Here is a 72,089-nt window from a genome sequence, read left to right as displayed (position 1 = left end):
AATGATAAGAATGATGTCTTTCTATGCAACCGTAGCCCATTGCAATGCACTGAGGCATACTGTAAACCTTCCTCTGATAGTTGGCCACTACACGGGGATACTAACCTCGTACAACCATCTGGAAGTCTCACAAGCTTACATTCTGCGCAGCGGTAATCAGTTTGGCAATATGAGGCTACAGGGACACCACCCCGACTCTTATTGTGAAGGTGTCTCTAGAGCCTAACTCACCCTGAAACAAGATCCTAAATTAAAGCAAGTGTAAAAACACACACACACACACACACACACACACACACACACACACACACACACACACACACACACACACACACACACACACACACACACACACACACACACACACACACACACACACACACACACACACACACACACTATGTTGGGACACCCCCTGTCCTAACATCCAGCACAACAAGGCTGATCCTCCTCTTTTTGTTTTAGTTCTGTTTGTTCAGTGTGTTAAGGCTCGTTAACTGTTTCAGTGAAACCGAGGTTCCTTCCTGCCAACAGTTCCTCACCCACACAGATACCACTGACTGTGTGTGTCACCACCAACAGGGTGAGATCATTGCCCGTTGCCTACATAGACTCACAGGACATTTTTACCAATAGAAACCAATAACAAAACACAGCTGTGGTGAGATCAGGACTGTAGTTTGCTGTAAAAGTCCAGAATAAAGAGACTTTAAACTGAAACAAGAAATTATGTCTCTGCTGTAACGTCTTGGGGTTTCTGTTAATGGTCTGTTTGGGTGGTATTCCCGTCATTATACATTTTAAATGAACTGTTTGATTCAATTCAATTTTCTCACTTCTCTGTAGACGCACACGCATGCATGGACACGCCCACAATACTTCCACCCTCCACACATGCACAGTCCCACACTTCCATACATCTGACCAATTTTCCATAGTAATGGCACAGGCTTGGTACAAGACTGGATGCAGACACTGACATTTTTTGGGGACCGACAACATGGAAACTTTGTTGCTATGGCAAACCAAAAACAACTGTTGAGTGTGAACCGCCTGTCTGCTACATTGCCTCTGGCTGTTTTCCAGTACAGGCCTTCAAAATACACAGACACGGTCAAGGTTCCTCTTGGAATCTAGATCAAAACAAGGATCAGGGAAAAGAAAGTAAACAACATTTTTGTGTACAGCAGAGAGCATGTATTAGAGCCTGCCCACCGGGGACATACTGGTTGAATCAATGTTGTTTCCACGTCATTTCAATGAAATCGCGCTGAACCAACGTGGAACAGACAATGAATCGACGTCTGTGCATAGTGGGTGGTGTGAGACTGATGAGTAAGGTCAAGAGTTTACACTGACCATGTGAACTGACCAGGAAAAAGCACCCAACTGACGAGCACCGAGGGACCAGAGCAGGCAGTGGTGTGTGTCAGAGACCTTGTGGCTCCTGGTTGGAACGTTTGGCTGGGCCAGACGGAAAGTATCCATTCTCCTTCTCCACCTCTTTCTCTCTGTGTCTTGATCCCTCGCTACTCTGCGCTCTCTATTACATGACTAACATTGTATCCCAATGTGCTCCTGTCTTCCAGGCCAGAGGCTTGGTCAGCACCCACTGGGCACACACTGGTTGAATCAATATTGTTTCAATGTAATTTGTCAACATATTGCGATGTGGAATACAGTGGATTTGAAAAAAGTCATCAACCAATATGGTTTTCAACTCATTTCAACCAGCACTGTAAATATTGAAATGAGTGTAAAACTTCAATTTTTATACATTAAACTTAACCTGACTAACATGTTGTTACATCAATCTAATTTCAACATAATCATCAGAAATATGCATACGTTGAAATTGTGTTGAAAATCCCATGGAGAAACATTACATCCAATATTCAATATATATTTGATGGTTGAAATTATGCTGAATTTCATATTTATTTAGATATATGCTATTTATTTAGATATCTGCTATTTGCTATTTGTTTCGATGTTGATAGTCAAATGGTATGTTTGAATCAACGTCATTGTTTCAACATCATGCCATCAACCTAAATAAAGAGGTATGTTGAAATGAAATGTAAAGCCCTGTCCAACAATTTCTGCCTGAACAGTGCCTCCTACTGGTATGTGAGTGGTAATGCACTTCAGTAAGAGCAGGTCTACCATCCAGCTGCCTCCCTTTACGCACCCTTCTTAGTTTGAGAAACAAGCTGTGTTCAATTCAGCTGAGCTATCATATGAACTCATTTAAATGTTGATTAGCTTCCGTACTCATTTGCATAGACTACCTAAATAACATTGAAGAGTTGAAAGTAACTAACTTTTGTTACACAACCTGCATGGGAAAGTACATTCGGAGTGAGCTTGGGTTTACATAGGTTACACTGACATCTGATTTGGCCAACTGACACCATATTTTCAACAAGAAGCTAGGTATAATATCATTCGTCCATGGTTGATTGGATCTTTGGAAGTTTAGAAGTAGACCTACGGCTGGAGGAAGTCCCAAAGTAACCTCTGTCCCCCCCTCTGCCTCTTCCCAAGTCACCCTCTCTCATCCCAGAAAGATACAGTATTCCCTGGTGGTTGACCTCAGAACAGGTTTATTGTAGTACAATTCAGTGGAACTACCTACTAACTGCCTACTATGTCGAAGGAAAGATCAGTATTTCTGTCAGTTCTGACCTACTCAGTCTTGATCTTAATCCAGATGTGCTGTACACATTGCTCCATTCAGCTCTGTAGGGGTGTTCTGCCTGCTACTTACTTAAACTATATACTGTTTAGAATGCACTGTTTAGTAAAAATGGATGCAGTAAGCAACAACATACTAGGCTCATCCATACTGAGAATGTGTCATCTAATGCGCAATGGCTTTGAATCGTTCCATTTGTTCATTTTGGTACAGTGCATCACCTGATTATCAGCTGCTGTCAAACACGCATGGGCCTTGAAAGACGATTCTCTTCCTCACCAGTGTGCAGCGAGTACTACTAGGATGAAAAGACGAAATGAGTATGATATCCTGGCATTTAAAGCATACCACATTTTCAAAATTTCACGTGATATAAAACGTTATTTTTGCATACCCAAAATGCCTACTGCTGAGAAGGCAAATGTGAGTTTCCGGACACGGCATGAAAAGAGTCGCCATTCACCCATTAACTTGAGTGGGTTGAGTCACTGATGTGATCTTCCTGTCTGGGTTGGGTTGTGCCGTGGCAGAGATCTTTGTGGGCTATACTCGGCCTTGTATCAGGATGGTAAATTGGTGGTTGAAGATATCCCTCTAGTGGTGTGGGGGCTGTGCTTTGCAAAGTGGGTGGGGTTATATCCTTCCTGTTTGGCCCTGTCCTGGGGTGTCATCGGATGGGGCCACAGTGACTCCTGACCCCTCCTGTCTCAGCCTCCAGTATTTATGCTGCAGTAGTTTATGTGTCGGGGGGCGAGGGTCAGTTTGTTATATCTGGACTACTTCTCCTGTCTTATCCGGTGTCCTGTGTGAATTTAAGTATGCTCTCTCTAATTCTCTCTTTCTTTCTCTCTCTCGCAGCACCTGAGCCCTAGGACCATGCCTCAGGACTACCTGACATGATGACTCCTTGCTGTCCCCAGTCCACCTGGCCGTGCTGCTGCTCCAGTTTCAACTGTTCTGCCTGTGATTATTATTATTTGACCATGCTGGTCATTTATGAACATTTGAACATCTTGGCCATGTTCTGTTATAATCTCCACCCGGCACAGCCAGAAGAGGACTGGCCACCCCACATAGCCTGGTTCCTCTCTAGGTTTCTTCCTAGGTTTTGGCCTTTCTAGGGAGGTTTTCCTAGCCACCGTGCTTCTACACCTGCATTGCTTGATGTTTGGGGGTTTTAGGCTGGGTTTCTGTACAGCACTTTGCGATATCAGCTGATGTACGAAGGGCTATATAAATACATTTGATTTGATTTTCAGTTGAATGGAATTGTACACCGTGTGACTACAGTACATTAAATTGGGCTATCACGAATCGTTGTCAAATGGTCTGTCAAATGGGGAGTAAGGAAGGAAGTGTGCATCGTGCATCTTCATTGGAATGGTCCAGGCTGTTCATATCATGCTCCCACTGTGTCTCCATGAGACAGAGCAAGGCTGTAACGGAACAGTACTGCCTGTTCTATTAGCCTCTTATGGAACAATTCACACTACATGGTGGACGTTCTCGTTTGGCACACTCCGTAGTGTGTGTGTCTTGTCTGCTATGTTGTACCTATATTCCTCAGAACCCCTATCTTTAGACGCCCCTGGATGTATCATAATAATATTCCCCGTACCGCCCCAATCCACTAAACATGGACCTTTGTTCTGGCTGCCGTCTGTGAAATGGGAGGTGAATTGTGTGTCGTCCCCAACCCTCAGCCATGGCTGCATAGCTGATTTGGGTAGAGTGGCAAGGCGTACGATACAAAGCCCCATACAAAGGCTCTGTGGGAATATTTGACCTGTTACTCTGACAGGGATACATTCAAACCAGGCCATATATAACACTGCACATTGTGTTATAGAAATGTGGTGTCAGCAGGCAACGTTGTTCATTTCCCTTGTTTGATTTCTCTAGATTGTGTGTACATGTGTGATGTTTCAAACACTGACTTAACCTCAACGTGTATCAGATGACCTGGCAACAGTGATAATGCTGAAAAACACAAGTCCATTAAACATTTCATACTAATGAGAGCTTAATATTCTTAGTAGGTTTGGACTCACTTCACTCACTTCATGTTGTGTAAATAGGACCTCTATCTCAGCTTCTCTCACCTCTCTGTCTTTCTCTCTCTGGATGTGTGAGAAAGAGAAAATGCTATATAGACAAACTAGACAAAAAGACAGACATAATCCCCCCCTCTTCCCTCTCCCGGGACAGCTGATTATGTGTAAATACAGTGGCTGGGCAGAAAGAAAGAAAGTAGTTACTGTAACATCTATAAAATGAGCTAATGCAGCCTTCAGAAGGGGAACATTCCGCCTTCAGGCACAGCGGTTAAGTGAGTGCAGACTTGGCGTCCATTTTGACAGTGTTACTAGTCTCTGTGAGGCTGTCTGCACCTTGTCATGGCACAAGGCCCCTTGGCAACAGTTGTGGCCAGGTTGCCTAATGACTGGCCCAGTCGGTGCATCATCTCACCTGTGGAGCAGAGCGCTAGGTTTCCATGCCACATGTGACCTGCCATGTTCTATTGTTGCCAATCTGTTTTCAATACTTCATTTTAATGAATTTTATTGTCTAGTTCACTGTAATATTGATTGGTGTTTGAGTTCACTTCAAATATAGTTTGAATTGATTTGAGACAGTATGACACAGATGAGTCATGCATCATCCTCATGTATATCCTGTAACCATGGAAATAGGACAAGCCCTCAGTCACATGACTCTATGATTAGATTTCTTGATATTAAAATCACATGGGTTCCACATCTCTGTTTCACTTGATCCTGAACATTAAAAGCTTGATGCAGCTGTCTTTGTATCAATATCAAATGATTTTCGTGTAACAATTAAGTACCTTACTGTAATAAACTGACATTAAAATGGACAAAAATAGCTTTTTAGCTAAAAACTATTTCTCAAGCAAGAATTTCGCAAGGACTGTCTGGGAGTGGTCTGAGTAGGAGGGGAAAACTAAAAACTGTTATTGTCAGAGAGGTTTGGAACTCTATTTTTTATTAAAGACAGTACTGTGCAGCCGTCTTCATCGACCTTGCCAAGGCTTTCAACTCTGTCAATCACCATATTCTTATTGGCAGACTCAGTAGCCCTGGTTTTTCTGATGACTGCCTTGCCTGGTTCACCAACTACTTTGCAGACAGAGTGCAGTGTGTCAAATCGGAGGGCATGCTGTCCGGTCCTCTGGCAGTCTCTATGGGGGTGCCACAGGGTTCAATTCTCGGGCCGACTCTTTTCTCTGTATATATCAATGATGTTGCTCTTGCTGCGGGCGATTCCCTGATTCACCTCTACGCAGACGACACCATTCTATATACTTCCGGCCCGTCCTTGGACACTGTGCTATCTAACCTCCAAACAAGCTTCAATGCCATACAACACTCTTTCCGTGGCCTCCAACTGCTCTTAAACGCTAGTAAAACCAAATGTATGCTTTTCAACCGTTCGCTGCCTGCACCTGCACGCCTGACTAGTATATAACCACCCTGGATGGTTCCGACCTTGAATATGTGGACATCTATAAGTACCTAGGTGTCTGGCTAGACTGTAAACTCTCCTTCCAGACTCATATCAAACATCTCCAATCGAAAATCAAATCCAGAATCGGCTTTCTATTCCGCAACAAAGCCTCCTTCACTCATGCTGCTTCACTTTTATCTCCCTCACCAACTTCAAACATCTGATATCTGAGCAGCTAACCAATCGCTGCAGCTGTACATAGTCTTATCGGTAAATAGCCCACCCAATTTTACCTACCTCATCTCCATACTGTTTTTATTTATTTACTTTTCTGCTCTTTTGCACATCAATATCTCTACCTGTACATGACCATCTGATCATTTATCACTCCAGTGTTAATCTGCAAAATTGTAATTATTTGCCTAACTCCTCATGCCTTTTGCACACAATGTATATAGACCCTTTTTTTCTACTGTGTTATTGACTTGTTTATTGTTTACTCAATGTGTAACTCTGTGTTGTCTGTTCACACTGCTATGCTTTATCTTGGCCAGGTCGCAGTTGCAAATGAGAACTTGTTCTCAACTAGCCTACCTGGTTAAATAAAGGTAAAATAAAAATAAAATAAAATATAAATTGGTCTATTACCTGTTTTACCACATGTTGATTTCCTACATGGAAAGCCAAAACTCCCGCCCATGCAAATCTGCTGATTAGAAAGTCCTGTGTAGATTGTATTTTCAACCAGCAACTATCAGGAAATAACATTGAGAAAACAATATCACACTTTTACAGTGATAGTTTCATCAAATGTTGTACAATATGATATACAGTGCCTTGCGAAAGTATTCGGCCCCCTTGAACTTTGCTACCTTTTGCCACATTTCAGGCTTCAAACATAAAGATATAAAACTGTATTTTTTTGTGAAGAATCAACAACAAGTGGGACACAATCATGAAGTGGAACGACATTTATTGGATATTTCAAACATTTTTAACAAATCAAAAACTGAAAAATTGGGCGTGCAAAATTATTCAGCCCCCTTAAGTTAATACTTTGTAGCGTCACCTTTTGCTGCGATTACAGCTGTAAGTCGCTTGGGGTATGTCTCTATCAGTTTTGCACATCAAGAGACCATTCCCATTCCTCCTTGCAAAACAGCTCGAGCTCAGTGAGGTTGGATGGAGAGCATTTGTGAACAGTAGTTTTCAGTTCTTTCCACAGATTCTCGATTGGATTCAGGTCTGGACTTTGACTTGGCCATTCTAACACCTGGATATGTTTATTTTTGAACCATTCCATTGTAGATTTTGCTTTATGTTTTGGATCATTGTCTTGTTGGAAGACAAATCTCCGTCCCAGTCTCAGGTCTTTTGCAGACTCCATCAGGTTTTCTTCCAGAACGGTACTGTATTTGGCTCCATCCATCTTCCCATCATCTTCCCATCTTCCCTGTCCCTGCTGAAGAAAAGCAGGCCCAAACCATGATGCTGCCACCACCATGTTTGACAGTGGGGATGGTGTGGTCAGGGTGATGATCTGTGTTGCTTTTACGCCAAACATAACGTTTTGCATTGTTGCCAAAAAGTTCAATTTTGGTTTCATCTGACCAGAGCACCTTCTTCCACATGTTTGGTGTGTCTCCCAGGTGGCTTGTGGCAAACTTTAAACAACACTTTTTATGGATATCTTTAAGAAATGGCTTTCTTCTTGCCACTCTTCCATAAAGGCCAGATTTGTGCAATATACGACTGATTGTTGTCCTATGGACAGAGTCTCCCACCTCAGCTTTAGATATCTGCAGTTCATCCAGAGTGATCATGGGCCTCTTGGCTGCATCTCTGATCAGTCTTCTCCTTGTATGAGCTGAAAGTTTAGAGGGACGGCCAGGTCTTGGTAGATTTGCAGTGGTCTGATACTCCTTCCATTTCAATATTATCGCTTGCACAGTGCTCCTTGGGATGTTTAAAGCTTGGGAAATCTTTTTGTATCCAAATCTGGCTTTAAACTTCTTCACAACAGTATCTCGGACCTGCCTGGTGTGTTCCTTGTTCTTCATGATGCTCTCTGCGCTTTTAACGGACCTCTGAGACTATCACAGTGCAGGTGCATTTATACGGAGACTTGATTACACACAGGTGGATTGTATTTATCATCATTAGTCATTTAGGTCAACATTGGATCATTCAGAGATCCTCACTGAACTCTGGAGAGAGTTTGCTGCACTGAAAGTAAAGGGGCTGAATAATTTTGCACGCCCAATTTTTCAGTTTTTGATTTGTTAAAAAAGTTTGAAATATCCAATAAATGTCATTCCACTTCATGATTGTGTCCCACTTGTTGTTGATTCTTCACAAAAAAATTCAGTTTTATATCTTTATGTTTGAAGGGGGCCGAATACTTTTGCAAGGCCCTGTATATTATAAAACACATAGAAAATATAATTTTAACTGCACTGGGCCTTTAACCTCTCAAGCGTCTCTTCGGCCAATTAACAGGCACTTATATCCCTGATTTAGCCTCCTCTGATTCTGTGCTCCCTTAGACAATTGAACCTCAAGAGCTCTCTGCCCAGACCATAATATTCTCCAGCTTCCATGGGATTTCGACGTAACTTCCTTATAGTTCCTTATGTGTGTATGGGCTTAATTCAATCAAATGGGTATTGCTGTACGTGCTTGGGATACTGAAAACCTACTACTGCCACCAAGGAGACTGTGCAAACATTGTTTGAATTATACTTTCAGCCTGTGTTCACTTAAAGATGGTCATTGAACCAAGCAACTGACTAAATTACAGCAACTAATGAGGCCTCCGGAGCGCTCTCCTCAACACATGATATTCCCCAGTATCACTGACTTTAATTTGACATCCCAAACAATATGAAACACTATACAGCTCACATAGTTTTTATGACTTTGTTAGTTTGCTGCACCCCTGCTGTAAAGTCCTTTGCTAACTTGGTAATGAGACTTCATAGTGAGATTGGGCGCATTACGGCATCCCACTTACCTCTGGCAGACCACAGCCACTATGGCGCTAGTTAGCACCACGACCATAACAACAAGCCCGAGTGACCTCAGCTTACTCCATTCTAATGTTTTCTTCACAAAACTGTAATGAACTGAATCAGCATGGTGGATGGCTGATGGCTGGAGCTACCCTCAGCCTCTAACCGTGCTTCTCACCCGCTGCCTGTGTGAGGGAGGCAAGGCACAGAGCACAAACCCAATGTTGGCCAGTGAGGAAAACAACAGAAAGAAAGACACCAAGACACAAAACACAATACAACTGTAAAAGCACAGATGCAGTCGAGAGACTGGGAAACTTGCATCTACCAATGAATAGGGATCTAGATAATATGAAGTAACACTTTTAGTATTAAAGGGAAAATCTACTCAAACTATATTTGGGTATTCTTTTCATTACACTTATGGAAAAAGATTGCAATCAGAATGCAGTATAACAGTAGTTAGAGTGCAGTATAACTGCAGTATGCAGCAAATTGTAACTGCGGGTGAGTGAAATGAGTGAGGAGTCAGATGCAGAGAGCGAAATGAACGGAAAACACTTTAATAATGTCCTTCAAAACGTAACAGGTCCAAAACATGGGTGAATGCCCAAAACACTGGCACTAAACCAAGTCAAAACGTAGATACAAACACTGGACAGCGAAAATCCAAAACAAAACACGATACATCACCAAACGTAACAACCAATAAGCCCGCACAAACACCAGCGGGCCAAACGAACTTAAATAACACCCATCCCAAAACCCCAACAAGGAACAGGTGAAAACAATTAGACAAAAACAAACGAAAAGGAAAAAGGGATCGGTGGCAGCTAATAGACCGGCGATGACGTCCGCCGAGTGCCATCCGAGCAGGAAGGGGAGCCACCTTCGGTGGTATTCGTGACACAAATACTGCGTCCAAAATAACACCATTATTTTATGCAGTAATTTTGCAGTGTAACTGCAGTTATTCTGCAATTACTGTGTCCAAAATACCACAGTCGACTGCAGTTACTGCAGTTATTCACTTACCTTTGATGATCTTCATCAGAAGGCACTCCCAGGAATCCCAGTTCGACAATACATGACTGATTTGTTCCATAAAGTTCCATAAAGTCCATCATTTAGCCACTTGTTGTTAACGTGTTCAGCCCAGTAATCCATCTTTATGAGGCGCGAGCACTTTGTCCAGACAAAAACTCAAAAAGTTCCATTACAGGTCGTAGAAACAAGCCAAACGATGTGTGGAATCAATCTTTAGGATGTTTTTAACATAAATCATCAATAATGTTCCAACCGGAGAATTTCATTGTCTGAAGAAAAGCACTGGAACGAGAGCAAACTCTGTCGGGAGCGCGCGTCACAAGCATGAGACACCATTCCAGACCACTGACTCAAAGAGCTCTCTTGAGCCCCTCCTTTATAGTAGAATCCTCAAACCAGTTTCTAAAGACGGTTGACATCTAGTGGAAGCCCTAGGAAGTGCAACTTCATCCATGTCTCACTGTGAATTCAATAAGTACAGGGTTGAAAATCGACCAACCTCAGATTTCTCACTTCCTGTTTGGATCTCTTCTCAAGTTTTTGCCTGCCATGTGAGTTCTGTTATACTCACAGACATCATTCAAACAGTTTTAGAAACTTCAGAGTATTTTCTATCCTATACTAATAATAATATGCATATATTAACATCTGGGACATAGTAGGAGGCAGTTCACTCTGGGCACGCTATTCATCCAAAAGTGAAATGGGGCGGCAGGGTAGCCTAGTGGTTAGAGCGTTGGACTAGTAACCGGAAGGTTGTGAGTTCAAACCCCCGAGCTGACAAGGTACAAATTTGCCGTTCTGCCCTGAACAGGCAGTTAACCCACTGTTCCCAGGCCGTCATTGAAAATAAGAATTTGTTCTTAACTGACTTGCCTGGTTAAATAAAGGTAAAAAAAAAAAAAAAAAAAAAAAATGATGCCACCTATCCCCAAAAAGGATAATGGACTTTCAAGACGCAAAGTGTCACCGGCCACATCATCATGGGGACTACCCTTACAAAAAAAGATTGCAGTTTTCAAACTGCAGTGAAAGCCCTGTCTCTGCACCAGCTCTTTCCACGTTAAGCAGATATTTAAATATTAAGCAGGTGAGGAGTTTTTATCTGGGGGCAAAGGGAGAGTGTTGAATTTAGTCAAGAGAAACATGAATTGCTATTTTGATATGTCAGCCTTATTTAATGTAATATATGTTTTGTAATGCTTAGGTTGTTACGAGTGTACTTGTATATGTGTGTATAACACCCCTCATTGAATATTCCAAAAAGTATTTAAAAAAAGTGATGTATCCACCAATCCAAAGAGAGGAATAGGCTCGAGCTTGACAGCCCACCTTCCCACCTTTCCGCTCTGTGGACAACACATCCCATTAGGGTGGAGACACAGGTATCTTGTCATTATTTCCAAATCTCTGACTGTATCAACACTCCATGGACTAGAGCTTTTGAGTGGATTTTCCCTTTAAACTGCTGGTATAAACATAATCTACAATCTAAATATTAAATCCAATCTCTGTTGTCACTGGGCAATGTACTGTAGTACATCTCCTCCTGGGGTGTAGGCTCTGTTTGCAGATGTGGTCTCTGTGTGGGGTGTGTTGGTCCAGCCCCTGAAGCCTAGGGTTACTCATAATAAAACATTAGGCATCTGAACAAACAGTCAGGAAGTGGTGGAAGGTGCAGAGAAGTGAAGCTCTCTCCCTTCCTCTCTCCCTCTCTCTCTCGCACTCTCGCTCTCTCAATTAAACACCAAGGAGAACTCATGAATATAACTGCATGGAACATGACAATATACTGTATAGCAATATACCTGCAATATAACTTTTTTACAACTCTTGGAGTAAGTTAGTTTTGTTTCTGCAAAGACTGTGTGTGTGTGTGTGTGTGTGTGTGTGTGTGTGTGTGTGTGTGTGTGTGTGTGTGTGTGTGTGTGTGTGTGTGTGTGTGTGTGTGTGTGTGTGTGTGTGTGTGTGTGTGTGTGTGTGTGTGTGTGTGTGTGTGTGTGTGTGTGTTTTTACAGCTGGGCGAGAGAATAACGGGTTAAAACTGAGCTGGGTTTCATTCAAGAGCGGTGACGTCGTCTGCTTGTTGGAATCTCCTTACCAGACTGGGCTGTAACCTGAAGCCAAAGGGAGAGGGAGGGACAGAGAGAGAGAGAGGGAGAAACAGAGAGAGAGGGAGAGAGAGACAGAGAGAGAGACAGAGAGAGAGAAAGAGAGAGAGAGAAGGAAAGAGAGGAGGGTGAAAGAGAGGGGGGTGAAAGAGAAATCAACGAAGGGAGGGGGAGTAGAGTGAGGGTGATGTCAAACCAGCTGAGCTCAGAAAGTAAACAGAGCTCCAGACTGCAGCATGCTTTCAGCGGGACAGGGACTGCCTATGCTCCCTCACACCGGCACCCACCACTCCACCGGGACCCCCGGCTCTCTCCTCTTCAACACCCTCCTCATCCTCATCTCACTGCCCCAGGGGACAGCATGGCCTTACGGTAAGAGCCCCAGGAATACCAGACATCTATCTATCCACTCTCCCTGTCTTTATCTTTCTGCTCTCTGAATCTCTCCGTCTGTGCTCTTTGTTCTCAAAAAGCCAGCATCAGCACTCTCCGTCCAGTCTTTATTTCCTCTGCCCCCCCTCTCTCGCTCTCTCCCTCTCTCTACTCTTACAGCTTTCAGAGTGAGGTTTTGAAGACGGAGGAAAGAGAGTTTGTCTGTGTTTTCAACTTGTTATTGGCACTCTCTTTCTTCACCACCCTTTTGACGTGTTGTGCAACATGCTGAGAGCGTTACATTATTTTATTTCAACTGATCATCTCTTATCTGAGATCTGGATCCCAAACAAAGACACACATTCCTTGAAAATAGACGGAGCTGTTCTGAGCCTGCTAATCATCCTATTAAATGTTTGTCAGTCGGTGTCTATTGACAGAGTCTTGTTGATGAGGTTTGCTCAGAAGCATCTGTCCATTGGCCCTCGGTGACCATTTGAAGCGCTGCAGGGAGTAAATTGTGCAGTCTCTGCTGATGTGTCTACCATACAGTGTCTGCCAGACCTGTCCAACAACATATCCTCACCTCCTGAACCCTTAGCAGACACAGACAATATAACTAACACCTTGAATAGGTGTTATAGCAGTAAGAGAAAGCATAATGGTGAAAAAAAAGTATGAGGTAGACTACAGCTGTTTAAAATGAATGTAATGAAGACACCTCCCTTCGGCAATGAGAGCTGTACCAGAGTTGACTACTTACCTGATCTTAAACAGCAATTCGTCAGCGAGGCTGACTCAGACTATTTATGCACCAGTCACTTTATAATCGTTATACAATTAGTTGATGAAGGACAAAATCGGTTGAGCAACACAGCAAACACTATGCAACTGTGCCTAGAGTGAAGAGTGTGGCTTTGGAGCTTTTCCTCAACCTCATCAGGGCCAAGGACCCCAGCATGTTTTTTCACTATTTTGATTTATCTTCATGTCCAGTCATTATCTTTAGCCTCACAATGAAGTGTTTTACCATGTTCTTTCAGGACAACCAGGGCAACAAGTAGAACACAAATAGTTTTTTCTGAAACAGTTGCATTCATGAGTAAAAACATGATACAAAATGAATTTAAATGAAGGTTGCAAGTACAAAAATTGTTTGCTTAGTGGGAAATGAATATCCAAATAGTCAGTGAAAACTGTGTGGATTTGGTAGTTTGTGATAGCAACTATGTGAATTTATCACAGTATTATAGAACACTATGTCCTGGGATTTCCTATGATCTCCTATGTAGAAGAACCCCTCACCTTCTAACAACTATTGTCTCTTGTGAGCATCATAGAGCAAAACAGATTACATGTACGTGTTCGTGAGTGTCTCAGCTTTTCATAGTTCAAACCATTTGTGATCTGCCCTTGTCTCGTAAACACTGAGAGAGAGAGAGGGGGAGAGAGAGAGAGTGGGAGAGAGAAAGTGAGAGAGAGAGAGAGAGGAGGGGGAGAGAGAGAGAAGAGAGAGAGAGAGAGAGAGAGAGAGAGAGAGGGGGGGGGGAGAGAGAGAGACAGAGAGGGGGAGAGAGAGAGAGGGAGAGAGAGAGGGTGAGGAAGAGAGAGAGAGAGGGGGAGGAGAGAGAGAGAGGGAGAGAGAGACAGAGGGAGAGAGACAGAGAGGGGAAGAGAGAGAGAGAGGGGGAGAGAGAGAGAGGGAGAGAGAGAGAGAGGGGGGAGAGAGAGAGGGAGAGAGAGAGAGGTTGAGGGAGAGAGAGTGAGAGAGAGAGAGTGAGGGAGAGAGAGAGTGAGAAAGAGAGAGAGAGAGAGAAGGAGGGAGGGGGGAGTGAGAGAGGGAGAGGGAGAGAGAGAGAGGGAGAGAGAGAGAGAGGGGGAGAGAGAGAGAGACAGAGAGACAGAGAGGGAGAGAGAGAGAGGGAGAGAGAGAGAGAGAGAGAGAGAAGGTGAGGGAGAGGGAGAGAGAGAGAGGGGGAGGGAGAGAGAGAGAAGGTGAGGGAGAGGGAGAGAGAGAGGGGGGGAGAGAGAGAGAGAGAGAGAGAGAGAGAGAGAGAGGGGGGACATATGGAGAAACAAAGATAAAAACAAAGACAGATAATCCCTTACACTCTGAGGCAAGCTGTCTGGACAGTATTTTCTGTTGAATGTGGTGTTCTCCCTCCACTGTGCTCCCTGAGGACCTCTGCTCTTCCTACACAGTCAGTCAATGATGTGTCTCCTCACAGCTTATTTGGCTAAGATCCCCAGCAGGCTGGTTTAGGCTAATGGGTAGTTAGCAGTCAGAAATAGAGACTACAGTCACTGCCAGATAGAAGAGAGGGAGAGTGGAGAGGGATGAAAGGAGAAAGAAGAGGGATAAATAAGAGTGAAGATGGGAGAGCAGAAAAAGGTGAAGGATGAGGGGAGATGATGAGTTGAAAGGGCAAAGTGGAGGTGGGAGAGGCAAGAGGGCAGAGGAGAAGAGTGAATGATGGGAGAAAGGATAGCGAGAGTTTGCCATTGACAAAAAATTGAGAGTTTGGAAAATATAATATTATATTGTCTGAAAGGGTTCAGGACAAATTTCAAGTTAACAGACCAAATATCTCAAACAAATGTGCATATTTCAGACTCCTGTTTGACCAAGATTTCAGTACACGTTTACACACACCATATAACTAACGTGGATAACAGAGAAACGGGGGAATGTATTGAAATGGACTTGTGATTTCCTATCGGACTGAGGTTTATTTAAAGCATGGCAGAGGTTGTCCTTTGAGATCTATGTTTGTTACAGTTGAAGTCGCAAGTTTACATACACTTAGGTTGGAGTATTTAAACCTCGTTTTTCAAGCACTCCACAAATTTCTTGTTAACAAACTATAGTTTTGGCAAGTTGGATTAGGACATCTACTTTGTGCATTACACAAGTAATTTATCCAACAATTGTTTACAGACAGATTATTTCAATTATAATTCATTGTATCATAATTCCAGTGGGCCAGAAGTTTACATAAACTGTGCCTTTTAACAGCTTCTAAAATTCCATAAAATGATGTCATGGCTTTAGAAGCTAATGATAGGCTAATTGACATTATTTGAGTCAATTGGAGGTGTACCTGTGGATATATTTCAAGGCCTACCTTCAAACTCAATGCCTCGTTGCGTGACATCATGGGAAAATCTAAAGAAATCCGCCAAGATCTCAGAAAAAAACAAGTCTGCTTCATCCTTGGGAGCAATTTCCAAATGCCTGAAGGGACCACGTTCATCTGTACAAACAATAGTGCGCAAGCATAAACACCATGAGACCACGCAGCCATCATACTGTTCAGAAAGGAGACGCGTTCTGTTTCCTAGAGATGAACGTACTTTGGTGCGAGAAGTGCAAATCAATCCCAGAACAACAGCAAAGGACCTTGTGAAGATGCTGGAGGAAACGGGTACAAAAACAAGTCCTATAACATAACATAACCTAAAAGGCCGCTCAGCAAGGAAGAAGCCACTGCTCCAAAACTGCCATAAAAATGGCAGACAACAGTTTGCAACTGCCCATGGGGACAAAAATCATACTATTTGGAGAAATGTCCTCTGGTGTCATGAAACAAAAATAGAACTGTTTGGCCATAATGACCATTGTTATGTTTGGAGGAAAAAGGGGAATGCTTGCAAGCCGAAGAACACCATCCCAACCGTGAAGCACGGGGGTAGCAGCATCATGTTGTGGGGGTGCTTTGCTGCAGGAGGGACTGGTACACTTCACAAAATAGATGGCATCATGAGGGAGGAAAATGTTGTGGATATATTGAAGCAAAATCTCACATCAGCCAGGAAGTTAAAACCTTCTCTGTGATAGGGGGTGGTATTTTCACATTCGGATGAAAAGCGTGCCCAAAGTAAACTGCATGCTACTCAGACTCAGAAGCTAGGATATGCATATTATTTATTAGTAGATGTGGATAGAAAACACTCTGAAGTTTCTAAAACTGTTTGAATAATGTCTGTGAGTGTAACAGAACTCATTTGGCAGACGAAACCCCGTGCACAATCCATCCAGGGAAATTTGTTTTTGAGGTCAATCTGTTTTCTATGGCAAGCCCGTTTTAATATAAATATGCTTGCATTCTTATGGCTTCCACCAGATGTCAACAGTCTTTAGAAATTGGTTGTTGTTTTTCCTTTGAGTAGTGAAGCAGTAGCCCTTTCCTTTCTGGGTGTATAGCCAAGTGTCCTCTTTTGTATGGGGCGCATGACCTGAAGCTCGCTCCACTTTCATCTTATTCTCTATTGAACACAATTTATCACGTCTCAAATTGTATCGATTATTTACATTTTAAAATACCTAATGTTGGATTAGGTAAGTTGTTTGAAATGTTTGGACAAAGTTTACAGGTAACTTGTTAGATAATGTGTCGTCATGTCGGGCGAGTTGGAACCAATGTTTTTCTGAATCAAATGCGCCAAATAAATGAACATTTTGGAGATATAACGAAGGAATTTATTGAACAAAAGGACCATTTGTGATGTTTATGGGGCATAATTTGAATTTGGCACTCTGCCATTTCACCGGATGTTGTCAAATGGATCCCGCTAAAGAGATTTGATCCATAAGAAGTTTTAAAGCTTGGTCGCAAATGGGTCTTCCAAATGGACAATAACCCCAAGCATACTTCCAAAGTTGAGGCAAAATGGCTGAAGGACAACAAAGTCAAGGTATTGGAGTGCCATCACAAAGCCCTTACCTCAGTCCTATAGAACATTTGTGGGCAGAACTGAAAAAGCGTGTGCGAGCAAGGAGGCCTGACTCAGTTACACCAGCTCTGTCAGGAGGAATGGGCCAAAATTCACCCAACGTATCGTGGGAAGCTTGTGGAAGGCTACCCGAAACATTTGCCCCAAGTTTAAAGACAATGCTACCAAATACTTATTGAGTATATGTAAACTTCTGACCCACTGGGAGTGTGATGAAAGAAACAACAGCTGAAATAAATCATTCTCTCTAATATTATTATTATTCTGACATTTCACATTCTTAAAATAAAGTGGTAATCCTAACTGACCTAAGACAGGGCATAAAATGTCAAGTATTGTGAAAAACTGAGTTTAAATGTATTTGGCTAAGGTGTATGTTAACTTCCGACTCCAACTGTATCACAGTCCGTACATGAACAGGAAACTCCTCCACTGTCTTTTACAGTACCCCCAACACATACCATCCCTACATACACCACAACACCCAGAGGAGTTTCCTGTTCCACGGCCCTAAATTGCTCAGGCCCCAAAATACCAGACAGCTGCTGCAGTCAGCCAGCTCTGGTCCCCACAAGTACTAGTTAAACACGTCCACACACACACACACACACACACACACACACACACACACACACACACACACACACACACACACACACACACACACACACACACACACACACACACACACACACACACTGAAAGCATTTGGATGTGAAATCAGAGCTGAGAGGAATGGAAGGCAGTGTAGCTCCACAGATTGGAGCCTGGAACTTGTCAACATTGATGTTTTATACACAACAAATAAAGAGGCTGTGAAGCAACCTTGAGATTGACCTAAAATGGACACCTATAGGGAGACTCCAGTGGATTGATATGGGATGGCATGCTGCCAGGGGTGGCGTGCATGCTGGTTTATGGCTAATATTTGTTTTTTGGCCAACCATATTCTGCACAATAAGTACATTCCGAGCCCAGTGTGTATCAGACAGAGCAGCCACACATTGGATGTGGGGTATCAGTCAATATTTTTTGTCCTTTACAGTCTCCTTGTGTTTCAATGGTAGTGTATTACCTCTTCTAAGGTCTTGTTACTGTGTGTGACCTGTGAATGGAGGGGGCAGTAAGGCAATGGGGTAGCAGGGCAGTAGGACAGGGGTCAGAGATAGTCATACCAGCACCTCTGTAGGAGAAGTTCCCAGCTCCCATGACTGATCTGTTCGGCCCTGAAAAACAATGATGTCAGCTTCTGGATCCACATCAAAGCTGCATATACAACATGTGCCTAAACCCCATACACGTTAGTTTCATGTTGGAGCACATCTCACGGCAGCATAACATCAGGGGTGGAAAAACCAGATACCAATTACATAATACCATGAAACCACGCAAACCACACTGAACTCAGAATGCCCAGCCAAAAGCTTGGAAAAATTACTTACGTGGGGCGTTTATTGTCCCAGCCTGTAGACCAAGAAGACCACCAGGCTGTAGTTTCAAGGAAACCACCATTGTCCCAGTGCCCAAGAAAACCACGTGACATGCATAAATGACAATAGCCCTGTCGCACTCACCCTAGTCATCATGAAGTGCTTCGAGAGACTGGTCATGGCCCTCATCAAGGCCAGCACGTCATACACACTCCAAGTTGCCTACCGCTCCAACAGATCCATGGACAATGCCATCTCCATTGCGTGGGATGGGGGGGGGGTCTCCCCTAAATGCAACAGAAGTCGAACTTTGGGGGTCTCTAATGTAACCATTCTCCTACAGTGGTTTGCGAAAGTATTTACCGCCCCTTTTGTCCTATATTGTTGCCTTACAACCTGGAATTAAAGTTGATTTTTGGGGAGTTTGTATCACTTGATGTACATAACATGCCTACCACTTTGAAGATGCAAAATATTTTTTATTGAGAAGCAAACAACAAATAAGAAATAAAACCTGCAACCCCCCCCCCCCACCAAAGTCAATACTTGGCACATCTAGCCACTGGGAATTTTGCCCATTCTTCAAGGCAAAACTGCTCCAGCTCTTTTAAGTTGGATGGGTTCCACTGGTGTACAGCAATCTTTAAATCATACCACAGATTCTCAATTGGATTGAGGTCAAGGCTTTGACTACGCCATTCCAAGACATTTAAAAGTTTCTCCTTAAACCAGCTGAGTGTTGCTTTCGCAATATGCTTAGGGTCATTGACATGCTGGAAGGTGAACCTCCATCCCAGTCTCAAATCTCTGGAAGACTGAAACAGGTTTACCTCAAGAATTTCCCTGTATTTAGCGCCATCCATCATTCCTTCAATTCTGACCAGTTTCCCAGTCCCTGCCGATGAAAAACATCCCACAGCATGATGCTGCCACCACCATGCTTCACTGTGAGGATGGTATTCTCGGGGTGATGAGAGGTGTTGGGTTTGCGCCAGACATAGCATTTCCCTTGATGGCCAAAAGCTCCATTTTAATCTCATCTGACCAGAGTACCTTCTACCATATGCTTGGGGAGTCTCCCACATGCCTTTTGGAGAACACCAAATGTGTTTTCCTATTGTTTTCTTTAAGCAGGCGCTTTTTCTGGCCACTCTTCCGTAATGCCCAGCTCTGTGGAGTGTAAGGTTAATTGTGGTCCTATGGACAGATACTTCCATCTGCGCTGTGGAGCTTTGCCGCTCCTTCAGGGTTGTCTTTGGTCTCTTTGTTGCCTCTCTGATGAATGTCCTCCTTGCCTGGTCCGTGAGGTTTGGTGGGCGGCCCTCTCTTGGCAGGTTTGTTGTGGTGCATTTTCTTTCAATTTTTTAATAATGGATTTATTGGTGCTCTGTGGAATGTTTAACGTTTCTGGTATTCTTTTAGAGCCCAACCCTGATCTGTACTTCTCCACAACTTTGTCCCAGACTTGTTTGGAGAGCTCCTTGGTCTTCATGGTGCCGCTTGCTTGGTGGTGCCCTTTCCTTAGTGGTGTTGCAAACTCTGGAGCCTTTCAGAACTGGTGTATATATACTGAGATCATGTGACAGATCATATGACACTTAGATTGCACACACGTGGTCTTTATTTAACAAATTATGTGACTTCTGAAGGTAATTGATTGCACCAGATCTTATTTGGGGGCTTCATAACAAAATGGGTGAACACATCTGCACTCACCACTTTTCAGGTTTTTGTTTTTTGAAAGAAGTCATTTTTTAATTTTACTTCACCAATTTGGAAGATTTTGTGTCTGTCCGTTGCTTGAAATACACATAAAAATCTATTTAAATTACAGGTTGTAATGCAACAAAATAGGAAAATCTCCAAGTGGGGTGATTACTTTTCCAAGTCACTGTATTTAAAAAAAAATGCAATTGGTTGTGCTATGGTGGTAAATATTACAATTAAAGCTTATTCCAAATTAAACGACACACCTCTCTGTCAGGGTTTAAACCGGTGACAATTGGTACAGGTTCTTTCAATTTGGGCTCCCGAGTGGTGCAGAGGTCTAAGGCACTGCATCTCAGTGCAAGAGGTGTCGTTACAGTCTCTGGTCCCCACAAGTACTAGTTAAACACACACACACACACACACACACACACACACACACACACAGTTCCCACCAGCTCTAATTTCTTGCCCACAAAAGTGTTACTATCCGATGTATGGGCTATTCAGGTGTTGAGCTGTATGCCTCACGAATGTGTGTTTGTAGGGCAGTAAGACATATCTTTTTGCTTTGTATAAGACCTGCCAAAGCACGACACAGAAGACATGTACTGGCATTGAGGCTTGGTAAACAGTCATTAGCTGCGAAGCGGTAGAGGAGTGGGCTCCCCTCTGAGATAGAGCAGCATTCCTGCATGGTCCAGCACTGACAGAGAGAATACTTTTAGTCACGGTCTGATCAAAACATAATAGACTTATCAGCAGAGCTTTGTCTCAGTAAACAAAGTAAAATCGAATCTAATTGTATTTGTCACATGCGCCAAATACAGCAGGTGTAGATTTGACCATGAAATGCTTACTTACAAGCCCTTTCCAAACACTGCAGAGTTAAAAAGTACAAAGAATTATCTAACTAACAAAAGGAAATAGTAACACAATAAAATTACAATAGCGAGACTATATACAAGGAGTACCGGTACCGAGTCAATGTGCAGGGGTACGAGGTACGTAGTCGAGGTAATATGTATATGTACAGTTGAAGTCAGAGGTTTACATAAACTTAAGTTGGAGTCATTAAAACTCGATTTTCAACCACTCCACAAATTTCTTGTTGGAAAACTATAGTTTTGGCAAGTCGGTTAGGACATCTATATTGTGCATGACACAAGTAATTTTTCCAACTCAGTGCCACTTCGCTTGACATCATGGGAAAATCTTTAAAAAATCAACCAAGACCTCAGAAAACAAATTGTAAATTGTAGACCTCCACAAGTCTGGTTAATCCTTGGGAGCAATTTCCAAATGCCTAAAGGTACCAAGTTCATCTGTACAAACAATAGCACGCAAGTATAAACACTATAGGACCACGCAGCAGTCATACCGCTCAGGAAGGAGACGCGTTCTGTCTCCTAGAGATGAACGTACTTTGGTGCAAAAAGTGCAAATCAATCACAGAACAACAGCAAAGGACCTTGTGAAGATTCTGGAGGAAACAGGTACAAAAGTATCTATAGGATCTGTTCTGGCAGATCCTGGCTGACTGGCGGTTCCGGCAGATCCTGGCTGACTGGCGGATCCTGGCTGAATGGCGGATCCTGGCTGAATGGCGGATCCTGGCTGAATGGAAGATCCTGGCTGACTGGTGGATCCAGAAGATCCTGGCTGACTGGCGGATCCTGGCTGACTGGCGGATCTGGAAGATCTTGGCTGACTGGCGGATCCTGGCTGAATGGCGGATCCTGGCTGAATGGCGGATCTGGAAGATCCTGGCTGACTGGCGGATCCGGAAGATCCTGGCTGACTGGCGGATCCTGGCTGACTGGCGGATCTGGAAGATCCTGGCTGACTGGCGGATCCTGGCTGACTGGCGGATCTGGAAGTTCCTGGCTGACTGGCGGATCCTGGCTGACTGGCGACTCTGTCTGCTCCATGCAGACTGGCAGCTCTGGCTGCTCCATGCAGACTGGCAGCTCTGGCTGCTCCATGCAGACTGGCGGCTCTGGCTGCGCTGAACAGGCTGGAGACTCCAGCAGCGCTGTAGAGGAGGAAGGCTCTGGCAGCGCTAACCAGGCGAGAGACTCCGGCAGCACTGGAGAGGAGGAAGGCTCTGGCAGCGCTAAACAGGCGGGAGACTCTGGCAGCGCTGGAGAGGAGGAAGGATCTGACAGTGCTAGACAGGCGAAGCGCACTGAAGGCCTGGTGCGTGGTGCTGGCACTGGTGGTACTGGGCCGAGGACACGCACAGGAAGCCTGGTGCGGGGAGCTGTCACCGGAGGGCTGATGCGTGGAGGTGGTACTGGATAGACCGGACCGTGCAGGCGCACTGGGGCTTTTGAGCACCGAGCCTGCCCAACCTTACCTGGCTCGATACCCACTCTAGCCCGGCCGATACGAGGAGCTGGTATGTACCGCACCGGGCTATGCACCCGCACTGGAGACACCGTGCGCTCCACAGCATAACATGGTGCCTGCCCGGTCTCTCTAGCCCCCCGGTAAGCACAGGAAGTTGGCGCAGGTCTCCTACCTGGCGTCGCCATACTCCCTGTGAGCTCCCCCAAGAATTTTTTGGTGCTGACTCCTGGGCTTCCTTCCACGCCGCCGTGTTCGTCTCGCCAACCTCATTCCCCTGTAACCTTCCTCGCACTGCTCCATCAAATCCCAGGCGGGCTCCGGCACTCTCCCTGGGTCGACCGACCACCTGTCTATCTCTTCCCAAATAGTGTAGTCCAGATTCTGCTCCCATGTCCCAAAATCCTGACATCGCTGCCTCTCCTGCTCCTCGTAATGCCGCCTCTCTGTTTTCACTGCCTCCAGCTCTGCTTTGGGGCGGTGATATTCCCCAGCCTGTGCCCAGGGTCCTTTACCATCCAGGATCCCCTCCCATGTCCAGAGGTTCTGTGATCGCTGCTCCTCCTGCCGCTACCTGTCACCACGCCGCCTGGTCCTGTTGTGGTGGGTGATTTGTCTCTGTGTTACTGTGTTAGTTTGCACCAGTATAGACTGTTTCGGTTTTCGTGTTACGTTTCTTGTTTTTGTATTGTTCGTGTTTATTCGTTATTAAACATGTATGAAAATTACCACGCTGCAATTTGGTCCGATCCTTGCTACACCTCGTCGTCAGAGGAGGAGATAGAAGAAAACTGTGACACTCTCTACTATTATTCTGATATTTTACATTCTTAAAATAAAGTGGTGATCCAAACTGACCTAATGCAGGGGATTTTTACTAGGATTAAGTGTCAAGAATGAAAAACTGAGTTCAAAAGAATTTGGATACATTGTATGTAAACTTCCGACTTCAACTGTAGGTAGGGGTAAAAGTGACCAGGCAATCAGGATAGATTATCAACAAAGTAGCAGCATCGCATGTGAAGAGTGTGAAGAGTGCTCAAGAGATTCAGTCCAACAACAAAAAAGGGGGTTAACACAAAGCTTGAGGTTAAAAGCTGTTCAGGAGTCTCTTGGTCCCAGACATGACTCTCCGGTACCGATTGCCGTGTGGTAGCAGAGAAAACAAACAGTCTATGACTTGGGTGGCTGGAGTCTTTAGGCCCTTTCCTCTGACACTGCCTAGTATAGCAGTTCTGGTTGGCAGGTAGCTCAGCCTCAGTGATTCGTGGGCCATACACACTACCCTCTGTAGCTCCTTATGGTCAGATGCCAAGCAGTTTTCCATACCAAGAGGTGATGCAGCCAGTAAAGATGCTCTCAATTGTGCAGCTGTAGATCTTTGTTTTGTTTCGCTGACTTTAAGGGAGTGTTTATGGTCCTGGCACCAAATTGCCAGGTCGCTGACCTCCTCCCTATAGACTGTCTAATAGTCATCGTTGATCAGGCCTACCACCGTCGTGTCGTTGGCAAATGTAATGATGGTGTGAGAGTTGTCCACGGCCACACAGTCATGGGAGAATAGGGAATACAGTAGGGGACTAAGCACGCACCCCTGAGGGGCCCCAGTGTTGAGGGTCAGCGTGGCAGATGTGTTGTTGCCTGCCCTCACCACCAGGGGGCAGCCTGTCAGGAAGTCCAGGATACAGTTGCAGAGGAAGGTGTTCAGTCCCAGGATCCTTAGCTTGGCAATGAACTTGGAGGGCACTATGGTGTTGAATGCTGAGCTGTTGTCAATGAACAGCATTCTCACATAGGTGTTCCTTTTGTCCAGTTAGGAAAGGGTGGTGTGGAGTGCAATATACTTTGCGTCATCTGTGAATCTGTTGGGGCAGTATGTGAATCCATGGTGTCTCGGATGATGGTGTTGATGTGACCCATGACCAGACTTTCAAAGTATTTCATGGCTACAGATGTGAATGCTACGGGGCATTATTGGGCACAGGGACTATGTGTACTGCTTGAAAATATGTACTGTAGGTATTACAGACTGGGTCAGGGAAAAGTTGAAAATGTCAGTGAAGACACTTGGCAGCTGGTCAGCACATGCTCTGAGTATGCATTATGGTACGAAGTGCGTGAACACACAGTCATCCAAAACAGCTGGTGTTCTCATGCATGGTTCATGTTTGATCGGGTTTTGATCGAGATGTTTGATCGGGTTCGTGGCTGGGCCACTCAAGGACATTCAGAGACTTTTCCCGAAGCCACTCTTACATAGTCTTGGCTGTGTGATTAAAGTCGTTGGAGTATTGGGAGGTGAACCTTCGCCCCAGTCGGAGCCTCTGAGCACCCTGGAGCAGGTTTTCATCAAGAATCTCTTTGTACTTTGCTCCATTCATCTTTCCCTCGATCTTGACTAGTCTTCCTGCCACTGAAAAACATCCCCATAGCATGATGCTGAAACCAGAGATGGTTGTCCTTCTATAAGGTTCTCGCATCTCCACAGAGGAACTCTGGAGCTCTGTCAGAGTGACCATCGGGTTCTTGGTCACCTCCCCGACCAAAGCCCTTCTCCCTTGATTGCTCAGTTTGGCCAGGTGACCAGCTCTAGGAAGAGTCTTGGTGGTCCCAACATTCTACCATTTAATAATGATGGAAGTCACTGTGTTCTTGGAGACCTTCAATATTGCAGGTTTTTGGTACCCTTCCCCAGATCTATGCCTCTATGCAGTCATGTCTCGGAGCTATACGGAAAGTTCCTTCAACCCTAAGGCTTATTTTTTTCTCCGACATGCACTGTCAACCATGTGTGTGCCTTTCCAAGTCATGTCAATCAATAGAATTGACTCAGGATGCACCTGAGCTCAACTTCGAGCCTCATAATAAAGGGTCTGAATACAATAAGGTATTTCTGTTTTTTAAGTTTAGTACATTTGCAAAACATATCTAAAAACCTGTTTTCGCTTTGTCATTGTGAGGTATTGTGTTTAGATTGCTGAGGAATTTTTTCTATTTAATCCATTTTAGAATAAGGCTGTAACATAACAAAATGTGGTTGATATAGATACACTACCAGTCAAAAGTTCTTACACACCTACTCATTCCAGTTTTTTTTAAGTTTTACTATTTAATACATCAAAACTATGAAAAAACACATATGGAATCATGTACAGTATTAACCACAAATCAAAATATATTTTATAGTTGAGATTCTTCAAAGTAGCCACGCTTTGCCTTGATGACAGCTTTGCACTCACTCGGTACCCCTTAGATCACATTAATAAGTTCAATTATGATATTCTATATGAATGCCAGACGCGCCTAAAAAACCTGTTGACCCTCTCTTGTAGTTTCCCTGTAGGCCAATATAAATCAATTCCCACAGCATGCCAAATCAGCCTGGTATACGGGCCTAATTTATAGGCCAGTTCAACTGTCACTAAGCAGAAGGAAACCGTCGATACCTCAACATCCCAAGAGGATCCTCAGTTCACTCTCAATCTGATAACTCAGTGACAGTCTGAGCCCTGACGAGTTCAAATGTAAGGTAATCACGTCAGTAACTCACCCTGGGTGTACAGTACCAGTCAAAAGTTTGGACACACCTACTCATACAAGGGTTTTTCTTTATTTTTACTATTTTCTACATTGTAGAATAATAGTGGAGACATCAAAACTATGAAATAACACATATGGAATCATGTTGTAACCAAAAAAGTGTTAAACAAATCAAACTATATTTTAGATTATTCAAAGTAGCCACCCTTTGGCTTGATGCCAGCTTTGACCACTCTTGTCACTCTGTCATTCAGCTTCACCTGGAATGCTTTGGTAGCTATGCTGGTTAAACCTCTTCAGGATTAGCCCCTTTCTTCAATTTGTTCACACTGTTATCAAGGCAAAGGGTGGCTGTTTGAAATAAAATATACATGTGTTCACTATTATTCCACAGAGCAGAAAGTAGCAAAAATAAAGAAATACCTTTGAATGAGAAGGTGTGTCCAAACTATTGTCTAGTATTGTATATGGACCAGAACTTGGTTTACAAATGGTGTAGTGAATCTAGAGCAACAGCGGTCAATTAAGCAATAATGACAACATTGATTGCAATTTAATGACACACTGTGTCTCTTATTTGATAACACCAAGCCTTGTTCTTATGTAATCCACTTTGTGCTCTAATTATAGGAAAGAGGATGACTATTGGACCGTTTCTACCGCCCTAGCGTCTGTACACTGATGTACAATATATCGGTGAGTGTAAGCAGACGTGAGTCTGGGTAGATGGAGTCCAAGCCAATAACTACGAGGGCTAGATTAGTCTACCCAGACACTTAACAGATCCCATACAAATAACAGGATGCACTAAGTCACTGTCGCCTCCACTATGGCTCCCCTCCAGACTGCTGCTGGTGGTTTACTTAGTGCTGAGCTATGAACAAACAAATGAGACAAGGACAAAGTAGACTGTCTACTTTTTATAAAAGTATGCGTTTATTGTTGCCACCTCACAGTCCAACTTAGGTGCATGAATAGATAAACAGACTGGATACGTGGAAGGTATTTAGCAACTGCTGGAGGAAAAATGGAAGCTTCTTTATTCTTAAAACGTAATGCTGTAAATCTGTTAAGTGTTGGCTTTTAACAATGGACATAAACAAGTCAGAGGCTAACCCATGGGCTTCTTGGTTATTATGTTCATTCTGTGGTCTTTTACAGTGATTGTGCCTCTGATGCTGTCTGGTTGAATGCATGTGTAATTAACTCCAGTAACAATGCTGGTGAGGCTGTCCAAATCTATTGTAGAGCTTTGTAAAATGTCCCTGCATGTTCTATGTAAACAACTCTCCAAACCTCCCTCTCTTATGCCATCCCTTTCGGTTTCTCTCTATGTGCCCCCCAAAGAAGCAGACACACAGACAAAGCAGAAGACACAATACAATACAAAAGAGATGAGTTGGGATGAGAACAAGAGCACTGGGCCACATGTGCTTTGAACACATTGTCACAATTTTTTAAATGAGTGGACCAAGGTGCAGCGTGCGTAGAGTTCCACATTATACTTAATAGTTACACTTACAACCAAAACAACAAAGAATATAACAAATGTGCAGTATTGCAGTGCTCAAGGCAACTATACAAAAACAAGATCCCACAAACAACAGGTGGGAAAAGGCTGCCTAAATATGATCCCCAATCAGAGACAACGATAGACAGCTGCCTCTGATTGGAACCATACCAGGCCAACATAGAAATGCAAAAACTAGAGTACCCACCCTAGTCACACCCTGGCCTAACCAAAATAGGGAATAAAAAGGATCTCTAAGGTCAGGGTGTGACACACATAAAACCATCTGGGGGGTAATGAAGTGGAGAGACAGGCTTGTTGAGCAAGGGACAACTGGTTACATAAGCAATAGCTTAATGGCATCACACTGGAATTATACTGGAATCCTCAGGTTATACACATTATGACAATGATGGATTCCCTGTAAAGAATTCCCTGTTGTCCCTGGAGTAAAACATTTTCTATAGGTTGTTGTTTTACATGAAACATAACCCTTCTTTTCAGGGTAACCACAGCAATAATATGTCAGCAAAAGAAGAACTGATCCAAAACAACATGAATTGCGAAATCACTCATAGAGCTTTCCAAACAAAGTATGACAGCAGTGCAGTTGAAATGACTGTCTTCACTTATAGTTCCACACTGATAATACATTTGACCTGGCCTCTCACAATCTATTCTCTGAGTAATGAAAATAGTATGCCATTCCTGAACTGTCTTTGGATGGCAGAGATGAGATTGAGATTCTTAAGGAGAAGCGCAGATCTCCCCTGGAGTAGGATATCGTTTATGAGTTGATTAATGTTGCAGGGCCAGAGAGATGGGGGGATTGTAGGAAGGGATATCTAACCGCATTCCAGGACATCGCCTGTACATCTCCTGTCCAGCTGCCAGTCCACAAACAACCTTTCACAGATTAATCAAAGCCTCAACACTAACTCACGTACTCCCCTGTGTGTGTATGCATGCGTGTGTGTGTGTGTGTGTGTGTGTGTGAGTATGCGTGTGCATTTACTGTATGTGTACTGTGTGTATGTACTATTGAGGTTGTTACCAAGGAGAATCAGCTCTGCATAGCAACAGGACTTTGGGTCAGAGGAAAGAGCCACAGAACTCCGAAATAAACTCAGCAAAAAAATAACTGTTCCTTTTTCAGGACCCTGTCTTCATCCAAATGACTTTGCATTGTAAAGGGTTTAAACACTGTTTCCCATGCTTGTTCAATGAACCATAAACAATTAATGAACATGCACCTGTAGAAGGTCGTTAATACAATAACAGCTTACAGAAGATAGGCAATTAAGGTCACAGTTATGAAAATTTAGGACACCGAGGGTGCCTTTCTACTGACTCTGAAAAACATCAAAAGAAAGATGCCCAGGGTCCCTGTTCATCTGCGTGATCGCACCTTAGGCATGCTGAAAGGAGGCATGAGGACTGCAGAGGGTAAGGGTATGTGGCCAGGGTAAGAAATTGCAATGTCCGTACTGGGAGATGCCTAAGACACTGCTATAGGGAGACAGGACGGACAGCTGATCTTCCTCGCAGTGGCAGACCACGTGTAACAACTCCTGCACAGGATTGGTACATCCGAACATCACAACAGCGGTACAGGTACAGGATGGCAGCAACAACTGCCCGAGTTACACCAGGAACGCACAAATCCCTCCATCAGTGCACAGACTGTCTGCAAGAGGCTGGACTGAGGGTTTGTAGTTCTGTTGTAAGGCAGATCTTCACCAGACATCACCAGCAACAACGACACCTATGGGCACAAACCCACCGTCGCTGGACCAGACAGGACAAAAAGTGCTCTTCGCTGACGAGTCAGGGTTTTGTCACACCAGGGGTGATGGTCGAATTCACGTTTATCGCCAAAGGAATGGGTGTTACACCGAGGCTTGTACTCTGGAACGGGATCGATTTGGAGGTGGAGGGACAGTCATGGTCAGGGGCGGTGTGTCACAGCATCATCGGACTGAGCTTGTTGTCATTGCACGCAATCTCAACGCTGTGAGTTACAGGGAAGACATCCTCCTCCCTCATCTGCTACCCTTCCTGCAGGCTCATCCTGACATGACCCTCAAGCATGACAATGCCACTAGCCATACTGCTCATTCTGTGCGTGATTTCCTGCAAGACAGGATTATCAGTGTTCTGCCATGGCCAGCGAAGAGCCCGGATCTCAATCCCATTGAGCACGTCTGGGTTCTGTTGGATCGGCGGGTGAGGGCTAGGGCCAATCCCCCCCAGAAATGTCCGGGAACTTTCAGGTGCCTTGGTGGAAGAGTGGGGTAACATCTCACAGCAGGAACTGGCAAATCTGGCACGGTCCATGAGGAGGAGATGCACTGCAGTAATTAATGCAGCTGGTGGCCACACCAGATACTGACTGTTACTTTTGATTTTGACCTCCCCTTTGTTCAGGGACACATTATTCCATTTCTGTTAGTCACATGTCTGTGGAACGTGTTCAGGTATGTCTCAGTTGTTGAATCTTGTTATGTTGTTGTTAGGGGCGGCAGGGTAGCCTAGTGGTTAGAGTGTTGGACTAGTAACAGAAAGGTTGCAAGTTCAAATCACCGAGCTGACAAGGTACAAATCTGTCGTTCTGCCCCTGAACAGGCAGTTAACCCACTGTTCCTAGGCCGTCATTGAAAATAAGAATTTGTTCTTAACTGACTTGCCTAGTAAAATAAAAAATAAATTAAGATGTTCATACAAATATTTACACATGTTAAGTTTGCTGAAAATTAACACAGTTTACAGTGAGAGGACATTTTTTTTAGATTAAGGGGCCTGAACTGTTTAGATTAACAGTTCAGGCCTCGTTGGCTGCAGTTATACCTCATGAAAACTGGGAACAGGTATGTAGAAGTCTTAAATGCAGGGAATAAAGAGAAGTTAGGAAGAGAGAGTGAGAGAGAAAGAGAGAGAGAGAACGAGAGAGGGAGGGAGGGAGAGGAAAGAAGGATATTATGATTGGACTGGTGGTGGGAGGGAATGTGTAGAATGCTGCGAAGAGAAGAGTGTTCCGTAATGATGACACGGTGCCATGTCTGAGGCCACTCTCTGTCTCTCTCCCCTCTTTCTCCCTCTCTCTATCTTTCTTCTCTCTCTCTCTCTCCCCTCTTTCTCCCCCTCTCTCTCTCTTTCCACATTCATCTCAGATGAATTTCCACTTGTCTCTGCTCAGACTTCTCCACAGTTACATAATGAAATCTGTTCAGTTTAAAAGGACCTCAGATCAAATCAATATCCGACTAAATGTTCCTCAGATTTATTGTGTACCAACCTAACACATGGAGAGAGGGTCAACATTGGTGCTGCCAGCCTGCCACATAATTCAATATAGTTTATGATTGATGATTTGATTCAATAATGTGTTTGCCATCTTGAAACACTTGATTGTTAATGTATTTGCCATTAACAAATGAATATGATGTCTGATGTAATACAATATGACAAAACACACACAGATGAGCAGGCAGAGGAGGAACATGTGTATAGAGAGGCTGCATCCATATGGCGGGATTCAACATCTAGGCATTTCACAGTAGTGATCCGTGGCTTGTTTGCCCAGAAAAATCTACTCAATTAGATATTATTGCCCTATTATTAATGCCCTTCATACATTTAGAGACAATGGGATATGTGCCAATGAGTTCAGTGACCATTGTCGCGTTGCCTGTATAAGAGATGTTAAACTACCCAAATCTCGCTCATGCGTTATTACAAAGATAATTATTTTGAATTTTAGTAAGCACATTTGTTTTTGTCTGAGCTGGGTTTGAATGACTGGGGGGGTTGTGTCATCTATCACCGACTCGGATCAGGCCCTTAATTGTGTTATTTCCCTGTTAACTCTGTTGCAGATAAATACAAAAAACTAAGGGTAAAAGACTTTTGTAATCCTTGTTTTACACATGAATTGTCTAAGAAATGACAGGAAAGACATTTCGATGGGCTGATCCTACGTCTGACTGCAAGACAAACTGATACTACATCTGATTGGCAGTCCATCAGACATTTGAGAAGTAGATGTCTATCCCTGGTTAAAAAAGCAAAAAAAGGAATATATCTTGCCTCTCCCAAAATATCAGGAAGCAGATTGTACAGTCCACCTTCCTGACAGATCATTATGGTGACACCATTTACCAGATTGCAGCAGTCACCACCCTTAAACCTTTGGATGCCGTCCACCATAGCGCCATTCGTTTTATCATTGGTGACAGTTTTAATACTCACCACTGCATCCTGTATCAACAGGTTGGCTGGTCCTCATTAAAGTCCCATAGATCAATTCATTACTCCCTTTTTGTTTGCAAAGCCCTACTACACAAGCTTCCAACTTATCTAACTTTTTTGCTAATGTATAAAATAATCAGATATCAAACCCGTTCACAGTGTTGGTTAGCTCTTCAGATTCCTTGGGTCTCCACGGAATTAGGGAAATCGGCTTTTCACACTCTACATTTTTGGAATCACAAAATTCATTACATTTGGATTCCCTGGTGACACTAGGGCATTTTCAAACTCTGATGATATATTAGTTCACTGAGGTGTGCAATTGTGTTGATTTATTGATTGATTGATGTAATAACTTGTTTATGATGTCTGAATGTTAGTGACGTTCTAATGTAATGTACTTGTTATTGTATCTTGTTACATATTTTTATTTTATTTTACTTCATGGTCTCGGGGAACCATTGAAAATGAGACCCTGATCTCAATTGGGCTCCCCTGATTTAAAGAATAGTTAATTTAAAAAAATGTATTTGACCCAGGTGTGCTGGTTTGTTCCCAGACTACAGGCACCTGTATAACCACTGCCCAGGCCCAGAATGGAACGTCATGTGTCGGGGCTGCTGTGAGTATGACGTCATCCGTTGTAAGTGTCCTTTCCAGGGCACCCCTGTTGGCTACGCTGTGCCCTGCTGCCGCAACGCAATCAACGAGTGTGACCCCTGCATCATCCACCCAGGTAAACCTGTCCAAGATCACCATGCTGGCTCAAAACTTGGGGAGTACTTCTCCATTTAGGTTATTTGATCTGGTAAACCTGTGGAGGACTGGTTGAATGCACACTCTGTATAAGATTTGATTAACAACAACATGGTCAGATACATGGAGTTCCATTATGCCTTAGTGCTGGATTTGTTAATACATGTTTCATTTGCAAGTACACACAGTGTGGAGGAGGCTATTCTACCAGTACATTTCTGAAACATCTGCCTTGTACAGTACCCATTAGATCCAGTGTCATGTCTTTACTGATGTTTTCGTCTGTATGCCATCTGCCGTCGAGGCTCTCTTATAAGCCTAGCCGACATACAATAGCAGTGAGGTTGGGCCACGTAGAGTGAAATGCAATAAGTTTAGACCAACCACATTAGAGAGAAATGCCTAACCCTCATTATTTTCCAGAAAATAGCAAGCTATTGAGAGACATTGTACAATTCATTACATTTGCTTTCATTGAGGGCATCCCTTTATGTTGCTCTCCTGTTGTGTATTTACTCTGAGGGGGGGTGTGTTGGCAATAACAAAGTCAATACAGCATGTTTAAATAACCTCAGAGAAAACTCATTGCTCAAAAGGCACAATGCGTAGTTATTATATTTCACCACAAGTTGTTGCAAGACTTGTTTACCTATCAGAATATGCTAATCTTTTCACTTATGAAAATATGTTGTTTGTCTGTTCCAACTTCACAACATACTCCTCTGCCTGAACTATTGGCCAGATTTCACTGAAATAGTAAAAGGCTGAAGTATGCACTTATAAAGGACTTTTCCTGTAAATCTCATACAGTAAACCCTTTTCCATCCCTCTCTATGAGTGTACTGCATGTAGATGGTGGAGGAGACATGGTACACTGATACCTGTTGGTGTTTATATGTCCTGCTGCTGTGTCTCTGATGTCCGTCTCCCTGACGCCCTGCCTGTTCTCAGGATGTCTGCAACACAGAGCACCATAGAACCTCCAATGTGAAAATATATCCTATCTGAAACTCAGTCCTTCTGGGGGTTTTCTGGACATTTCTATTTCAGGAAGCTATTTCTTCTGTTCTGTTACCCTGTTACAGTGCAAGAGGAGCCTGATGAGTTTAGCAGGTCTGATGTAAAGAGCTAACAGGCACTAAGGGAAATGCAGTAGGTGTATGGGGCCGATTGAAACCGTCCATAGTAATTGGGAATGGGCAAACCAAGACTGTGACTGAATGCATCACACTTACAGTACTTTCAGAAAGTATTCATAACCAACATTTATTGAAAACTAATTACAGAAATATCTCATTTGCATAAGATTTCACAACCCTGAGTCAATACTTTGTAGAAGCACCTTTGTCAGCGATTACATCTTTGAGTCGTCTTAGGTATGTCTGTATCAGCATTGCACATTCTTCCTTGCATAATCTCAAGCTCTGTTGAGTTAGATGGGGAGTGGCAGTGGACAGCAATCTTCAAGTCTTCAAGTCTTTCCACATATTTTCAATGGGATTCAAGTCTGGGCTTCGGCTGGGCCACTCAATGACTTTCACATTCTTGTTCTGAAACTATTAGAGCGTTACTTTGGCTGTATGCCTGTTGTATGCTGTATGTCATTGTCCTGTTGGAACATACATCTTTGCCCACCAGTCTAAGATCGTTTGCACTCTTAAGCAGGTTCTCATCAGGGATTTGCCTGTGTTTGGCTCAATTCATTGTTTCCTCTATCCTTACCAGTCTCCCAGTCCTTGCCGCTGAAAAGCATCCTCATAACATGATGCTACCCCCACCATGTTTCATGGTAGGAATGGTGTTAGACGGGTGATGAGCTGTGCCTGGTTTTCTTCAGACATAGTGCTCAGACCACATAATCGAATACCTAAGAAGTGTCTACGTGTGCCTGCAGCCACTACCAATAGTAGTGCAAAAGAACAGTTGAAGATACATATGGTGATGTCGTTGCACATGAGTGGTGTGGATGTCTGTAGGCATTTATGATCTGTAAAGTTATATATGGAATCTGTGTATGTGAGAGATATGAAAGGAGAAAGTACTATTCCTGAATATGCTGTTAAACACAACAACTAGTGTAAATATCTAAACCCCTGTATGAATAGAGCACATGTCTGAAGGAGGAATTGGTAAAGAAGAGAATAATGGGTTACTAGAGATCTGATGAAGTAACAAAATAAAAATTAAAATATATATAGAACTTTTAATAATCTTAATCATTTCCACACTCACACAACTCTCACATCCACATTCACTACACTCATGCAACTCACAATCACATTCCCTTCGAGCTATTACTTGATTTAAGACTTATGGTAACCTCTCTTTTTATGTTTTATTGGTTTTATTCTATTGTTTTCTATTTTTGCACCATCGTAAACATCTTTCAGGAGTTCTACCAGGGCGGTCCTGTTAGTTCTCTTGTATACTGCAGACAAGTTATATTTGCATGGTTGAGCTTATCCATCATTCATAATTAATTCATCATTAATGTTCGCTTCCTTTATGTGACCGACCAATACTGGTTCATGCATGTGACAGACCAATACATCACGAGGCTTCTTCTCTCTAAGCTGAGACCTTGAAACTGAGATTTCTTTCATTCTCAAATGAAGGGTCTTGGCGTACTGCCAAATTGCAGATACTGACAGTAAGGATTAGTTCAATCAGTCACTTGCATGAAAACAGAAATTGCTTTTTAGAAAAGCACAAACATAACATTTTCAGTTACATGCTCTCAGAGTTTTTCACGTGCCATTTTGCAAACTCCAGGCGTGCTATCATTTGCCTTTATCTCACGAATGGCTTCCGTCTGGCCACTCCCATGAAGCCCAGATTTATGAAGTGCTGTAGAGACTGTTGTCCTTCTGGCAGGTTTATCCCATCTCAGCCAAGGAACTCTGTAAGTCCATCAGAGTGGTCACTGGGGTTTTGGTCACCTCCCTGACCAAGGTCCTCCTTGCCCGGTTGCTCAGTTTGGTCGGACAGCCAGCACTAGGTATTCTGGGTAATTCCATATTTTTTTCAATTTCCCAATTATGGACACCACTTTAGTCTTGGAAACATTCAACATTCAATATAGTGTTTTATACCTTTCCCCATATATAGTATGTCTCATCACCAATTCTATCTCAGAGATCTACAGACAGTTCCTCTGGTATAGTTTATGCTCTGACATATGAGACTTTATATAGACAGGTGTGTTTCTTTCTAAATCATGTCCAAACAATTGAATTGGCCACAGGCGTACTCCACGTCATAGTGACATCTCAAGGACAATCAAAGAAATTGGATGCATCTGAGCTCAATTTGGAGTGTTATATCAAATCGGTGTGAATACTTATGCAAATGTTTTCTGTAGGCGAAGGAGAGTCGGACCAAAATGCAGCGTGTAGATTGCGATCCATGTTTAATGAAAAAACGTAAAACAGGAATCAAGACAAATACTACAAAAACAAAAGAACGTAACGAAAACCGAAACAGCCTATACTAGTGTAAACTAACATAGAGACAGGAACAAGGACACTAAGGACAATCACCCATGAAACACACAAAGAATATGTCTGCCTAAATATGGTTCCCAATCAGAGACAACGATAATCACCTGACTCTGATTAAGAACCGCCTCACGCAGCCATAGACTAACGCTAGACATCCCACAAAACCCCAAGACAAAAACACACCACAATAACCCATGTCACACCCTGGCCTGACCGAATAAATGAAGAATAAACATAATATATTTCGACCAGGGCGTGACAATATGTCTGTATTTCATTTTCAATAAATTAGCAAATATTTCTAAAAACATGTTTTCACTTTGTCATTATGGGGTAGTGTGTGTAGATGGGTGAGAAATATAATATTTCATATATTTTACATTCAGGCTGTAACACAACAAAATGTGGAATAATTCAAGGGTACGAATACCTTCTGAAGGTACTGTATGGTGAAGAGGTTTCAGACGTTTCAGCTTTCAGTCAGCACTTTCTACTTGATGCTGTGCCGGCTCCATCTTTCTTTCTATCTAACCTCTTTTGTCTTTGTCTCTCTTACTCCACCCATTTCCCCTCTCTTCTTCTCTCTCTCTCTCTCTTAGGTTGCAGCATATTTGAGAACTGTAAGCGGTGTAACAACGGGACGTGGGGCCCCAGAGATAATTTCTTTGTCAAGGGGAAGTACTGTGCTGAGTGTCGACCCGGCTGGTCAGGCGGTGACTGCTTGAGTGAGTACACTCATTCTCACATATTCCTCTACCCACATTACCTCCTACCATCGCTATGAGTAAAATGTGCCCTTAACCACAGATCAAGGATCAGATTACATTATTCCCCCAGTTCCAACCAAAACCATTATGGGGATGAAAGAATATCTGACCTTGTATCAGGGTTATAAGTAACTTCAACACGCTTCCTTTCCATGCCTCTATAAAGGCATATACCATACTGTACCTACAGTGCAGTATATACCAAGTACTATAGGAGACAATTCTGGCACAACAGTATTCTGCATGGATAAGAGCTTATTGTCTTATAGATTTTCCATTCAAGGAGCAGAAAAGTCAAAATAGTGTTAGTCAACATCCTGGAATCTCACAATATAATTTCTAGAGAAAGCATAGGTTTCTGATGTATTTTCATCAACCACAGAAACCTGGCATGTATTTGTGGCACTTGGCTGCAGGCCTGTGGTTAATGTGCATTTTGTTTACTTTTACCAGCCTGCATTCTTCATTTGTCTCCCGTTTGAAGTGTATTTTTCCTAATGTATGCCATGTAACTCTGTAACTGGTAAATATCATGCTATTACTCAACTTTAGATGGCAATTACATATACAGTCATGGCCAAAAGTTTTGAGAATGACGCAAATATTAATTTCACAATGTCTGCTGCCTCAGTTTGTATGATGGCAATTTGCATATACTCCAGAATGTTATGAAGAGTGATCAGATGAATTGCAATTAATTGCAAAGTCCCTATTTGCCATGCAAATGAACTGAATCCCCCAAAAATATTTCCACTGCATTTCAGCCCTGCCACAAAAAGGCCAGCTGACATCATGTCAGTGATTCTCTCGTTAACACAGGTGTGAGTGTTGACAAGGACAATGCTGGAGATCACTCTGTCATGCTGATTGACTTCGAATAACAGACTGGAAGCTTCAAAAGGAGGGTGGTGCTTGGAATCATTGTTCTTCCTCTGTCAATCATGGTTACCTGCAAGTAAACAAGTGCCGTCATCATTGCTTTGCACAAAAAGGGCTTCACGGGCAACGTTACTGCTGCCAGTAAGATTGTACCTAAATCAACCATTTATCGGATCATCAACAACTTCAAGAAGAGCGGTTCAATTGTTGTGAAGAAGGCTTCAGGGCGCCCAAGAAAGTCCAGCAAGCGCCAGGACCGTCTCCTAAAGTTGATCCAGTTTCGGGATCGGGGCACCACCAGTACAAAGCTTGCTCAGGAATGGCATCAAGCAGGTGTGAGTGCATCTACACACACAGTGAGGGGCAGCAAAGAAGCCACTTCTCTCCAGGAAAAACATCAGGGACAGACTGATATTCTGCAAAAGCTACAACGATTGGACTGCTGAGGACTGGGGTAAAGTCATTTTCTCTGATGAATCCCCTTTCCGATTGTTTGGGGCATCCGGAAAGAAGTTTGTCTGGAGAAGACAAGGTGAGCGCTACCATCAGTCATGTGTCATGCCAACAGTAAAGCATCCTGAGGCCATTCATGTGTGGGGTTGCTTTTCAGCAAAGGGAGTAGGCTCACTCACAATTCTGCCTAAGAACACAGCCATGAATAAAGAATGGTACCAACACATCCTCCGAGAGCAACTTCTCCCAACCATCAAACAGTTTGGTGATGAACATTGCCTTTCCAGCATGACGGAGCACCTTGCCATAAGGCAAGAGTGATAACTAAGTGGCTCAGGGAACAAAACATCAATATGTTGGGTCCATGGCCAGGAAACTCCCCAGACCTTAATCCCATTGAGAACTTGTGGTCAATCCTCAAGAGGCGGGTGGGCAAACAAAACCCCACAAATTCTGACAAACTCCAAACATTGAATATGCAAGAATGGGCTGCCATCAGTCAGGATGTGGCCCAGAAGTTAATTGATAGCATGCCAGGGAGGATATTAGAGGTCTTGAAAAAGAAGGGTCAACACTGCAAATATTGACTCTTTGCATCAACTTCATGTAATTGTCAATAAAAGCCTTTGACACTTATGCTCCAGAGTCCAATGGCAGTGAGCTTTACAACACTCCAGCCAACGCCTGCATTGCACACGGTAATCTTAGGCGTGTGTGCAGCTGCATGGCCATTGAAACCCATTTCATGAAGCTCTTGACAAACAGTTATTGGGCTGATGTTGCTTCCAGAGGCCGTTTGGAACTAGGTAGTAAGTGTAGCAACCGAGGACAGATGATTTTTACACGCTCCATACTTCAGCACTCAGCGGTCCCGTTCTGTGAGCTTGTGTGGCCTACCACTTCGCAGCTGAGCCGATGCTCCAAAACATATTCATTTCACAATAACAGCACTTACAGTTGACCAGGGAAGCTCCAACAGAGCAGACATTTGATGAACTGACTTGGTGGGAAGGGGGCATCCTATGACGGTGTCACGTTGAAAGTCACTGAGCTCTTCCATTAGGCCATTCTACTGCCAATGTTTGTCTATGGAGGTTGCATGGATGTGTGCTAGATTTTATACACCTGTCAGTAACGGATGTGGCTGAAATAGCTGAATCCACTAGTTTGAAGGGGTGTGCACATACTTTTGTAAATATTGTGTATGAGCTACACAACAGCACAATGATTTAATTATAATGAAACATATAATTACACTAATAAATAAAACCCTGATTGCACGATCATGTAAAATGTGAGCTCTAAATGGTTTTGTTCCTGTTTATAGAGTGTGGAGGAGTGATCCGTAAACATCAGGGCCACATAGTTCTGGAAAGTTACCCCACCAACGCTCGCTGTGAGTGGACAGTTCAGGTGGACCCACGATTCACCATCAACTTCAGGTGGGTGTGACCAACGGTGTATCTGACTTGAGTTGTCTCTTAACCTCAAAACAGAGTTAGTCCACTGAGCCAAAGCCTGGTGTAACTGAATGACAGCTAGTTATAATGTTCACTTTGTCATATTTTCCCTTGACATGAATGGGCTATGCTTTGGCCTCTCTGGTGACCATCTGTAATAGTTATTAATACCTGACCCATTTCATTTCAGTTTTCACATTTCTTTGAGAGGTAGGTCATGGACCAATGTGAGTCTAGACCACAGGTTGGAAACCACTCCTATTCTTGAAAAAAAGTGATTGCATTTCACTCATGTGATAACTTTGTATATTCTCTAGCATTTTATTTGAGGGCCTTTACGATACAAAAAGCAACATGGAACTTTGAGCTGCAATCAGTCTGTTGGCACAATACGTAGTACATACAGCAATAGCTTTGGGTGTTGAAATAAACAGATCAATACACTCTTAGAAAAAAAGGTGCTTTCTAGAACCTATAAGGGTCCCCATAGGAGAATCCTTTGGAGAACCCTTTTTGGTTCCATGTAGAACCCTTTTCCTTTTCACAAAAGGTTCTACATGGAACCCAAAAGGGTTGTACCTTTTGGGTTGGGGACAGATGAAGAACCATTTTGGAACCTTTTTTTCTAAGATTGATAGCATTTTTACCTTACACGTAAAGCTCCATGTTAAACTACACAACTATGACAAGGTCAGACAGCTAGGCCAAATCCATGATCTGATGACAAATGGATCTGCAAGCATAGCAGAAAAAACAGTTGCACAATGGTTTATCGACAGATAGAGATTCATAAATCATCTCCTAAAGTGAAGAAATAGGGCCTTATACTGGTGTTTTGTGTCCATAATGACATATAAGCCACAGAGACCATCATTAAATAGTGGTCCTCTCTGTTTCATGTTGCTGTGCTCATAGTTGGACTATTGAAGTTATATGCTTTGGCATGTACTCACTACTCTTGGCTACATCACTCTATGGTGGGTTCGGGCCAGTTACTGACAGCGCTGACTTTGTTCTCATCTATGCTGACCCCTCCAGGTGTCAGTACAAAGCCGAGGAGGTTTACCGAGGTTACATGGAGGTGCTCTTCAGTCTTCACATAAAAGGTTATGGTCAAGGAGCCATTGAAGAACATTTTGCACATGCTGTATGTGCTCCGTCAGGGAGTAGGAGTAAATGTCATCAATCTAGATGATGAGAAAGTGGGTTGATCATATCCTGTAAAACCTCCTTCATAAAGGATTAGAAGACGGCGGAGGCGTTCGTAAGGCATGTCCAGGCATTCGTAGTGCCCTCGAGAGGTGATGAAGGCCGTCTTCCATTCGTCGCCTTCATGTATATGGACAAGGTTATATACAGTTCACCGTTCGAGTTTAGTATAGATGTTGAAGGGATGCTGGGATCAGAGGAAGAGGGAAACGGTTCTTGACCGTGACGTCATTTTTTCCAAAAAAGGAAGAAGCTGGATGCAGCCGGGAAAGAAGGACAAATGAAACATCAATGTAGTTCTCCATTACCTCATTTTCCAGGATAGATAGGGGGTAAACTGCGGGGACACTCCAGGGAGTAAGTCAATAGCACAGTCTCCTGGGCGATTCGATGGCAGAGTGGAGGCCTTGATTTTGCTTAAGACATTGCAGGGTCGTGACGACAATGAGGGTGTCCGAGGATGAGAGTTGAATAGTTTCATGGTGGAAGACTCCAATCTGGAGGGTGACACTCTGTGTCATGTGCATGCCCAATGGCTTCCCATCCAGGGTGTTAATCCTTAAGGAAGGGGTGACAGGTGTTAGATCAATGTCAAACTCTTTTACTAGCTGGTGATCGATAACATTTTCTTGCTGCTCCTTAATCTGTCAAGCCTTCTACGTACTTGGTAACCCCCTTTAAGGTTATCAATACTGGGATGGAGAATTGCTTCTGGGAAATATTTAGAAATAAGGACACCCCTACCTGCATGGCAGCGGAGGGAACCTTCTCATCTCTCTGTGGGGTGTGAACAGGGCAATGGCCACAGTAAAGGCAGAGCCCTTTTTGGATCCGGTTTTGACGTTCGATACACGGGAGAGGAGCATGGCCCAACTGCATGGGCTCTGGAAAACTCAGACAGGATGACGGAATCATGGAAAGAGAAGGTTTCGGGTTCCTGGGTGGCAGAGTTCTTCGGCGGTGTGGTGGACGATGGAGATATGAATGTATTGATACAAATCCTGAAGGTGACCTCTCCAGGCAAGCACGGCCTAAAGTTCCCTGTTGAGCCCTCGTCGGTAGACGGTAAGTAAAGCAGCCTCTTTCCATCAACTCCCTACAGCCATGGTGGGGAACGCGAGGGCATACTCAGCAGCTGAATTGCGACCTTGTTGAAGTTTTATGAGGTCTCCTATAGGACGACCGGAGAGAGAGTGATCGAATACATCTTTGAAGAGGGTGTGAAAATGGGTCTCGGATCCGAGTTCTGTTTTGTTGGCAGTCCATATGGCGGTGGCCTAATCCAGGGCTTTGCCTGTGAGTAGAGACAACAAAATCCACCCTGCTCTTGTTGGTGACGAAGTTAGTGGGGTTGTGACCAATGTATTTGCTGCGTTGCATCAGAAATCGCTGACATTTCCCAGGCGAACCGTTATATGTTCCAGACATGGGTGTGAACGAAGGAGTTCTATGGGTTGTGATAGCTGGCATTGGAGGAGTAGGGATAGGCTGGCAGAGAAGATGGAACATTTCCTCCATAAGCTCCTCTTGCTGGGGTAGGGCGCTGCTGTAGCTCCGCTGAATCCATTTCGTTTTTAGGTGATGTATTCTGTAATGAATACTTAGGGAGAAAAAGGTGTAGATTCTTGCGGCAGATTGTTTATTAAGCCTTTGCAGAAGTCAGGAATTGTGGTCGCAGGCAATGGTCAAACACAGGTAGGCAGTAAAAAAACAAAACAATACCTCACAACCATACAAACGGAAAGAACTGAACTAAATAGGGAGCTGATGAGACCAGGTGAGAAACGAACACGGGTGAAATCAATGAACAAAAATGAAAGACAGGGCTACGTTCCAGAACACAAAGAAACAGGGCTACGTTCAAGAACACAAAGAAAAATAACACAGAGTTGACTAAGAAAAGAAAAGCAGAACCTTACACATCCTGCCATACAAGCCCTACCATTCCCAATGTTTCACTAGCAGCGATGTTACTGCTGGTTGTGGGGTAAGAAAATAAATACAACTAAGCCATATTTTTCTCAATTGTCTCTCAGGATAAATGGATGAATCACCTTTTGTCACTAAAATAAAGTATATTTCAAATGTTGGTGTACTGCCCTTTTAAATGGCAGACATTTTTACCACATAAAATATGACAATTAGTATGATTGCAAGTCAACTTTTTAGTACTTATGTGGAATGTACTTTGGGAAAAAGCTGCACATTATTGAAGGAATGTTAAGAATATGTCTGTTTTGGTCTTTTTGATATTTTTTTTGATAACACAACATGTCTAATGATGTTTTGATGAGAATCAAGTTGATATTTTGATTGTTGCTTTTTCCAAAAGTTTCTTCTTAGGGTCAAAATGACCTCAATGGTAATCCATGTGTATGAAATATGTTGGTAGTATGAGTGCTAAATCTACCAATATAGAGAAGAGCCAGGAGATACTCCCCATTCATTTCCATCTTGTTCTGTTAGAGCTGAATGTTATCTTACACTCCTCCATCCAAACCCTTATTTTCTGTCATTCCCTGTCCTGGTTCCAGCTGGAGTCAGTCACAGTGCTGTCATACCATTAAATCATGCAGCTCATTCATTAAACGGATATATACAGTGCCTTTGGAAAATATTCAAACTCCTTGTCTTTTCCCACATTTTGTGACATTACAGCCTTATTTTAAAATTAATTAAATAAAACAAATTCCTCAACAATCTACACACAATACCCCAAAACGACAGCTTTTTAGAAATTTTTGCAAATTAAAAATACATAAAAACAGAAATACCTTATATACATTAGTATTCAGACCTTTTGCTATGAGACTTGAAATAGAGCCCAGGTGCATCATGTTTCCATTGATCATTCTTGAGCTGATTCTACAACTTGATTGGAGTTCAACTGTGGTAAACTAAATTGATTGGACATTATTGGAAAGGCACACACCTGTCTATATACTGTAAGGTCCCACAGTTGACAGTGCATGTCAGAGCAAAAAGGAAGCCACGAGGTCGAAGGAATTGTCCGTAGAGCTCCGAGACAGGATTGTGTCTGCACAGATCTGGGGAAGGGTACCAAAACATTTCTGCAGCATTGAAGGTCCCCAAGAACACAGTTACCTCCATCATTCTTGAAGAAGTTTGGAACCACCAAGACTCTTCCTTAGATCTGAGCAATCTAGGGAGAAGGACCTTGGTCAGGAAGGTGACCAAGAACGCGATGGTCACTCTGACAGAGCTCTAGAGTTCCTCTGTGGAGATGGGAGAACCTTCGAGGAGGACAACAATCTCTGCAGCACTCCACCAATAAGGCCTTTACGGTAGAGTGGCCATCAGAAGACATTCCGCAGTAAATGGCACATGACAGCTCGCTTTGAGTTTGCCAAAAGGCACCTAAAGTCTCCCAGACCATGAGAAACAACATAGTCTGGTCTGATGAAACCAAGATTGAACTCTTTGGCCTGAATGCCAAGCGTAATGTCTGGAGGAAACCTGGCACCATCTCTTTTCAGCAGCAGAGACTGGGAGACTAATAAGGATCGAGGCAAATATGAAAGGAGCCAAGTACAGAGAGATCCTTGATTAAAACCTGCTCCAGAGCTCTTAGGACCTCAGACTGGTGGTGAAGGTTCACCTTCCAACAGGACAACAACCCGAAGCACACAGCCAAGACAACGAGGAGCGGCTTCGGGACAAGTCTCTGAATGTCCTTGAGTAGCACAGACTTAAACCTAATCGAAAATTTCTGAAGAGTACTGAAAAAAGCTGTGCAGCGATATTCCTCTTCCAACCTGACAGAGCATGAGAGGATCTGCAGAGAAGAATGGGAAAAACTTCCCAAATACAGGTGTGTCAAGTATGACGTCATACCGAAGAAGACTCAAGACTTTAATCGCTGTCAAAGGTGCATCAACAAAGCCCTGAGTAAAGTATTATTTTTTATAAATTAGCACAATTTTCTAAAAACCTTGTGGGGTATTGTGTGTAGGGGGAAAAATAGTTAACCAATTTTAGAATAAGGCTGTAACCTAACAAAATGTGGAAAAGGTCAAGGGGCGTGAATACTTTCCGAAGGCACCGTATACCAATGTGTGTCTCACCAATTATGCTATTCACTTTAACTCTCATTAAAAGAGGCCCTGAAGCCACAGACCTCTGGTTTCTGGACGACCTTACAGTGTAAATTCACTGAGAATTCACAAGGAATGCTGGGAGTTGACAGTAGTATATTCACCAATCATACTATTTAGCTTGGCAATGTGACTGTTTGAGTTAATAAGTAATCATACATCAACGAAACATCAACAAGTTACAGTGAATCACTTACAATCAGACCAGTGTTAATACAGTCAGTCACACATGGAAGTTTGCAGATGATCACTGATTATAAAGAATTAGATGCAATTTACGGGCATCACAACATAGATGTATAAATTATATTATATGGTAGCATATATACATACCCTTCTCGCTGGGTTCAAAATATATGAGGTACTTAATAACCTTTTATAACTAGGGGGCAGTATTTTCATTTTTGGAAAAAAATGTTCCCGTTTTAAACGGGATATTTTGTTGCGACAAGATGCTCGACTATGCATGTAATTGACAGCTTTGGATAGAAAACACTCTGACGTTTCCAAAACTGCAAATATATTGTCTGTGAGTGCAACAGAACTGATGTTACAGGCAAAACCCAGATAAAAATCAAACCACGAAGTGCCCCATTTTTTGAAAGCCCTGCATGCCAATGACTCCTTATATGGCTGTGAATGAGTTACGAATGAGCTTACGTTTTCTACGTATTCCCCAAGCTGTCTACAGCATTGTGACGTCTTTTTACGTATTTATGTTGAAGAATAGCCATAAGGGACCACATTTAGCAAGTGGTCACATGATGGCTCCCGCATAAAATCTTGCGTAACGTACACAAGTAGCCATTTTTCCAATCGCTTCTCATGAGAAACCAATTGTCCCGGTGGATATTTAGATATATATATAATAGATATGTGAAAAACACCTTGAGGATTGATTCTAAACAACGTTTGCCATGTTTCTGTCGATATTATGGAGTTAATTTTGAAAAAAGTTTGGTGTTGTAGTGACTGCATTTTCCGGTCGATTTCTCAGCCAAACGTGAAGAACAAACGGAGCTATTTCACCTACAAAAATGATATTTTTTGAAAAAAGGAACATTTGCTATCTAACTGGGAGTCTCCTGAGTGAAAACATCCGAAGTTCTTCAAGGGTAAATTATTTAATTTGATTGTTTTTCTTATTTTCGTGAAAATGTTGCCTGCTGGTAGCAGAGCCTAGCATAGCATTATGCCATGATAAACTTACACAAATGCTTGTCTCGCGTTGGCTGTAAAGCATATTTTGAAAATCTGAGATGACAGTGTGATTAACAAAAGGCTAAGCTGTGTCTCAATATATTTCATTTGTGATTTTCATGAATAGGAACATTTTAGAGGAAAATTTATGTCCGCTGCGTTAGGCTAATTAGTTTGAGGCTATGATTACGCTCCCGCATGCGTAGTACTGTTTGGATATCTTCTTCATGGAAAGCAATGGGAGAGTGTTAAGTGCAAATTGACTCTTAAAGTTGTGGTGAACAGATATCCTTAAAATATTTCTAATAGTTGACTATTAATATATCATCTGTTTTTCTATAGCTCAACATATGTTAACTCAAACATCTGTCCTTGTTGAAATTGAAGGCTAAAGTATGTCCTGTTTTTGTAGCCTGTGTTACTAACGTTGTGGCATCATATTTTCCATGTTTCCTCTTAGCTCCTTCAAATGTCCCATTAGTTCCACGCAGTAACAATTGTTGCGTTGTTACCTCAAATTGGACATCATTAGACTCAGCCATGATCTCAGCTGAAAGCATTGCAGATACATTTTTTATAACGACTCTGAGTCTACTTTTTTTCATTGATCTCTTTCGCAGGCGAGGAAGCAGAAGAAAAAAGGTGACAGTATGAAAAAGCGCTGATCACTGTTGCCTTGGTGAAAAGACATCATAACAGATTTCACCTCCACATCAACCAGAGGAAACTAAACATTCAATTCTCACCTTCATTTAAAAGGAAGTGAGTCGTGCAAAGTGAGGGAATCACTCGTTGGCGCCGTTAACATCTTCAATGGCTCTGATTGCTATTCATTGCTCGCCTGCTGGCTGAAGTAAAAGAGTCAGGGGTGTGAGATGGTGCCAACCAGGGTAGCAGAGCCAGGAAAGCCAGGCAGGCACTCCCTCTTACGGCTGCTCCAGGAAAACAAAGGCTCTAGCAGGAAAACTCAGAGTAAATGGGGGTGGTGCAGTAATGAGCAATTTACAATATGTTTACTTCCCATTACTTTTGAGTGGAGCCAAGTGAGAAACCTGTTGACTAGTTTAATATGGAAAATCCAGGCCTGGCTAATGCAATGAAAACTTTCTGGCTGGACTAAACAGAAGAAAACTGGATGACTGAATGGTATAAGTGACTAGCTAAAACAAACAGTGACAATTGGCTTCTGAAGATATCCACCTTTTTGAATGGCATTGCAAGTGAAAAGATACTTTGTCAACAGACATTTTTTCACTAGCAATACTTTGGCTGTAGACACATATCTGTTCCCAAGTTTATTCAAGGTGTGGAGTTCGACAGAGTATACAGTGCATTCAGAAAGTATTCAGACCCCTTGACTTTTCTCACATTTTGTTATGTTACAGCCTTATTCTAAAATGTATTTTTTTTTATTCCCACATCAATCTACACACACTTAACAAAGCAAAAACAGGTTAGTAGAAATGTTTGCAAATGTATTAAAAAACATAACATTTACATAAGTATTCAGACCCTTTACTCAGTACATTGTAGCCAGCGATTCCAGCCTGGAGACTTCTTGGATATGACGCTACAAGCTTGGCACACCTGTATTTGGGGAGTTTCTCCCATTCTTCTCTGCAGATCCTACCAAGCTCTGTCAGGTTGGATGGGGAGCGTTGTGAAACCGCTATTTTCAGGTCTCTCAAGAGATGTTAGATCTTGTTCAAGTCCACTCTGGGCCACTTAAGGACATTCAGAGACTTGGTTTTCGTTAAAGATCTCGCTGTACTTTGCTCCGTTCATCTTTCCCTCGATCCTGACTCGTCTCCCAGTACCTGCCACTGAAAAACATCCTCACAACATGATACTGCCACCATCATGCTTCACCGTAGGGATGGTGCCAGGTTTCCTCTAGACGGAATTCCTCCAGGTTTCCTCCACTTGGAATTCAGGCCAAAGAGTTGGGGCCAAAGAGTTCAATCTTGGTTTCATCAGACCAGATAATCTTGTTTCTCATGGTCAACTGTGGGACCTTATCGAGAAAGGTGTGTAACTTTCCAAATCATGTCCAATCAGTTGAATTTACCACAGGTGGACTCCAATCAAGTTGTCGAAACATCTCAAGGATGATCAATGGAAACAGGATGCACCTGAGCTCAATTTCGAGTCTCATAACAAAGGGTCTGAATACTTGTAACGGACATTGGTGGAAGAAGAGGAGGACCAAAGTGCGGCATGGTAGATGGATTATTTTAAAAATGTTATTGGACAATAAACAGGTATGGCTTATTAACCTATACGGTCTGAATAATGATGATCCAAGCTTCTTTGAAAATATATATAAGAATTGATCAACTCTACAAGCAACACTAGACTCCATTATTATGGTGGGAGATTTTAATATGGTCTGAAATACCTCTATGAACCGGAAAGGAAATCACACTACAAACTACAACTCCCAAGCACTTAAGGATATCATGAATGTCATGGATATATTGAAATTAGTGGATATATGGAGACTTACATACCTTGAACTAATGAAATATACATGGCGGAAGCTTAATCAAGCTAGTCGTCTTGAATACTTTCTTATTTCATTTTCTCTGGCACCAAAAGTTTAAAAAGTGTTGATAGGGGACATAATGTGGTCGGATCATCACATAATTGGCATATATATTACACTTATGGAATTTCCACATGGGCGAGGGTATTGGAAATTTAATCAAAGCCTACTAGATGATAAATTGTTTACATCTAGGACAGAAGAATTTATAACTGACTTTTTCAGACATAACATAGGTACAGCAGATCCCCTTACTGTATGGGACACTTTTAAGTGTGCCTTTAGAGGCCATGCAATTTAGTACTCCTCAATAAAACAAAAGCAATTTAGATCAAAAGAGTCCATATTAACAAAGGAAATTGAAGGACTAACAGTACAGTTAGATAGCAATAAAAACGGTACCATAGAGGCACAGAATAAGTTAGAGGACAAACAAAAAGAAATGGAGGAACTTATTCAAGAAAGATCCAGTGTAATAGATTTTAAAAATAAAGCGAACTGGATGGAATATGGGGAAAAATGCACCAAATTATTTTCAATCATCAATATAGAAATGCTACCAAAAAAGTATTAAAACGTGTTACAAATGATGGAGTCACGCATGATTCACCAAATTATATTTTGAAAGAGGAAGTAAAGTACTTTAATAATATGTTTTCATTTCAGGCTCCTCCATCTCCACTAACTGAAACTAATTGTATGGATTTTTTTGACAAAAATATTGTAAAATTAACATCTGTACAGAAAGACTCGTGTGAAGGCCAAATTACAGAGGAGGAACTGCTTGAGGCAATTGGGGCCTTTAAGGATGGGAAAACTGGCTGGATGGCATACCAGTGGAAGTATACAAAACTGTATTTGATATACTCAAAGGACCATTATTAGCATGTTTTAACTACTCTTATATAAATGGTAGATTATCAGACACGCAACAAGGAGGTCTGATATCATTATTACTGAAACAGGAACCAAGTGGTATATATAAAGATCCAGTCCATTTAAAAAATTGGAGACCTCTTACACTTCAGTGTTGTGATGCAAAAATCCCTGCAAAATCCCTGCAAGTACTGGAAACAATAGAATACTATGAAATATCGGGGACACCAGGCCTGGTGTTCATTGCTGATTTTGAAAAGGCTATTGATAAAGTATGACTGGAGTTTATATATAAATGCCTAGAATATTTCAATTTTGGGGGAATCTCTTATAAAATGGGTTAAAGTTATATATAGTAACCCTAGGTGTAAAATAGTAAATAATGGCTACATCTCAGAAAGTTTTAAACTCTCTAGAGTTAAACAAGGTTGTCCACTATCGGCATATCTATTTATTATTGCCATCGAAATGTTAGCTGTTAAGATTAGATCAAACAATAATATTAAGGGATTAGAAATCCGTGGCTTAAAAAACTAAGGTGTCATTGTACGCTGGTGATTCATGTTTTATTTTAAAATCCCAATTAGAGTCTCCCCACTGCCTCATAGAGGATCGAGATACTATTGCCATTCTCTCTGGATTAAAACCAAATTATGATAAGTGTACTATATTACATATTGGATCACAAAAAAATGCTAATTTTACATTAGCATGTAATTTACCAATAAAATGGTCTGATGGAGATGTGGACATACAAATCCCAAAAGAAATAAATTATCTCACTCCAATACATTTTTATAGAAAGTTAGCAAAACTAGATAAGATCTTGCTACCATGGAAAGGAAAATCCCTATCTATTTGTGAAAAAATCACCTTGATTTACTAAATAGTCATAACACAGTTTACCTATTTGCTTATGGTTTTGGCTACACCTAGTGACCTGCTTTTTCAATTATACGAACATAAAATATTCAATTTTATTTGGAAATTAAAAGGGTCTATTTATATAACAAATATGAATTCGGGGGGAGAAATGATTAAATATTAAAGCATTAGACCTCTCATTAAAGGCATCAGTCATACAAAAGTTATACTTAAATCCAAACTGGTTCTCTAGTAAATTTGTACGAATGTCTCATCCTATGTTCAAGAAGGGCCTTTTTCCCTTTATTCAGATTACACCGGCCCACTTTCGATCGTTTGAAAAGGAAATAATCTCCAAAAGATCTTTATTTTTTAAACAGGCCTTAGAAAGTTGGTTGCAATTTCAGTTTAATCCACCTGAAAAAACAGAACAAATAATACAACAAATATTGTGGTTAAATTCAAATATACTTATTGATTAAAAAAAAAATATATTTTTCGAAGAATAAAAAAAAAAAGTATAATTTTTGTGAATGATATCATAAATAGGACTGTTGGAGTTATGTCACACATGCAACTAACATAGACACATGGAATTGTCTGCTCTACCCAAAATTACAACCAATTAAATGCAGCATTACCACAAAAATGGAAGAGGCAAGTAGAAGGGTAAAAAAGTAAGGCACCTGTATGTCGGCCCTGTATTAAAGAACATAAATGGTTAAAGAAAAGTGTGATAAATAAAAACGTATACCAATTTCATTTAAGGACCAAAAAAACTGACAGCTGTGCCATATAAATTGCAAAATAGTTGGGAAGAGATTTTCGATGTACCCATTCCATGGCACATGGTTTATGAATTGATACGCAAAACAACGCTGGATGCAAAAAATGCGCAGCGTGGTAAGTGTCCATGGCTCTTTAATAACAGAAACTCAACATGAACACACTACAAAACAATAAATGTGGCAAAACCCGAAAACAGTCCTATCTGGTGCAGAGAACACAGAGACAGGAAACATTCACCCACAAATCCCAACACAAAACAGGCTACCTAAATATGGTTCCCAATCAGAGACAATGACTAACACCTGCCTCTGATTGAGAACCATATCAGGCCAAACATAGAAATAGACAAACTAGACACACAACATAGAATGCCCACCCAGTTCACGTCCTGACCAACACTAAAACAAGGAAAACGCACAGAACTATGGTCAGAACGTGACAGGTATATTCTTTAAAAAAGTATGTATGTCTATATAGGTATGTGTATATGCATGTCTATATATATATGTATGCATGTGCGTATGGACATACACTGTATATATTTACTCCAAAAATATATGGGGGATTGGAAATGATGCAGACAATTACATTGACGGAACAAATATTCTTTACGCAATATTTAGCTAATCCACCCCTTAAAAATAATACATGTTTTTAAAGTGCAGCGTGGTACGCGTCCATGTTAATATTTATTTAAACTGAACACAAAACAACATAACAAGAGAACGAATGAAAATGAAACAGTTCTGTCTGGTGCAGACACAGAGACAGAAAACAACTACCTACAAATCATAGTGGGAACACAAGCTACGGTTCTCAATCAGAGACAACGATTGACAGCTGCCTCTGATTGGGAACCATACCAGGCCAAAAGCGTAGAACTGAAAAACATAGAACACAAAACATAGAATGCCCACCCCAACTCACGTCCTGACCAAACTAAAATATAGACATAAAAAAGGAACTAAGGTCAGGACGTGACAGTACCCTCCCCCAAAGGTGCAGACTCCGGCCGCAAACCTAAACCCACAGGGGAGGGTCTGGGTGGGCATCTGTCCATGGTGGCAGCTCTGGTGCGAGACGTGGACCCCACCCCACCATAGTCTTGGCCCACTTAAGTGGCGCCTTTGGTGTGGCGCCCCTCGCCGCCGACCTCGGACTGGGGACCCTTGCAGCAGGCCCCGAATAGACGGGAGACTCCGGCAGCGCCGGACAGGCGGGAGACTCCGGCAGCTCCGGAGTGAAGGGCGACTCTGGCAGCGCCGGAGTGAAGGGCGACTCTGGCAGCGCCGGAGTGAAGGGCGGCTCTGGCGGCTCCTGACTGACGGGCGGCTTTGGCAGCTCCTGACTGACGGGCGGCTCCTGACAGCTCCTGACTGACGGGTGGCTCCTGACTGGAGGGAGACTCTGGCGCCGGACAGGCGGGAGAACCTGGAGGGAGGAGACGGAGAGACATCCTGGTCCTCGGAGGAGGCACAGGATAGACCGGGCCGTGGAGGCGCACTGGAGGTCTCGAAATAAGGTCCTACACAACCCGTCCTGGCTGGATGGTGATTTTACCCCGGCATGTGCGGGGCGCAGGCACAGGACGCACTGGGCTGTGCAGACACACGGGAGACACAGTGCGCAGAGCCGACACAGGATATCCTGGCTCGAGGAGACACACTGGCTGTCTGGAGAGCAGGGCTGGCACCATTCGCCCTGGCTGGATCCTCACCCTAGCCCGGCAGATGCGGGGAGCTGGGATGTAGCGCACCGGGCTAAGAACGCGTACTGGAGACACCATGCGCTTGACCGCATAACACGGTGCCTGACCAGTACGACGCCCGCCACGGTAAGCACGGGGAGTTGGCTCAGGTTTCCAACCTGACTCTTCCACACTCCCCGTGTTCCCCCAAAACTGTTTTTTTTGGGGGGCTGCTTCTTGGGCTTCCTTGCCAGCCGTATTTGTGTCGCCACCTCCATTCTCCAGTACCCCTCCTCGCACTGTTCTAGAGAATCCCAGGCAGGCTCCGGCACACTCCCTGGGTCGACCGACCACCTCTCAATCTCCTCCCAGGTTGTCTCATACTCCAGATAGCGCTGCTCACCTTTCCAGGAGTCCCTTTCACCACGCTGCTTGGTCCTTTGGTGGTGGTGGGTAGTTCTGTAACGGCCATTGCTGGAAGAAGAGGAGGACCAAAGTGCAGCGTAGTACGTGTCCATGTTAATATTTATTTAAACTGAACACAACACAAAATAACAAGAGAACGAACAAAAAATGAAACAGTTCTGTTTGGTGCAGACACAGAGACAGAAAACAACTACCCACAAATCATAATGGGAACACAGGCTACCTAAGTATGGTTCTCAATCAGAGACAACGATTGACAGCTGCCTCTGATTGTAGCCATACCAGGCCAAAAGCATAGAAGTGGAAAACATAGAAAACAAAACATAGAATGCCCACCCCAACTCACGCCCTGACCATACTAAGGAACTAAGGTCAGGACGTGACAAATCTGTAATAATGTAAATAAGGTGTTTCTGTTTTCACTTTGTCATGATGGGGTATTGTATGTAGATTGATGAGGATTTTTTATTAATTTAATCAGTTTTAGAATTAGGCTGTAAAGTTACAAAATGTGGAAAAAGTCAAGGGGTCTGAATTATTTCCGATTGCACTGTATGGAAGAAGTTTGGATTTAGAAAGATGGCGTATTTTATTTTTGTCTGTACTATTTTTTTACACTATTAGCTCAGGAAATGTTTTGTGTCATTACATACAACCGGGAAGAACTATTGATATTAGAGTTGTGGTAACTCACAAGAACTACCAGCATTATGACCAGGAATACGACTTCCCTGGAACAGATCCTTTGTTCACTCTTCCAGAGCAATTTAACTTATTTCAGAGACTGACCCAAAATATCACCGGTGGAGGAGAGGCACTCGAGGCGACCTGCTGGTTCGACTTAGGAGGCGCGCACACCACCCTTCGCTTCCGAGTATATAACTCGCTAATGTTCAGTCTTTGGAAAACAAAGTTTAGAGCAAGGATTTCTTTCCAGAGAGACATCAGGGCCTGTAAGATACTTTACTTAACAGAAACATGACTCTCTTTGGATACTCTGTCGGAGTCGGTAAAGCCAGCAGGATTCTCAGTACATCGCACAGACAGGAATAAATATCTCTCCGGGAAGCAGAAGGGCGACAGGGTTTGTTTAATGATTAACGACTCATGGTGTAATTCTAGAAACCTACTGGAACTCAAGTCCTTTTGTTCACCCGATCTAGAATACCTCACAATTAAATGCCATCCATATTATCTCCCAAGATAATTATCCTCCATCATCGCCACAGCCGTTTACACCCCACCACAAGCAGTTACCTCGATGGCCCTCAAAGAACTTCACTGGAATTTATGCAGCTGGAAACCACATATCCTGAGGCTGCATTTATTGTAGCTGGGGATTTCAATTAAGCAAATCTGAGGACCAGGCTACCGAAGTTCTATCAACATATCGACTGTACTACATGTGCTGCTAAGACTCTCGACCATTGCCATTCAATCTTCCTGAATGCTTACCAGGCCCTCCCCCACCCTTATGGCAAATCTGACCACAACTCCATCTTGCACCTCCCGTCCTATAGGCAGAAACTCAAACAGGAAGTACCCGTGCTTTGAACTATTCAACGCTGGTCTGACCAATCGGAATCCACACTTCATGATTGTTTTGATATCGTGGACTGGGATATATTCCGGGTAGCTTGTGAAAATAATCTGGACACATACACGGATACGGTGACTGAGTTTATAAGGTAGTATATAGGAGATGTAATACCCACTGTGACTATTTAAACCTACCCTAACCAGAAACCGTGGATAGATGGTAGCATTCGCGTGAAACTGAAAGTGCGAACAATCGCATTTAACCATGTCAAGGAGACTGGTAATATGGCAGATTATAAAAAGTGTAGTTATTCACTCAGCAAGGCAATCAAACAAGCTAAACGTCAGTATAAGATAAAGGTGAGTCATAATTCAACGACTCAACGGCTACAGACAATCACTGACTACAAAAGGAAAACCAGCCACGTCGCCGAGACCGACGTCTTGCTTCTGGACAGGCTAAACACATTCATGCACGCTTTGAGGATAACACAGTGCTACCGACACGGCCCGCTACCATGGACTGTTGGCTCTCTTTCTCCGTGGCTGACATGAGTAAAACATTTAAACATGTTAAACTTTGCAAGGCTGCCGGCCCAGACAGCATACCTAGCCGCGTCCTCAGAGCATGCGCAGACCAGCTAGCTGGTGTATTTACAGGCATATTCAATCTCTCCCTATCCCAGTCTGCTGTCCCCACATGCTTCAAGATGGCCCCCATTGTTCCTGTACTCAAGAAGGCAAAGGTAACTGAGCTTAATGGCTTTCGCCCTATAGCACTCACCTCTGTCATCATGAAGTGCTTTGAGAGACTAGTCAAGAATCATATCTCTACCTTACCTGACACCCTAAACCCACTTCAATTTGCTTACTGCCCTAATAGAGCCACAGATGATGCAAGCGCCATCACTCTGCACACTGCCCTATCCTATCTGGACAAGAGGAATACCTATGTAAGAATGCTGTTTATTGACTATAGCTCAGCATTCAACACCATGGTACCCTCCAAGCCCAGGTGGTGCCCAGGTGGTGAAGGTAGGAAACATCACCTTCACTCTGCTGATCCTCACACAAGAGTGTGTGCGCAGCTCCCTCCTGTACTCCCTGTTCACCCATGACTGCATGGTCAAGCACTCCTCCAACTCAATCATCACGTTTGTAAACGACACAACAGTAGTAGGCTTGACTACCAACGATGATGAGACAGCCCACACGGAGGCGGTGAGAGCTTGGAAGTGTGGTGCCTGGAAAAAAAACTCACTCAACAAAACAAAGATGATGATCGTGGACTTCAGGAAACAGCAGAGGGTGCACCCCCTATCTACATCAACGGGAACACAGTGGAGAAGGTGGAAAGCTTCAAGTTCCTTGGAGTTCACATCACTGTCAAACTGAAATGGACGACATACACAGACAGTGTGGTGAAGAAGGCGCAACAGAGCCTCTTCAACCTCAGGTGGCGAAAGTAATTTGGCTTGTCACCTAAAACCCTCACAAACATTTATAGATGCACAATTGAAAGCATCCTGTCGGGCTGTATCACTGCCTGGTACGGCAACTGCAAGGCTCTTCAGATGGTGGTGCGGTCTGCTCAACGCATTACCGGTGGCAAACTACACTCCCTCCAGGACACCTACAGCACCCAATGTCACAGGAAGGCCAAAAATATCATCAAGGACATCAACCACCCGAGCCACTGCCTATTCAGCCTGTTATCATCCAGAAGGTGAGGTCAGTACAGGTGCATCAAAGCTGGGACCGAAAAACAGCTTCTATCTCAAGGCCATCAGACTGTTAAACAGCCATCACTAGCACATTAGAGGCTGCTGCCTATAGGTATAGACTAGAAATCACTGGCCACTTTAAGCAATGGAGCACAAGTCACTTTAATTTACATATTTGGCATTACTCATCTCATATGTATATACTGTATTCTATACTATTCTACAGTATCTCATTCACTTAATTATGTTTATATTTCTTGCATTACTCATCTCATATGTATATACTGTATTCTATACTATTCTACTGTATCTTAGTCACTCCGCTCTGACATTGCTCACCCATATGTATATAGTCTTAATTCATTCCTATTTAGATTTGTGTGTATTGGGTATATGTTGAATAATTTGATATTACTTGTTAGATGTTAATGCACTCTCGGAGCTAGAAGTACAAGCATTTCGCTAATCACTTGTATGTGACCAATAAAAATTTGATTTGATGTGAATTTGTGTAGCAAACCAAGCCCCCAAGCCCCATACTCCCATTAGTACATCACATTGAGGTAAACTGTCAATACCACTAAATAAACTCAGTTGACCTCTGCTACATGTGCAGTACAATCATTTAGAGCAGTCTCCCTAGACACCTCTAACCACCTCCCTCCATCTCCACCCACAGGTTCATGATGCTGAGCCTTGAGTTCGACCACTCCTGTCGCTACGACTATGTAGAGGTGCGTGATGGTGACAGCATCAACTCTCGTGTGATTGGTCGGTTCTGTGGGAACGACAGGCCTGCTCCAATCCAGAGCTCCGGCAACTCCCTACATGTCCTGTTTGTGTCCGATGGCTATAAGAACTTTGACGGCTTCTTTGCCATCTTCCAGGAGAGCTCAGGTAGGAACAGTACATGTCTGAGAGGAAAACTATGACTCTCATGGTGACTTAAGTAGATCACTGTGGATTTTGTATCAAAAGTATGCTAATTCAATATTATTATAATTGTGGTTTAAATGGAAATGAGTTTAGAAAGTTGAAAAAGCTACCTGAATGGCACACCCTTATCAAACTCCTGCCTGGGGATCCTTGCTTGGCAGCCAAACAGAGAAACCCCTTATTAATTACAAATTTAACCTGTCACTCAGTTCCTCATTCATACCCAATCACTATGAACACACACTGTAACACAGTACTGCAAGCCAGCTGTACTCATGCCAAAAATACATACTGTAGTAGGCTACGCTACATTTTTAGGGAAGGGTGTTGGAGAGTAGGCATGAATTTTCACACTTTAATACCGTCTTTAAATTTTTGGCCATATCCCCAACATAAGCTATCCACTACAAACTTTCGCACCAGTTCAAAGCAATACTAAGGACACAGCAATGGTTCCTCTCCTGGTTTCCTTAATATTGCAGATGAAGGGAGGGAGCAAGGAAAGCCTGCAATTATTTATATATATATATATATATATTACTGCTGTCATGTAGTCCATTTTATGTGTCTAAGCATCCTTCCTGCTCCGTGTGTTTTCAGCATGCAGCTCCTCCCCCTGTCTCCACGATGGAACCTGTATCCTGGACACGTCCCACTCCTACCGCTGTGCCTGTCTGGCTGGCTACACTGGACAGAGGTGTGAGAATGGTGAGTACACTAAACGTTGGGTTAGCCTAGTCACAAAGGTGATGTGACATATGTTACTGATGTACGTCAGATGTAGTACAGTTAAAACAAAGACCACAGACAACAAGCATGCAGAGTATCTATGTTGGTCTTCTCCCCTGACCATATCCTCAGAGTCCCATAAGTGCTAACAACAGCGAGTGAGTCACCATCACAAGGGCTCTGTGGTGTGGAGAGCTTCCAGACCAGCTGCCTTCCCTACTGGTCATCTGGCCCAGGCCAATCAGCTGCTTGTAAAAACTGTCACGTGTCGACAGATGGACCATAAACCGCTATAACCACTTGACGGAATTAGAACTTCATGAAATTACAGCTCACGATCTGAGTTTATATAAACGTCTTGGAGAGAAAGAGGGACTGAGAGAGAATGACGAGAGAGAGGGAGAGACCATGAGGAAAAGAGACAGATAATGATAGATATTGGCAGACAGAGAATGAGTAAGCAAGGATAAACTTAGCTCGGCTTCCCTATGGCCATCTGGATCTGGGGCAGTCACCTGACTGCCACCCACACAATGCCAGACAGCCCCCCCTCCTCATCCTAATAGATGTCCAACAGGGCCCTCTATTTCTGGAGCTCCTTCTGTTCACATCTCCACCACAACCCTGCTTCTTTATGGGTGTCTGGACACAGGCCTGGGTTTCCATACCCACCACCACACCACTCCCCTTTCCTCCCCCCGGACCCAGAGAAAACAGGTTGGCCAAGAACCCTATCCATTTTTTCAGGTGGTTTTATTTTCAGGGCTACAGTTTGAGTCTATAAAACGAATGGTGAAACAAACCTGCCTCTATAATCTAAGCCAGCTTTTCCGTTGGATGAGAGGCGCTCATAAAACGCATGGGAGAATTGGAGGGATGGAATTCCGTCCACGTTGTTCAGCTGGTATTCCCATGAGGGGAGTTGGCCTGCTCGTTTGGGAGGTAGATTTAGGATAACACTAATGTGGTATATGTTGTGAAAACGTGTACATTACTCCCAGTTTATCCCAGAGGCAGTTAGTTAGACAAAAAAACTGAAATGGTGGATTTGGCAGCAGCTGCACTTCGGGTCTGCAATAAGTTACCTATCATTAAACAATATTCCAAACAACCTTCTTCAGGATAACATGCTTTCAAGACTCTTTCTTGACTCTCTGTACATTTCCGATGATGCAACAGTCTATATTTTAGATGATTATTGAAACATAGTTTCTGAGGCGTTGACAGGAGTTAGTGGGTGATTAATGAGGCTTCATTAATCATAACATCCTCTGTTAGCATTCCTTAATAATGGCTATGACTCATCCCAGTAGAGACAGCCCAGTAGAAGATTGACTATACTGGAGTAGACAGACAGACACTGTGATGGGAGGACAGGGGTGTGGGCAAACACAGAGGATATGATAGACTCTCATTTTAACCCCCCCCCACACACACACACCTTTTATCTGTTTTTCTAAGAAAGAAAATGACTTAACAGGGTGGTGCACCTTGTCCTTCTCCACATGCGGAAAGCCAAGTGAACGCTCCCTGTCCCGTCCCACGTGCAGCTCGACTAGAGGATGGAAATGTTGGTAGGCAGGGAGATAGTGATAATGGGGAGGGTTCCTCTGATGGTTTTGGATCACAACGCTGTCCGACCACGGCCAGAGAGGGGGAGAGAGGCTGATCCTATGACACAGTATGGTCCCAAGAGGGGATATCAACTCAAAATCAAACAAATCAAATTTTATTGGTCTCATGCACATATTTAGTAGATGGTATTGCGGGTGTAGCGAAATGCTTGTATATCCACCATTACAAAGTGATATGATGCACATAATAACAGCCCTACATATACACACCCCATGTTCACGTGTGTGTATGGGGGGGGGAGGGTGTACATGTGTTAGCGCAGATATGTTTGTGCTTGGTATTTTGCTTTGTTCCTGGCCAGAGAGAGGGGAACCGATAGTGAATTACAAATTGACGTGTTCTATTTGTGTCAATCAAGTTCTCTGTTTCAAAGTCAATCATTGTCTTTATTTTTTTAACCTTTATTTAACTAGGCAAGTCAGTTAATAGCAAATTCCTATTTACAATGACAGTCTATTAAACAGACAAAAGGTCCCCTGCTGGGACGGGGCTGGGATTAAAAATAAAAATCAAATAAAAATATATTAGACAAAACACACATCACGACAAGAGAGAGACAACACAACACCACATAAAGAGAGACCTAAGACAACAACATAGCATGGCAGCAACACATGACAACACAGCATGGTAGCAACACAACATGACAGCAGCACAAAACAGGGTACAGACATTATTGGGCACAGAAAACAGTACAAAGGGCTAGAAGGTAGAGACAGCAATAATAACGCAAAGGAGCCACAATTGTCTGAACAATTACACCCACTATTCCATTCCACACTACCAAACCAAGCCCAACGCTACCAACCCACATAATAAAAACACTTTACTGCTGTGGAAACTAAAGCTTCTTTTTTACTAGGATTGTTCTATTTATTCCTCTGTATGTCGCCTTGTGAGCTGTTCAGACTTTTCCAGGCCTGCTGAAATGACCTATTAATAAGGCAGCACGATGTGGAGGCTGTATTTATAAACTTCTAGCTAGTCAAAGAGGTAATTCTGAGGAGGAAGAAATGGTTTGTAAATAATGAACTGGGTTCTGAGAGCCCTTAGGCTGTAGGTGGCTATTCAGAAAGAGTTGTGGTTATACCAGACAACACAATGCTAATACTGTATCACACAGCAGTGAACACACTGAAGTGGTGTTTATGGATGGCAGAAGATTGGTGACATTATAGTGTTCAGAAGACAAAACACAATGTGCTCAGAAAGCATGAGAAGGGTTGTGTGTAATTGTGTATGTGTGTGTATGGGTTTGTGTGTATCCCTCTAGTTGTAGGTTGTCGGAGGCCCCCAGTACCTGTCCATGGCACCACAGAGGGGGTATTCCATAACTCAGGGGCACAAGTCATATTCAGCTGTGACCCTGGGTTCGAGCTGAGGGGGGTCCGCACAGCCGTATGCCTCCGGGATGGCACCTGGAGCGCCCCTGCCCCCCAGTGTGGTAAGAGGCCCATGAGAGAGAGGGGCACAGAGAGAGTGAGGCAAAGCATAATGTATGCTGAGTGTAAAAAACATTAGGATCACCTGCTCTTTCCATGACAGACTGACCAGGTGAATCCAGATGAAAGCTATAATCTCTTATTGATGTCACTTGTTAAATCCACTTCAATCGGTATAGATGAAGGGGAGGAGACAGGTTAAAGAAGGATTTTTAAGCATTGAGACAATTGAAACTTGTATCATGTGTGTGTGCCATTCAGAGTGTGAATGGGCTCGACAGAATATTTAAGTGCCTTTGAATGGTGTATGGTAGTAGGTGCCAGGCGCAACGAATTGAGTGTGTCAAGAAATTGCAATGCTGCTGGGGTTTTCACACTCAACAGTTTCTCGTGTGTATCAAGAATGGTCCACCACCCAAAGGACATCCAGCTAACTTGACACAACTATGTGAAGAAGAGTCAACATGAGCCAGAATCCCTGTGGAACACTTTTGATACCTTGTAGAGTTGAGGGCCCGCTGATCTGAGTCTGTTCTGAGGGAAGAAGGGGTCCAACTCAATATAGGAAGGTGTTCCTAATGTTTGGTACAGTCAGTGGATACAGTCAGTGGATATTGGGGTGCTTTATGAAAAATCAAACCTGATTGACCTTAGTGACATTAACGCTGTAGGTTTTGTTTTATACAATAACATTTGAGACATATTAACACTAAAGCAATAGAGTCTGACCACCTCAATCCCATCTCACTGAGCCTACATGACCTCTCTGTTCCTCTGCAGTGCCCATGGTGAAGTTCTGTGCCATCCCAGCCAAGCCCATCCATGGAGACCACTTCAAGGTGTACGGTCCCAATGACGTCATCCTTGCCCTGCAGTATCTGTGCTACCAGCCCTACAAGCTGAGCGGAACCCACCAGAGAACCTGTCTTCCCAACAACACCTGGAGCGGAACACCTCCCACCTGTGGCAAAGGTTAGGGTCAGAGCATGGCATGGCAGGATTCCGAGTTTGGAGACGGTGGGAACAGGTTTTGACAGACATCAACAGTTGACCTATTATTATTGTAAATTAATGACTATGTACTAGGTGAACAAGCCTGCGTGAAATTGACAATATCTCACGAGAAAAATGTGTACAACCATTCAGAATTGTCAGTCAACTGTATAACAACACTTATTTACAACCATTTAAACCCTGTAATTCACTTTGTATTCTATTCTTGTTCTTACAGTGAATAACACACTTGCTGAATCAGGCAAAGATACAGAAAAGAACAAAGAAACGGATGCAGAGAAAGACAAAGACACTGACACAGACACACATAAAGACATTGAAAACCCCAAAGACAAAGAGATAGACAATACTACGGGTATCAAGGAGGACGTGGCTGGTAAAGATCCAGACACAGGCCTGAGGAACACGACAGTGGACATTAGAGATGGTAAAGAGAAAAACATAGACATTACTCGGGTCAATATCCCAGAAGGAAGCAAGGATAAAACGAGTGACAAAGAAAAAGAAACAGGGCTAGAGAAACCTACTGGAGGTAGCAAGGATAAAGGGGACAGTAAAGAAACGGATGACATGTTAAACACAGTGGAGGGAGACAGAGAAAATGACTTGGGGAAAACCACAGAGGACACAGATGGCAGTCCAGATACGGGGGGAGACACAGATGTGCTGCAGGAGATAGGCAAGACTACAGAGATTCCTGAGATAGTGGTGGTGGTGGAAGATAAAGGACAGGAGAAGAAAGAGGAGAAGAAAGAGGAGAAGAAAGAGCAACCGGGAGATACAAGCAGTGGTCCAAACATAGTTGATCCTAACGACTTAAAACCACGGGGAGACACATTTGCCATAGATTACACTGAGATAAAACCACGGGGAGACACATTTGCCATAGATTACACTGTTACGGACGTGTTTGGCACCAATGACATAGAGCAGGGTCTCAATACAACAGTGTCTAAAGACGTTGTGAAGAGTATTATTCCAACTAGAAGTAACAACACACAGTTCACGCCATATTCATCAGGAGGTCAGGAAACCAAAATGCCTGTGGGAAAACCACGCAAAGACATAGGATCGACGAAAGACGTGGGATCAACTAAAGATTCAAGAGGAGCCAAAGACACAGCGGCAAGTACAAGCAAACCTGAAGAGGAAAATGCAGGAAAAGATTCAGAAAAGCCAACTAAAGAGTCTGAGGATGAGAAGAGAGAGAACCAAATCATCAACGGTAAGACATCTTAAGTGCGTGTTGTAAAATACACTGCACCATTAAAACAGATATTATAATGACTCTCAACATCTTAGGTTTTATTTCACACTCTCTCACTCCCTTTCCATCTTTCTCACTCCTTTCCACCTTCTGCTCTCACCACCTGCCCTCTTTCCCCTCTATCTTCCCTTACTCCCTCCTTCCAGAGAAGAGCTGTCCTCCTCTCCCGCAGCTCTACCATGGGTACCAGCAGGTGGTGCCAGGGATGGTGCCAGAGACGGTGGAGTTCTTCTGTAACCACTCATACGCTCTTAGTGGTGACGCCCGACGCTCCTGCCAGCCTGGCAGCTCCTGGGGGGGCGTTCAACCTGTTTGTGTGAGAGGTAGGCACTGGAATGTGTGTGTTTGTGTGTGATTGCGGGTAAGCGTGTGTGCATGCGTGTGCCTCTACTTTGTGATTATCATCAAGGAAATACGCTGTTGCACCTGAAAGTTAGGCGCTACTTTTAGCAGCCTCTAATCAACCCAACATTGAGAATAAGAGCACTTCCGTGCCTGACAGTAGGTTTTAATGGGAACCCTGTGTGTGTTTTTCTGCAGCCTGCAGAGAGCCCAAGGTCTCCGAGCTGGTCAGACAGAGAGTTCTGCCTCCACAGGCCCCATTCAGGTATGTCGATTTACATTAACATATGTTACATAGCAGACAAAAATCTGCACAAGATATAGTCTACATAAATACGACAGACAAAAGCTCTCCAACACTACAGATATCTGCTTTAACATAGCGATCGTCATATCTAAAAACCACAAACGTGCATAATCATATATCAACATCATACACACACCATAAGAGAATATTATGTATGATCCTCATTAATGCACACAACATAGCAGAAGACATGACTCTATCTTTTAATGACTGAGGCACTTTACCATGTGAAGCCCACATCAAAGTTTGCCATTTCAAAACCTAAAGGACGCTACTTAAACACACTGCTAGCCTCTTAAAGAACATTATAAACTGGGTAGTCCGAGCCCTGAATGCTGATAGGCTGAAGGCCGTGGGATATCATACCACGGGAAAGCCAAAACATTTATTTGTACTGTTCTAATTACGTTTGTAACTAGTTCAAGGCACAAGCAATAAGGCACCTCAGGGATTTGTGGTATATTTTTATTTATTTCACCTTTATTTAACAAGGTCGGCCAATATACCACGGCTAAGGGCTATATCCAGGCACTCCGTGTTGCACCTCCTTGGGCCTTATCGCTTAATTATACACTAGTTGTTTCTGTAAAGGCATCTCCACTGACCCCTCTCCTCTCTCCCTCTCAGGAAGACCCCTGTGCATAAGCTCTACTCCTCCTCTGGGTTCAGGAGAATCTTCCAATCCGCCGGCCCCACCAAAGGACCTCCAGTGCTATCCCAGCTGCCCCAGGGCTTCCACCACCTCTACACTCACGTAACGTACGAGTGTGCCTCTCCCTTCTATCACCACTCAGGCAGTGCACGCCGCACCTGCCTCAAGACTGGCAAGTGGAGCGGGCGTCATGTCTCCTGCTCGCCAGGTGAGGACAGCAGAGCCACATTACTTGATATAAAGAAAGGTTCTTCTTGCCACTTAGGCATGCAAGAATGACACTTTCAAACCACACCCAGACACTAAACAATCAAGGAAATTGGGCTGAAAAAGTAATATTCCAGGTTGGGTATGATATGGAATTATTTTTTCATAAATTACAATATAAAGTGTTGTTGTATCACTCTGGAAAGTATGATGTTTATTATCTTCTTTCCCTTTCTTTTCTCTTCTCCTCCCTGGCCACACTTTCCTGCTCTCCACCCTTGTCTCCCCATCCTTCTCTTTTCCCAGTATGTGGGAAGCACCCCACCTTTGACCCTCAGAGCCCAGCCGAGTCCCACTGGCCCTGGCTAGCCGCCATCTACCGACGCTCCACCAACATAGCAGGGACCAAGCTAGACAAGAAGGCCAGCCTGGACAAGACATTAAATATGGGGCCTGGAGCTGTACCAGGAGCAGGGGCTGGGTCCCAGGGGCAGGATGATGCCTCAGGCTGGCAGCTGGTGTGTAGCGGGGCCCTGGTGAACCAGCGGAGTGTGGTGGTGGCAGCCCACTGTGTTACTGAGCTGGGGAAGATGTACCCTCTTGATGCAGCCAAGGTCAAGGTGGTGATAGGAAAACACTACCGCAGTGACCTCCGGGAGACCAAGGGCCTGCAGCATCTTAGGGTAAGAGAGGGGTTGGATAGGGCTGAGGCGGTTGGGGGGTGGGGGGTGTGGAGTAGGGTGTGAGATAGGGTTTGGAGAGGGCTAACTGTGTTTGTGGGTGGGGGTGGCAAGTAAGGAATGAAAGGGGTTTAAACTATATAGGCTAGGGAGACCACCTGTACTCAGTTAGTCACACACTGCACTAATCACACTGAAATACTACTATGGTGTACAGTTCATCACACATGCGGTTCTACATTTACCAGCCTTATGGGATCTATATAATACCGATGGCTGGGTGGCAGGAGTTTTAAACCTGTGTCCAATTATAATGCATCATTTTACAAACATGACATCATGTGTACCACATCTAGCCATACAGCCCCATGTCTGTTTATGTTCAGTCATTGAATAGGTTCCACTTTGACTGTAAGGAAACACCAATGTAGTTGTGATACATGACTTGTCAATTTATGGTACATACTGCACTTTATAAAGGACAGTCAATTAATGTATGAGCATATGAGTGAGGAGTGTGAGTTGCCAGGTAACAAGCCCAGCTAACATCGTCCCTCAGAGAGCCAAGCTGTCACCCTGCTTTTACGTTTGGCACAGTCTCTCTCTCTTCTTTCTACAGCTTTTCTTTTTGTCGCATCTCCTTTCTCTCTCTATTCTTTCCCGAAACATCCCTACTCTCTCTCTGATCATTCCCTCTTCATTCTGACCATCCCTTGTCTCACTGACCATACCTCCTTGCTTGTTTCTTACTCTGACCAGTTTATGTTATCTGTCTACCTTGTGATCATTTATTTTATGTCTCTCTAAACATCCCGCCTCTTCTCCTCCAGGTGGCCTCTATCTCTGTCCACCACAACTACGACCCCCTGGTCTTGGACTCAGACTTGGCCGTGATCAAGTTGCTGGACAAGGCTCGTATCGGGGAGAAGGTCCTGCCCCTCTGTCTGCCTGACACCCAGGGGGAAGAGGCGACCTCCAGAAAGGGGCTGGTGATGGGCTGGGCCCCCCTGCCGGACCCCCGGATTGGGGAAGAGGAGAGGGCCAGGGTGGGTGTGCAGCACCTGGCTGACGTGGTGCCCTGCGAGCAGCAGTATGCCCGTAATGGCGTGCCTGTGAGCGTTACAGACAACATGCTCTGCGGCCGCCAGCGACCCGACTATGGTCCATCTAACATCTGTCCTGCGGACACAGGGGGTATCCTGATCCTTCCCGCTCAGACAGGCTCCACCCAGGACCCCTCTCTTGCCTCTCCAGGGGGGCGGGACATGTCCAAAGGGGAGTGGCGGCTGCTGGGGTTGGTGAGTTTCGGGTATGACCAGGGAGAGTGTGACCCAGACCTGTTTACTGTGTACACACATGTGGCTAACTTCAAAGACTGGATAGAGAGCCATATGAAGTGAGATCACCAGGATGTGACCCACCCTGTATCTCTCTTTTCCTCCCTCCAACCAACTACACATGCTTTTTTTGCCAATCTCTCTCTTCATCATTATTCCCCGTTCCTTTTATTTGCCAACATCTTCTCCATTCTGCATTTCCCTCCTTTCTTTCCCTCCTTTCCACCGTCCCTCTTCCTGTCAAACACAGGCAGGGAGTGTGATCAGTAAAGAGCAGAGCAACACTGGACTACACAGGGCGGTGCACTGATGTTAGGGTGCCCTAACACAGCCTGATCAGGTAGACCCTCCACTCAACACAGTACTTCAGTGTTCAGGCTTTACCTTCAACCTGGTGCTACAGACTTGAAAACGACTTGAAAACCAGTACCCTCTGGCCTCTGGGAAAACCTGGTTTTCATTGTATTCTTTGATATGTATATATATATATATATATATATATATAATGTAATGTATTAGTATTATTATGGCTGTGCACATGGCTCAAGTGATGTACATATTTTATAGAAGGACAGCAAAGCCATGTTTTTAATTAACGATATGTGGGTGTGTGTGAAGACACAGTGGTCTGATTGGAGTTGATCACGGAGAGTGGTTCTGTGAGCTTTAATCCAGTATTAATTCAAGGAGACCCATATGATTGTAATAAATAGAGATGAAAGAGAGAACCTGGCGCTTGCTATGCAAATCAGCCAGCCGTTCAGCCAGGGCCAATTCTCCAGCGAAAGCCTATGAATTAATCCAGGTCAAATATGCACAATGAAAGGCTTCAATTGAACCTGATATTTTTTAGAACAGCTCCCTCTTACATGCCTACCCAGTTAATAAAGTACATATAATGAAGTTAATCACTTAAGTGTTGACCCCTCTGCTAGTATCTAAAGAGTAATTGAGGGAAGTAATTCACGGAGAAACATTTAGCCACAGGGTGGATGTATCAAAACATCCATTTCTATGGAGGGATGCTCACGGCCAGAGTGACTGAGGATCCACACACACCAAAGTCATGCTCACTTCACTTCCTCTATTACCCGTGTACTTACAATAGATGTACAAAAACAACTACAGAATAAGCTCACAAGTCCAGCACACATGTTGTATGATCATCTATCATGACTACGTTCATGATTGATTCTGTAATATATATTTTCATGTAATGGGACACAATAAACACATAGATATAGAAATCTCCTGGATCATTAAAACGGACATTTACCCAATCACGACTAACCGCACATATCACTATAGAAACCAGAAAATATATGTTCCAATTTACATCCAAAATGTCACCCTATTCCCTACATAGAGCACTACTTTTGAGCAGAGCCCCTTGTGCTCTGGTCAAAATTAGTACACTCTAGGAATTGAGTGCCATTTGGTATTCACATGTGGAGAGATTTCCTCGTCCTGAAAACAAAGGAGCTGTCGCACTGTAATAACTGATGAACCATGAGATGTTGAGTGAGTGACTCATCAGTCTAGTCGTCTATAGGAGGACCAGCCATAGCCACATCAGACCGAGTCCACAGCCTCCTAGGTGGGCGGAGGGATCAAGCCTGGAAAGATACACACATAGATCAAAGCACACACCAAGGGGAAATAATGTGTGTGTCCATTGTTCTCTGTATTACATATACCTTACCCGACCCTGCCCTTTCTCTCACACACTCTCTGTCTCCCTCTCTTGCACACGGACACACACACACACACACACACACACACACACACACACACACACACACACACACACACACACACACACACACACACACACACACACACACACACACACACACACACACACACACACACACAGTCTGAAGATGTACTTCTATCATGTTGGGAGAGCTGCTGTGTCTGTGGTTGGTTGATAGGCATGAGTCATGAGTTATGAGTCATGAGGATTCTGGGAATGATAATAAGCTAGTGTTACTGGTGATACTTAGGCTGGGATGCCATCAGTATCATAGCCCTTCAAAGCTTAGGAAAAGTAATCCATCGCTGCATAGCTTTAGAACACCTACTCAATCAAGAGTTTTTCTTTATTTGTACTATTTTCTACAATGTAGAATAATAGTGAAGACCTCAAAACTATGGCATAGCGCATATGGAAACCATGTAGTAACCAACAAAGTGTTAAACAAATCCAAATATATTTATATTTGAGATTCTTAAAATAGCCGCCCTTTGCCTTGATGACAGCTTTGCAAACTCTTGGCATTCTCTCATCCAGATTCATGACGTAGTCACCTGGAATGCATTTCAATTAACAGGTGTGCATTCTTAAACGTTAATTTCTGGCATTTATTTCCTTCTTAATTAATGCGTTTGAGCCAATCAGTTGTGATGTGTGTGTGTGTGTGTGTGTGTGTGTGTGTGTGTGTGTGTGTGTGAGCAGTTTAAGAGCAGCTCAAATAAGCAAAGAGAAATGACAGTCCATCGTTACGTTACGACATGAAGGTCAGTCATTAAGGAACATTTCAAGAACTTGGAAAGTTTCTTCAAGTGCCGTCGCAAAAACCATCAAGCACTATGATGAAACTGGCTCTCATGAGGACCGCAACAGAAAAGGAAGACCCAGAGTTACCCCTGCTGCAGAGGATAAGTTCATTAGAGTTACCAGGCTCAGAAATTAGCAGGCCATATAAATGCTTCACAGAGTTCAAGTAACAGACACATCTCAACATCAACTGTTCAGAGGAGACTGTGTGAATCGGGCCTTCATGTTCAAATTGCTGCAAAGAAATCACTACTAAAGGACACTAATAAGAAGAAGAGACTTGCTTGAAACATGAGCAATGGACATTAGACCGGTGGAAATTTGTCCTAAGGTCTGGAGTCCAGATTTGAGATTTTTGGTTCCAACCGCCGTGTCTTTGTGAGATGAGGTGGGGGTGAACAGATGATCTCTGCATGTGTTTTCTCCACCGTAAAGCATGGAGGAGGTGGTGCTAGGGTGTGGGGGTGCTTTGCTGCTGACACTTAACCAGCATAGCTTCCACAGCATTCTGCAAAGATAAGCAATCCCATCTGGTTTGCGCTTAGTGGGACTTGTTTTTGTTTTTCTACAGGACAATGACCCAACACACGTCCAGGCTGTGTAAGGGCTATTTTACTAAGAAGGAGAGTGATGTAGTGCTGCATCAGATGACCTGACCTCCATTATCCCCTGACTTCAACCAAATGAGATGGTATGGGATGAGACGGACCACAGAGTGAAGGAAAAGCATCCAGCAAGTGCTCAGCATATGTGGGAACTCCTTCATGACTGTTGGAAAAGCATTCCAGGTGAAGCTGGTTGAGAGAATGCCAAGAGTTTGCAAAGCTGTTGTCAAGGCAACGGGTGGCTATTTCAAGAATCTCAAATATAAAATACATTTTGATTTGTTAAACACTTATTTGGTTACTAAATTATTCCATTTATGTTATTTCATAGTTGTAATGTCTCCACTATTATTCTACAATATAGAAAGTAGTAAAAATAAAGAAAAACCCTTGAATGAGTATGTGTTCTAAAACTTTTGACCGGTAGCGTATACTGTTTGAGATTAAAAAACAATTGTGGCCTCATGACAATGTGAAATGGAAATGTCAGTGAGATCGTTGATTGCACAGGAAAATGATAGGAAGCCTCTTTGGAGGTGCTTCGACAACACCTACAATATTGCATATGCATGCTGAGAGACGGCACATCAGAGAAGGCTGATGGGAGGAGCTATAGGAGGAAGGGCTCATTGTAATGGCTGGAATAGAATAAATGGAAAGTTCTCAAACACATCAAACACATCGAAACCACATGTTTGACTCCATTCCATTGATTCCATTCCAGCCATTACAATGACCCTGTCCTCCTATAGCTCTTCCCACCTGCCTCCTCTGCATCATATTGTAGAAAACCTGATGTTGGCAACAATGACATTCTGGCCATAACCTTCCCTTGGACCCTCACTGCCCTGGCAGGAACTACCTATACAAAGAATACTTGGATGGAGATCGAAGTTCAATAAAACCTTCGGATGGACGGCAACCTAGAGACAATTTACTTTCTCTTGTACACAGGAACAAGATTTATGAAAGCTTTTTTGTCTCTTTTCCCCGGCTGTTTACTGGAAATGGACAAGGGCCTCATTTAGGCCTCAAATTCCCCTGAGGAGAGATCTATTCTACCCAGGCTGGAAGCAGACTCGTTCTCAGGCTCCTGTTAGCTCACTGGCCATCATCAGTAGAGTGGGCCAACACTTCAACATAACCTGACTCATCTGCTGGGAACTAGAGAATGACCCTAAGACCAGTGGAAAGCACTTGACAATACTAACAAAAGGGATGCGATGAAGGCTCTATAGTGTGTTTGCACTTAAGAGGCGGAGGGGCAAGGCGCTTGACACCTGACATACACTAAATGTCCGTTCACAGTCCAGTTTCCCAGTCAAACCCAGCTGTAGTATGGATCCCGCAAGCATTGCATGT

The 72,089-nt window shown here is 43.3% G+C and overlaps 1 protein-coding gene across 2 annotated transcripts; it reads left to right on the top strand.

Moving 5' to 3' along the window:
• The first annotated feature begins 12,413 nt into the window (after positions 1-12,413).
• On the top strand, positions 12,414-70,925 carry LOC135524277 (inactive serine protease PAMR1-like). 2 transcript variants are annotated; one of them, XM_064951680.1, is made up of 15 exons: positions 12,414-12,707; positions 32,785-32,961; positions 37,081-37,206; positions 39,908-40,022; positions 57,694-57,911; positions 58,551-58,658; positions 61,588-61,758; positions 62,537-62,728; positions 62,988-63,995; positions 64,184-64,360; positions 64,578-64,644; positions 65,314-65,546; positions 65,852-66,228; positions 67,056-67,523; positions 70,694-70,925. In XM_064951680.1, exons 1-15 carry the CDS (start codon positions 12,572-12,574, stop codon positions 70,724-70,726), a joined length of 3,606 nt encoding a protein of 1,201 aa, XP_064807752.1. In that variant the 5' UTR covers positions 12,414-12,571; the 3' UTR covers positions 70,727-70,925. The 2 variants fall into 2 exon arrangements, with proteins under 2 accessions (XP_064807752.1, XP_064807751.1); XM_064951679.1 differs by lacking the exon at positions 70,694-70,925 and having other exon boundaries at positions 67,056-68,885.
• Positions 70,926-72,089: the final 1,164 nt, after the last annotated feature.

This window comes from Oncorhynchus masou, chromosome 31 (genome assembly GCF_036934945.1).
Source record: "Oncorhynchus masou masou isolate Uvic2021 chromosome 31, UVic_Omas_1.1, whole genome shotgun sequence".
In the NCBI taxonomy this organism is placed as follows: Eukaryota; Metazoa; Chordata; class Actinopteri; order Salmoniformes; family Salmonidae; genus Oncorhynchus; species Oncorhynchus masou.
Note: the sequence above shows the minus strand (reverse complement) of the source record. Positions and strands in the feature narration are given on the sequence as shown.

Excerpts from the sequence above, each read along its gene's own strand:
- LOC135524277 (XM_064951679.1), top strand. The coding sequence starts at position 12,572 with ATGCTTTCAGCGGGACAGGGACTGCCTATGCTCCCTCACACCGGCACC. Across the intron at positions 62,729-62,987 it reads ACCTCCCACCTGTGGCAAAG|TGAATAACACACTTGCTGAA; the intron begins GTTAGGGTCAGA and ends TTGTTCTTACAG. Across the intron at positions 63,996-64,183 it reads AGAGAACCAAATCATCAACG|AGAAGAGCTGTCCTCCTCTC; the intron begins GTAAGACATCTT and ends CCCTCCTTCCAG.